Source organism: Dama dama, chromosome 20, assembly GCF_033118175.1.
Source record: "Dama dama isolate Ldn47 chromosome 20, ASM3311817v1, whole genome shotgun sequence".
Classification (NCBI taxonomy): domain Eukaryota; kingdom Metazoa; phylum Chordata; class Mammalia; order Artiodactyla; family Cervidae; genus Dama; species Dama dama.
In genome coordinates, this window is record NC_083700.1 from 19,891,714 (window position 1) to 19,963,802 (window position 72,089).

General features: G+C 43.2%; 1 protein-coding gene across 1 annotated transcript; it reads left to right on the forward strand.

Annotated features, from left to right (window-relative positions):
• The first annotated feature begins 18,533 nt into the window (after positions 1-18,533).
• On the forward strand, positions 18,534-29,558 carry S100A10 (S100 calcium binding protein A10). Its single transcript, XM_061120801.1, has 3 exons — positions 18,534-18,689; positions 25,630-25,782; positions 29,148-29,558. Exons 2-3 carry the CDS (start codon positions 25,651-25,653, stop codon positions 29,307-29,309), a joined length of 294 nt encoding a protein of 97 aa, XP_060976784.1. The 5' UTR covers positions 18,534-18,689; positions 25,630-25,650; the 3' UTR covers positions 29,310-29,558.
• Positions 29,559-72,089: the final 42,531 nt, after the last annotated feature.

Sequence of the window (72,089 nt, forward strand, 5' to 3'; positions counted from 1 at the left end):
TTTATAATCAGAATGATGTATATAAGTATTAAGTTCACAATGATTCTCGCAGTATTCAAAATAAAGCTCAAGTCTCTTCACTCAGCACCAGTAGCTCTTTGTGATCTGGCCCTTTGCAGATTCTGTGTCCTAATCTCCGGCAACCTCTGAATACACTTTCTGCATACACACAAAACCTTCCAAATCATATGTAGTTCTCTAGACACTTTTCCCTACTCTCTCATCCCCCCACCTTCCTCTGACTCATCCTTCAAGTTGGTGTCAAGTGGCTGCCTCCTTCAGGAAGCCTCCCCCAACTCCACCATCTCTGCTCTCTGCTCTGCGCAACAACCAGAGACATGCTGGCCACAATACTTTTCACCTCACATGTTGTTTTGTCCACCTTCCTTGCTAGACTGGGGTCCCCCAAGCAGAGACTATCTTTATTTCTATATTCTCAGCATTTAGATAGTGCCAGGCATGTAGCTGGCACTCAGGAAGTTTCTGAATGGATATACAAAAATGACTTGTAAAATGCTACATGTGGACTTACCTGGTGGCACAGTGGATAAGAATCCACCTGCCAATGCGGGGGGACATAGTTTCCATCTCTGGTTCAGGAAGATTCTACATTCCACGAAGCAACCAAGCCCGCACCCCACAACTACTGAGCCTGCACACCACAGCCCATGAGCCACAATGACTGAAGCCTGGAGCCTATGCTCCACAACAAGAAAAGCTACTGCAATGAGAAGCCCACGGACTATAACCAAGAGTAGCTCCCGCCTGCCACAGCTAGTGCAAAGCAACGAAGACCCAGCAAGGCCAAAAATAAACAAAATTTAAAATGCTGTGGGCTTCCCAAATATTGTTCTTATTATCCTTACTTTGAAGATGAAAAAACAAATTCAGACCACTAGGTGACTTGTCCTAAGTCTCAAAGCTAATGAATGGGAGAAACTGGTTACCATGAGATTTATATATGCATCTTATATATGATCTCTCTATATATCTATATGATCTCTTAATTTCAAATGCATTTTAATAACCCTACATTTTTACTGCCCTCCTGCTGTGATTATTGTTTTCAACATCTTATTTTATATCTTTTTGTTTCATGTATCCTTTAACTATTTATTGCAGATATAGATGATTTTACTACTTCTGTCTTTTAACCTTTCTACTAGCTTTGTATATGATTGATTTACTACCTTTACTATATATCTGCATTTACCAATGAGTTTTTTTTTTTCCTTTCATAATTTGTACATTTCTAGTTGTACCTTTGCTTTTTTGCTTAGAGAAATTCCTTTGACATTTCTTGGAAAGCTGGTTTGGTGGTGCTCAACTCTTTTAGTTTTTGCTTGTCTATAAAACTTCTGATCTTTCCATCAAATCTGAATGAGAGGCTGGCTGGGTAAAGCATTCTTGGTTGGAGGTGTTTTCCTTTCATCACCTTAATTATACCATGCCACTCCTTTCCGGCCTGCAGAGTTTCTGCTGAAAAGTCAACTGATGGCCTAATGGGAGTTCCTGTTGTACAGAACTTGTTTTTCCCTTGTTGCTTTTAACAGTCTCTCTTCATCTTTAATTTTTGCCATCTTAATTACACTGTGTCTTGGTGTGGTCCTCTTTGGGTCATCCTGTTTGGAACTTTCTGTGCTTCCTGGACCTGGAAGTCTGTTTCCTTTCTCAGGTTAGGTAGGTTCTCAGCTATTAAGGCTTCAAATACATTCTTTGCCCCTTACTCTCTCTCTTCTCCTTCAAGGACCCCTATTAGTACACTTGAGTATCTCAAAAGGTCCCTTAAACTGCTCTCATATCTTTTGGGGATTCCCTGGTGGCTCAGATGATAAAGAATCTGCCTGCAAACCTGGGTTCAATCCCTGGGTTGGGAAGATCCCCTGGAGAAGGCAATAGCAACCCACCCCAGTATCTTGCCTGGAGAATCCCATGGACAGAGGAGCCTGGTGGGCTACAGTCCATGGGGTAGCAAAGAGTTGGCCACAACTGAGTGACTCACACACACACTGTCATCTCTGTTTATTCTTTTTTTCTTTTCTCTATTCAGCTTCTGTGATTTCCACTACTACCTTTTATCTCACTGACTCATTCTTCTGTATTATTTAATCTAACTATTGATTCTTTCTAGGGTATTCTTTTTGCTATGGTTATTGTATTCTTCATCTCTATTACTTCTTATTTATATTTTTTCACACTTTATTTAAAACTTCTAACTTCTCACTGTGTTGATCCATTCTTCTTCCAGGTTCTTTGATCACTTTATGATCATTACTTTGAACTCTTTATTGAATAGATTACTTATCTCCACTTCACTTAGCTTTCCTGGAGTTTTGTCTTATTCATTTGTTTGGAACATATTTCTCTGGTGCCTCATTTGCCTAATTTGTTGTTTATATTTCTATGTATCTGGTAGGTTGGTTATATTTCTCAACTTTGGAGATGTGGCCTTTTGTAGGAAATGTCCTGTGAGTTTCGGCAGCACATTCCCTTCTGGTCACCAGAGCTACATGCTCTAGGGGTGACTTCTATGTGGGCTGCGTGGATCCTTCTGTCGTGGCGGCAGACTACCATGGGCAATCTGGCAGGCACGGCTAGACCCTGATCCAGTGGGCTGCCTGATCCAGGCCCAGCCTTGTGTGGAGGCTGCTGACTGCTGGTTGATGGGCTGGGTCACAGGGCAGCCAGCTGCAGAACCCCAGGCTGGGGCGGGGTTGGCCCCTGGGGTAGTGCCGGCTCACTGGTGAGTAGGGCTGGATCATGGGGCGGCTGGCTGAAGAGTTCAAGGTATCTCAGCGCTAGTGTTGGCCTGCTGGTGGGTGGGGCCAAGGCCCAGGGGTGTCTGGTTACAGGGCCCTGGGGGTCCTGAAGCTGGCATCAGCCCGCTGATATCCAGTGGAGCCAGATCCCAGGACCTCTGGTCGAGGGTCCCGCTGGCCATGTTGGCCAGCTGGTAGAGAGGGCCAGGGCTCACGGAGCTCCCAGGCCTGTTCCGGCCTGCTGATGAGTTGGCCGTGTCCTGCCATGGCAGACTGCAGGTCTGCAGCGGCTCTGGGGCTGGTGTCTGCCGGCTGGTGAATGGGGTTGGGGTCCAGGGGATGTTGGGGCTGGTGCCTGCCCCCTGGTGTGTGGGGCCAGGTCCTAGACCAAATGGGAGAACCAGAATTCAAACCCCAGTTTTCTAATCCTCTCTCTACTTTATCTCAACTACTTTCATTAAATACAAACAAGAAAAAAGTACATCACCCTATGCTGGATCAAGTAGATGGAGAGTTGTTTCCTAAGAGTGATGCCAAGAGCTCAGCTTCTCTATACATGGATGTCCAATCAAATCTTGAAGACAGGGTTTTGGGTGAAGTAGAAGATAGCTTTATTGCTTTGCCAGGCAAAGGGGAACACTGTGGGCTCATGCCCTCAAAACAATGTGTCCCAACTTGGGGAAGATAGCAACAAGTTTTATAATAAGTGTTCAAAGAGGGCGTGATCAGCTTGTGGACATTGTTCTGATGGGTTGGTGGTGAGCTAAGTAGGAGTCAGCATCGTCAGCCTTCAGGTCAACTGGTCTGGGGTCTACATGCCTGTGGCCAGCCTACCATCCTTGATCATTCACTTCTCCCACCTGGAAGAGGTTTCAGTATCTGCAAAATAACTTGAAGATGTTGTTGTGTGTATCCATTGATGGGGAAGCAGGACCTTGCCCCAAAGCTGCTCTTGCTTGTTTATTTCTCTGCATACCCTCCCTTCCCTAACAACTGCTTGAATCTGCCCACTGGAACTCAGGGAAGGTCTTGTAGGCTGAATGAAGGTTTCTGTCTTGGCAGGAAGGTTCTTTACCACTGAGCCACCAGGAAAGCCCTTCTTAACCTTAGGGCATGCCACTCTGGGCCAGGACCACTCCTCTCAGCAATTCGAGTTTTCTGTTGTTTGCACTCTGTGCCTTGTGGGACCTGTTACGTGGGCAGGGATCCAACCTGGGCCACGGTAGGGAAAGCCCGGGATCCTAACCACGAGGCCACCAGGGAATTCCTTCAGCAACCCATGTTGACCCACGATTTATACTTCCTGCCAACATCCACCGAGGGTCAACATTCACTGCATTCTGTTCAGAATACAGAACACGCCAAGACAAACCTCTGTCCCCAAGGATCCCATAGGCGCTGAGGGAGACAAACAAGTGCACAATTTCTGGATGCTGTAATGAGTGCCATGAGTTGCTAGGGGAGGGCCCCAGTTGTGGGGGTGGAAGGTGGGCAGGGGAATTCATGGAGGCTTTACAATGAAGATGATATATGACCAGAACCTGGAGGGTGTCTGGTTCTGTAGCCAGTCAGTACGTCTACCTTCTGCCCCCTCTCTGCTCTCTTCTATACTGTCCATCTCCTCGGAGGGGTGTGAACTCCTCAAGCACAGGGAACGTGTCCCCTTCATCCATGCATTCCCTAAAGCACCCAGCCCAGCAGCTGCACCCAGCTTTCCAAACACCAGTGTGATGCTCTCATCACATCCTGCCAGACCCTGGCCTGACCATGAAACATGCCCAGGGAGCCAAAGGCCGTGCCCAGGGAGGCAGACAACTGAGACAGCCTGTGTCTACTCACTCTCACAAAGCAGGTCACTCCCACTTAAAAATCCCACTGGGGGTTTGTTCATCACCTTCCTTCCCAAGCCAGTGTTTCCTCTCTGCACTGGGCAGGCACCACGATACTCCAGGTGCCCAGGCTGGACAATTCCGGGTGGGTGGTCATGATTGTTCCTCTTCCTTGTGCCCTGCAGCTCAGTAGCGGCCGCCCTGAGGACTCTTGCTGCAGATTTTTCTCAAATCTGTACTTTCCTGTCTACTCTTACCACCACCATTCCAGTGCAGGCCTGTATCATCACCAGCCTCACCTGTCATCTTCTGGCCCCCATTCTCCCCCACCCGCAGTGGTCAGTGATTCCACTTCCTGTAGTATAGTTGTATTTACAATTTAAATCTGTCGTCTGGAACTCAAAAGCATCAATAGTCTAGCGCTTATCCCTCACGTCAACCCCTTTTCTAGTTGTACTTGTTGCTTCTGCAGATGTGTCCTGCACATCCGCTCCTCTGTATTTTTATTCATGTTATTTCCCCCCTTGGATTGTCCTCCTCTCAGTACCAGTTCCACATGCCCCATTGATACCTAGCAAACGGGATAGAGACCCACTGTTCAAGACTCTTGTCAAATTCTATCTTCCATGAAGTTATTCTTAAGGATCCTAGCAGAGGGAGACGGCTTTTCCAAATTCTTGCTGGTCTTACTGTCTATACCCCATGCAACACTGGCCACACACACTGCCTCTTATCAGAGCTATTTGGGAACATTCCCTTTGTTCCTGGCTAGATTATGGTTCTGTTCCTAAGCAGCTGTCCTTGATGCTGCTCTACCCAAAGAAAAGTGGGGGTGGGTAGTGGCAAAAGGGAGGCTTTGACACTAGGCTTATCTGGATTTTATAGGGCCATACATATGCCCTTAGGGAATTTATTATTTAACCTCACTGAGCTTCCTTTGCTCATCTGAAAACAGACTTAGCAGCTATCTTACAGGGATTTTGTGAGACTTAGAAATAATACATGCAAACCACATTAAATTACTATAATCACAGAGCACATCAGGAGAAGGAGAAGTCGGGATGAACTGAGAGAGTAGCATTGACATACACATATTACCATGTGTGTAAAATAGCCAGTGGGGAGCTGCAGCATAATACAGGGAGCTCAACTCAATGTTTTGTGAAAACCTAGAGGGGTGGGATGGGATGGGGGTGGCGGGGGAGGTTCAGGAGGGAGGGGACATATGTGTACTTGTGGCTGATTCGCATTGTTGTATGGTAGAAGCCAACACAACATTGTAAAGTAATTATCCTCCAATTAAAAATAAATATAAGGACTTCCCTAGTGGTCAAGTGGCTAAGACCCTGCACTCCTAATGCAGGCAGCCCAGGTTCAATCCCTGGTCAGAGATCTAGATCCCACATGCTGCAACTAAGACCCAGTACAGCCAAATAAGTAAGTTAAATTTTTAAAAAGTGAAACTTGCTCCGTAGTGTCCAACTCTCTGCAACCCCATGAACTATACAGTCCATGGAATTCTCCAGGCCAGAATACTGGAGTGGGTAGCTTTTCCCTTCTCCAGGGGATCTTCCCAACCCAGGGATCAAACCCAGGTCTCCCACATTGTAGGAGGATTCTTTACAAGCTGAGCCACCAGGGAAGCCCAAGAATACAGGAGTGGGTAGCCTATCCCTTCTCCAGGGGATCTTCCCGACCAAGAATCGAACCAGGGTCTCCTGTGTTGCAAGCAGATTCTTTACCAGCTGAGTTGCCAGGGAAGCCAAAAGTAAAAAATAAACATACATTAAAAAAAAAATAAATTACTACAATCCTAATTGATCTAAAATACCTCTTCGAGTGATTTTAAGGAACAATTAAAATAAACCCTGAGACAGAGCTTTGTAGACTATAAAATTATTAAGCTAATTTTTAATAAGCATGACCTGGATTACATTTTTCTTTTTATATGATATGACCAATGTAGACTCCAAAGATAACCCCACTGATTACCACTGATATGCTCCACTATCCAGGCTTTCAGAATATCTGTGCTCAAAATTGTTAGAATGAATTCACTTAAAAGCCAACCAATAAAACTGGTTGAACTCTATGTCATAATTCAGACTTTTATCTAAATAGCACCAAACACTAGTTCAACCTAATATCTCTATTTTTATGTTGTTTTTTGTTGTTGTTGTTCGTTTGTTTGCATCATGGACACAGAGCTTTACTGTTCCCACTTTTCAAGCCTTGAGAAATGCTATCAAAGGCTTGAGAGACTGGGGCAGAGTCCCCATCTAAATCACAGCCTCCACCTCAAGCCAGCTCCATATGTTTCCCAGCACCATCTGCAATCCTTGGGTTTCTAGACACGGCTTCCTGGTCCTTATCCTGCCAGGGCCATTCGGGAGAAAGCAAACCCACTGCAGAGCTACTCACTGTTCAACCACCAGAGGGTCCCACAGCATCGGCTAGGAAGCAAGGACACACCCTCTCCAAGTACAATCTCCACAAGCTCGGATCTCCCCAGGGCCTCACAGCAGCTTCCCCTAGCTGCTTCCAGCCCCGAAAGAGGATTGCCTGGAAAGCCCAGAGCTCCTTGCCCACTAATATTGTTGAGGCGTCAGTTCATACCAAGTAGCCAGCTTCTCACAAGGGGTTTGTGTCACCAGGGGGCCCCACAGAGTCACACTTCTGTGTGACCCCCCAAGTCACGTTTCAGTATCATCTATGAGCAGAGAGTATCTGGTGCCTAAATAACTTTCCCTTCCATAGCGCCCCCAGAACCTCCGTCTGGAACACCACTTCCTCACAAGTCTCAATAAAGAAAAAGTAACTGCACGTGAGACTGGCAGACTTCAGTCCACCTTGCAGAATTCTCCCCCAACTCCAAGCATTCTTGGGATCCAGACAACCTGGTGGTATGTTCTGGCCTGGTTACTTAACTCAAAGTATAGCATCCTATTTTCTTCTTCCTTTGAAGAGATCTGGAAAATCAAAGCCCCTAATGATTAGAAGATGGAAGAGAAAGGCTATAATTCCCAGGTTTTTTTCTACTGGCTGCCCCAGTACATAACACAGGCAGACCCACAAGCGTGTGACTTATTTTTATTAAGGTTTTATTAAGGTCTTTGTTTTGAGTGATTTAAAACATCCTGGACTTCAGCTTGACCCAAGCTGAGTGTACAGTCAGATGTTTTGCAGAAACTTTTCACTTTGGTCTCAGGTTCAAGTTTTCACTCAGGTCTCAGGATCTGTTAACAAAATAAGCCACTTACTATATACAAATAAATAATATCAATATTTACTAGAGAATTATCTAGCTTACTTTCAATATACTAAAAGAAAAGAGAAATAGAAACAGCACAGGATACATCACCAAATTGGGTTTTAACCAACATCCAGACTTAAACAGTGCTGGGAAGTCCCCTGACAGCACATCTGGAGTCCCGATTAGATGAAGGTCCCGGCAGCTTGTCCACTCTGTAGGTAGGACTTCAAAGATTGGAGTTCAGGGTTCCCACTTATAATGCCAGGACACAGACTGATATCATCATCAACCTGTGAGCAAATTGCAGCTCTGGATTCATATTAATGCTGTTTGTTTTGTCGTGTAAAACTTGGAATGCTGTTAAGTCCACGGCATGGTTGGCCAGACCGCCTCCAAGGGTTCAACAGTCTCGGTCCCCTATCTTTATCTTATCTGGTCTTCCCTGGTGGCTCAGACTGTAAAGAATCTGCCTCCGAGGCAGGAGACCTGGTTGGATCTCTAGTGAAGGAAATGGCAGCCCACTCCAATCTTGCCTGGAAAATTCCAAGGACAGAAGAGCCTGGTGGGCTACAGTTCATGGCGGTCACAAAAAGCCAGTCAGGACTGAGGGACTTTCACTTTTCAATGTTGTTAAGCCCAGGGTATGGTTGGCCTGAAGCAAGGTCAGAGGACTGCTTTGCTTTGTCTCTGAAGCCTGAACAAGACTATCTTTTTAATTTACCTAACATCAGGCCACTCCTGCTAGAGGGCATTCATTCAGTTCTGTTCACTCAGTCATGTCCAATTCTTTGCAACCCCAATGACTGCAGTATGCCAGGCTTTCCTGTCCATCACCAACTCCTGGAGCTTGCTCAAACTCATGTCTATCGAGTCGGTGATGCCATCCAACCATCTCCTTCTCCTCCTGCCTTCAATCTTTCCCAGCATCAAGGTCTTTTCCAATAAGTCAGTTCTTTGCATCAGGTGGCCAAAGTATTGGAGTTTCAGCTTCAGCATCAGTCCTTCCAATGAATACTCAGAACTGATTTCCTTTAGGAGGAAAGACCTCTTTGCTGGAGGGCAAGTCCTCTGAAAACCATCACCTTGATCAGCTCAGAGACAACAGTGCTACAGCCAACTGGCTCCTGCTTGTCAACCATCCTGGTGCATTTCAGGTTTTGTACTTATAGAAGAATTGATGTTGCTTATGAAATTACCCTGCCTTCCAGGGTTTCTAGTGTGATACCATACATGAATAATATCCTGCTGAGGAGCTCAGCAGACCTGTATTTGAAGAAAGTTTCAAGGGGTCCTGCATTCAGAGACATGTAGATCTGGAATCTCCAGGGCTTCCTTTTAAACTCTTCCATAACCTCACTTCTTACACTGCCTTATGATTCTCTCATTCTTCCATCACAAAAGACCATCATTTCTGAGTCATTTCATCATCCTCTGGCCCTGGACTTTCTAGTGTGGGAAGTTCCTTTTGTAGGTTGTTAGGTAGTCATTGGACTGCAAGGAGATCAAACCAGTCAATGCTAAAGGAAATCGGTCCTGAATATTCATTGGAAGGACTGATGCTGAAGCTGAAACTCTGATGCTGAAGCTCAAACTCCAATACTTTGACTACCTGATGCAAAGAACTGACTCATTGGAAAAGACCTTGTTGCTGGGAAAGATTGAAGGCAGGAGGAAAAGGGGCAGACAGAGGATGAGATGGTTGGATGGTATCACCAACTCGATGTATATGAGTTTGAGCAAGCTTCAGGAGCTGGTGATGGACAGGGACGCCTGGAGTGCTGCAGTCCATGGAGTCGCAAAGAGTCAGACATGACTGAGCTACTGAACTGAACTGAGATAGTCATTCTCTTCAGAGCTTGTGCTAATAAGTTATAATAAATTTTATGTATATATGAAAAAATAAAGAGACTGGATATATTCAGGAAAATAATTTAAAATAATTAAAAGATCTTGAGAGGTTGGCTCCTACCTTCAGGATGGCTGCACACAAATCAATTCGTATCATATTAATCCACGCTTCAGGGAAGGAATTTGGAGTCTACTTCATGGGTGAGGAAACAGAAAGCATGGAGACTTACTTGCCCTCAGCCCAAAGCAATCATGCAGCACAGCCAGATTTCAACACAAGTCTGTCTGGTTCTAACCCATCCTCCGTTTAATAATAATTATAGTTAACAGGAGTGCGGCACTTACGATGTGCCAGGCACTCTGCTAAGTATTTACTCATTTATAGTCACAATATTCCTAGGAGGCTGGAATTTCTTTTGAGTCTATTTTCCAGATGAGAGAACTGAGATTTGGAAAGGTTGCTGACATGTTCAAGATCACAAAGCTAATGAGCAGCAGAGAAAATATGATTCACTGCCCAAGCCTGTGTTCTTAACCCCTATGTTATGTAGCCAAACTGACTCTCTCAATGTCCAATTCCCCTCCCCCATGCTCCTCTTGCTGCAGGCACACTAGCAGATTTCAATTCCCATCTCAGACCAAACTCCTCCCCACGTTCCAGCCTTTAGATATGCTTTTTCTCCACCCAGAAAGCTTCCTCCTGGTCCCTCCCCTATTTGCAACTGTCGGTCCTTTTCTTCTGAGTTCAAATGTCCCTCCTTCAGTGAAGTCTTCCCCGACTTTCTACTTCAATTATTCTCTCACTAAGCCCCTTGTTTTTCCCAACAAGACACTCATTCAGTTAGTCAGTTCAGTCATTCAGTTTCAATTTCACCTCACAACTTACCAAAATTTTATATTAGTTTCATTTTACCTGTATTTTATTTGCCTTTCCCACTAGAATGAAAGGCCCTTGAGGGCAGAAATTTGTCTGTCTTGTTCCTGACATGTCTCCAGTCAGGAACATTCGAGATATTAATAGGTGCTTTATAAGTATTTAACAAATTATAATCATTAGAATTTGCAGTTAACCTATAGAAGAAAGCAGATGGTTTCCAACCCCAAGCTAAGAGTTCTCTTGTGTTAAAAATAATAATAATAATGTCCTTCCCTGGTGGGGCAGTAGATAAGAATCCAACTGCCAATGCAGGGGACATGGGTTCAATCCCTGGTCCTGGAAAATCCTACATGCAGCAGAGCAACTAAGCACGAATGTCACAACTATTGAGCCTGTGCTCTAGAGCCTGGGAACCCCAACTACTGAAGCCCACGTGCCCTAAAGCCTATGCTCTCCAACAAGAGAAACCACCGAAATGAGAAGCCCTCACTCTGCAACAAAGAGTAGCCCCTGCTCTCCACAACTAGAGAAAAGCCCATGCAGCAGTGAAGACCCAGCACAGACAAAAATAAATAAATAAAATTATTTTAAAAATAATAATAATAAGGGACTCCCTTAGTTGGGGCAGTGAATAAGAATCTACTTGCCAATGCAGGGAACACAGGTTCAATCCCTGGTCTGGGAAGATCCCACATGCCTCAGCACAACTGAGCCCATGTGGCACAAGTACTGAGCCCATGCTCTAGAGCCCAAGAGCTGCAACTACTGAGCCTGCACACCACAACTACTGAAGCCTGCATGCTCCAGGTCCCACGAGCCACAAATAATGAGCCCCTAATGCTGCAACTACTGAAGTTCATGCACCTAGAGCCCGTGCACTGCCACAAGAGAAGCCACCACAATGAGAAGCCCGTGCTCTGCAACTAGAGAGTAGCCCCTGGTGTCCACAACTAGAGAAAAAGCCCACATGCAGCAACCGAGACCCAGCTCAACCAAAAATAGTAAATAAAGTAGTGTGTACCTGTCAAATAAATAAATTTACAAAAACAATAATAGTACAGAACTTCAGCTTCTGCTGCTCCAAGAGATATGTTAGGACAGGAAGCACAGCCTTGGTGGAGTCCTTCCAGTGTCCCAGAAGGAAGTCTCAAAGATGTTTGCCCACAGATCCCACAGGAGAGACCTCGGGCCACAGAACAGCCCTGCTTGGCCTCCTTAAAGCTTCTCTGCCGGGAGGGATCACAAAGAAGCTGATCTGCTGTCTGAAAACTGCTGAAAGCCAGGGCCAAACAGATGCCTTCATTCTTTGTCATCACCCCAGAAGATGAGTGTCTGTCCCTATTTTTAACTGTTAGGAGACTCAGGTTATTCCCCAGAGGTGAGATGACTTCCCCAGAGCCACGCAACTGGTAAGCCATTCTTTGGTGGCTCCGTGTTACCTTTAGAAACGAGCTCCAAATTCTTTAGCAATAACCAAGCAGGACCCTATAGGGCTTTCCTGGGACAGACCCCCTTCCCGCCCCCATGTCCTCTGCCTGCCTCATGTTTGTAGAATAGCTGTAGTCTCCCAGGCCTCCCCTGAGTCACAAAAGCCTGGTTCAAGAATTGAGGATTGAAAGGACATGAATACATACTGGCAAAAGCAGTGGTTGGGGCAGGAGAACTGATAAGAAGTTAAACAGTAAGTCAGCCATATGACACTCACAGAATCTTTAGTTCCTCTCTGAAGTATCTTGATAACAGTATCTGATGCACATTTCCTGAGCTGTTTTACAGATACTGAAACCCACTCCCTCCCCTCCACCCCACCACAACGAAAGGCATTAGCTGCTTGATGACCATGAGCACTGTAGCCCCCAGACCTACTGGAACCCAGGACTGATAATGTTAATCCCTGTGACCTCACCTTACCTCACCGTCAAACAAGCAAAGAATTGTGCACGAGCCGATCACACGGCCTGTGATTCCCCGCCCTCACCGTGTCTTTAAACCTGCTTCCCTGACCGCTCTACAGCACAGGGAGCTCAACTTGATGCTCTCTGATGACCTAGAGGGGTGGATGGGGGAAGGTGGGAGGGAGGCTCAAGAGGGAGGGAATATATGTACACACATAGCCAATTCACGTTGTTGTATAGCAAAAAACCAACACGTCGTAAAGCAATTATACTCCAACTAAAAGTAAAATTTAAAAAAAAAAAATGCTTCCCTGAAACCCATGGTAGAGTTCAGGTTTTTTGAGGATTAGCTGCCCTGAATTCCTTGTTTGAAACCTTTCAATAAATGCTGGCTGCACTTTTCTCTGCTACAACCTGGGATCAGCAGATTGACTTTACTACTCATGGGCAAACAGATCCAAGTCTGGTTCAATAACAAGTAAGCAAACCAGGTGACCCCAGAAATGCATCTCCTCTTGGGACTCACCCCCCTCCAAGGCCCTCAGGGACTTTGCATTCTCCCCATGCAGGGGCAGTTCCTGGAACAAACAGGATACCTCACAACGCCATGCCCTGGCATATGCTTCTCCCTCCTATCTGCCCCCACAGAATGTGGCTAGACCCTACTTGTCCTTTAAGATCCATGTAAACAAAGAAAAAGGACAGAGTCTGATAGGAATCTTTCCTAAGAAAATAAACGTGTGGGCAAAGCTATTTATTCAAAAGCAGACCTTTTATATTTAATTATTACTTATGACAGGATAACACTGCTAACAACCTAAATGTCAAAAAATATGGGAAATGTTTAATAAATTATATTCCCCTATTTAGGGTATACTAGTAAAGCCACGGGCTTCCCTCATAGCTCAGCTGGTAAAGAATCTGCCTGCAATGCAGGAGACCCCAGTTTGATTCCTGGGTCAGGAAAATCTGCTGGAGAAGGGATAGGCTACCCACTCCTGTATTCTTGGGCTTCCCTTGTGGCTCAGCTGATAAAGAATCCGCTTGCAATGTGAGAGACCTGGGTTCAATTCCTGGGTTGGGAAGACTCCCTGGAGAAGAAAAAGGCTACCCACACCAGTATTCTGGCCTGGAGAATTCCATGGACTATAAAGAGTTGGACACGACTGAATGACTTTCACTTTCACTTTAGTAAAGCCACACAGCGGAGGTGGGAGGAAGGCAGAGGTCTGTTGTTTTATTTTATTTTATTTTTTTTCCCAGTTGCTCAGCATGTGGGATCTTAGTTCCCTGACCAGGGATCAAACAGCACTGGAAGTGCAGAGTCTTATCCACTGGACCACCAGGAAAGTTCCTATTGTTTTGTTTGTTTTGGGGGTTGCTAGCAAAAAGTCTTGACCAGGTAACTGTAAACTGATAGTTCTCAAATGAACTGCTGTAGAGGACTGGTGTGACTCCTTCCTAGGGCTCCATAATTGATGAATAAAGTTTCGTTTTGTTACAACTATCATTCAAACCATTAATACCATGTTTGAGCAGACAGAATGTTGACCTTTGCTGCCCATAGTTTCTGTGTGGTGCCAGGTGCAACTTGATGCATATGAAGAAACAAAGAAACTATGCATTTGCCAGACTTGCCAGAACTTGTCTCGTGAGTATCTGAGCCTGATCAGGGCACTAAAAGGGTCTACTTAAACAGTGCCACCATGATGCTGAAAAGTGACCAGTGTAATAGTGTGATTACTATACATGCCACTTAATCTTTTGAGTATGCTGCCAAAATACCAGTGTTCAAAAAAATGCCACCCTGTCCTGTTGTAACAAATACATACCCAAATTATGAGGCTCTTTCTCACCCACAAAACTAGTCAGATGAAAATGTTCCTGGTTAGCTGGTGGTTTTCCTCCACTCAGTGACTCAGGGACTCAGGCTCCTCCCAGCTGTGGCTCCTCTACCCCTAGAATTTCGGAATTCAGAAGATGAAGAAAAAGAACATGGAAAGTCATCTCTTAACCCCTTTGGCCTGCAGGTGACACCCATCACTTCCAGCCCCATTCTGCTGATGACTAGTCACTGAGTCACATGAAGAGCAAGAGGTGCTAAGAATATAATCTCTGGCTCAGCAGCCTCTTCTCAGCAACACCTCTACACTGTGACGGGAAGAACACATTTCTGGTGGACACCATGCCCTCTTTGCTGCAACCACAGACGCAGGAGTTGAGAACCACTGGGAAGTGGGTTTCGTTGCTATGTGACATGGAGAACTGGGGAAAATACCCAATATTGCCTCATTAGTAGAACAACATCCCCTGCTCCCAGTATTTCCTACGCTGGAATGTGCGATGGGCCTGATGGAGAACATGAATACCACCTCCTCTTTGTTCTAGGAACCACGTTGTCTCCAATCTGCTCCCATTCTTCTGGTGGCCATTCAGTCTGCTCCTCTCCCCACATCTCCCCCCCACCCTCTACCACCCTACCATCCTTGGTGGGCAGCTCTGCCTCAAGCACTAGTCCCTGGTCTGATCAGCTGTCACTCGGGAAAAAGCTGGCTCTGTTAACCTGTGGTTTATAAAGGATAACCACCTTCTGGAGAAAGAACTGCCTGTGACCACCTCTCCTAGAGAGAAATAAAGGGTATGGCAGGTACTTAGAGCTTTATGGATCTACCAGTATCTAGAGTTAAAAAAAAAAAAAAAGTCACAGGAGGGCAGAGATAGTGTCTAACCAGTGTGAAACCATTTTTTAAATGCTTTATTTACTTTTGGCTGCATTGGGTCTTCATTGCTGCACATGGGCTTACTCTTGTTGCTCTCTGTGGGCTTCCCATTGAGGTGCCTTCGCTTGTTGCGGAGCACAGGCTCTAGGGCATGCAGGATCAGTAGTTGTGGCACACAGGCTTAGTTGCTCCGTGGCATGTGGAGTCTTCCTAGACCAGGGACCTAATCCATGTCCCCTGCATTGGCAGGTGGATTTTTTCCCACTAGACCACCAGGGACGTCCATCCTGCAACCATTTTTACCACTATACTTTCAGCATTTAGCACAGTGCTTTGGAAACCCAAGTTCCATCTGTCTTGTGAAGCTGTAGCCACTAAGTCCTGGGAGCCCGGAGAGTCTGGCTGGCAGGCCAGAGAAGAGAGTAAAGGAGCTACAGTGTAACTGAATACAGTGGTTTCTTGGTGTCCTTGTAGGTACTGGTTCCAGAAACTTCCCCACATACCAAAATCCACGGATGCTCAAGTCCCTTATATAATATGATATAGTATCACATATAACCTACACACCTTTGGTGTACTTTAAATCACCTCTGGATTTTCTTTTTTTTTTTTTTCTTTGAACTTTTTATTTTGTATTGGGGTATAGGTGATTAACAATGTTGTGGTAATTTCAGATGAACAGGGAAGGGACTCAGTCATCATATACATTCTCCCCCCACCAAACTCCCCTCCTATCCAGGCTGCCACATAATGTGCAGAGTTCCCTGTGCTATACAGTAGGTCCTTGTTGGTTATCCATTTTAAACACAGCAGTGTGTACATGACCATCCCAAACTCCATAACTATACCTTCCTTGCCCCCAACCATAAGTTCGTTTTGTAAGTCTGTATCTTTCTGTTTTATAAGTTCATTTTAATACCTAACAGAATGCAAATAATTGTAAAGACTATGTAAATGCTATGCAAATTGTTGCAAATTCAAGTTTGCTGTTTGGACATTTCTGAAATTACTTCTGTGGATATTTTTGATCCATGGTTGGTTGAATCTGAGGATGAAGAACTCTCAGATATAGTCAACTGCAGTAACTCATTGAGTGAAAAAAAAAAAAGGAATGAGTAAATGAACAATCATGCTCTTGAAGACATAAATAGTAAAGATAAGTTACGGAGCAAAAATAGAATACATAATTTTATAATCAATGTGGTCACAATTTAGGAATTCAATATCAAATGCAAAAAGAATGAATTTGCTTATTTTTTAAACAAATTTTAGCACTTCCTAGCCCTTCACTTGGAGAAGGCAATAGCACCCCACTCCAGTACTCTTGCTTGGAAAGTCCCATGGGCGGAGGAGCCTGGTAGGCTGCAGTCCATGGGGTCACTAAGAATCAGACACCACTGAGCAGCTTCACTTTCACTTTCACTTTCACTTTCACTTTCATGCACTAGAGAAGGAAATGGCAACCCCCTCCAGTGTTCTTGCCTGGAGAATCCCAGGGATGGAGGAGCCTGGTGGGCTGCCGTCTATGGGGTCACACAGAGTCGGACACAACTGAAGTGACTTAGCAGCAGCAGCCCTTCACTACATAACTACTACCCAAGACTTCCCCGGTGGTCCAGTGGTTGAGAATCTGCCTGCCAATGAAGGGGACGTGGGTTTGAACCCTGGTCCAGAAGGATCCCACATGTCATACGGCTACTACTGGGCCCAACAAAGACTCAATGCAACCACATAAATATGAAAAAAAAAAGAAAAGGAAATACATAAAAATGTTTATCTTTGGTCCATGCATTTACAAGTGATTTTATTTTTCTCCTTATACATTGGTATATTTTCCAAACCTTCTACAAGAAGAATGCACCTTTTTTACAATCAAATTTAAAAGTCATGGTAAATATTATCTTTAAAATATTATATTTAAATATTTAAATTTAATCTTTAAAACATTATTCTGTGATCATTCCATGGAGACTTGGAGGCGCCTCCTTAATGCTCATAGTGTCTGATAGCATCCTCTACCATTCACTGAGCTCAGTGGATTTTGTTTGCTAATCTATCTTCCAACAAGGCTTGAAGTTGAGGGACAGACTGATTCTTTGATTTCCGAATCCCCAGGCCCTAGTACATACACTAAGCATTCCTAAACACTGCAAATCAAATGAAGGAATCAAGGAGTGCATAGTATAGGAACTCAGGTGTTCCCATTCTAAATCCAGATGCATCTTTCCTGGAACTAAAGGGATCAAGAATTTTCTCCACTCTTGACTGTAACCAACAGCCTAGGAAGAGTTTAGGAAGCCTATGGGAAGACTGCAGAACTGCCCCACGTTCAGCACCAGGGTTGAGGAACTCAGTGGAGTGAGAACTGAAATCCGAGTTTTCCTGGCAAGAGCTCAGATTAGTCACATGGAGGCATTTGGAGGATTCCCCAAGACTGCTCATTCCTCAGGGATCACTCACTCCTCCCAGGACCTCCCCTGGGAACAAAGGAAAACCCAAGACTTGGGACTGGGCCCTTTTCCACCAACAGCTGCTAGTAGTTTGCATTTAACCCTGAACCACAATTAAAATAAATGTCGGGGGTGGAGGGGAGTGGATAACACCAGCTAGGAAACCCTTAGGTTTTCTGCAAATTCCTTTTGAAGTGCTTAGAGGACCAAACAGGCCAATTTCAGGACAACAAAAGGGAAAAAAGGAGATTCTTAAACAGGTTTTAATAATGTCAACTACAGCCGAAACTGAACGCTAGACCAACAGCCACGCACGCTAAGAGGGGTCAATTTCCAGTTCAACCAAGGGTTTGTAATGCCCTGGAGCTATAAAAGCCAAGCAGCACCACCACCCCCTTCACTGCGGAGGGTAGTGAACTCGGCTTCTCCGAGAACGGGCGGCGGGGGCGACCCCCCGCAGGCCTTGGAACACCGCCCCCCCCCCCCCCCCCCGCTTCCCAATTTACCTCTTAGTGCCTAATCTGAAACCAAGTCTGACTCCTTTGCGGTCTTAAGGACTCCAGGTGCCCCTCCCTACAATATCATCTAGAAAATAATTCCTAGACCTGTAGTTTACAGACGAGGAGTTTACAATCCGGTTCTGGGCCAGCGCGCCCCACCCGCAGGGCGACTGGATTCTTTGATTTCCACACTTACTCGCTAAAAGCAAACCCGAGAGGAAGGGCACGAAAATATTCGAGAGCATTTGAGTAGGAAGAGTTTACAATCTCGTTCTCTCTGGGGGCGGGTGGAGGCCTGAAGCGAGGCTACTCCGCACAGCGAGAGAAGGGTGTGTGCGCTGCGCCCGGGGTGTGAGTGTGGCGGGGGGAGAGGGAGGCGGGCAGGAAGAGGAGGGAGGGGAAGAGGTGGGGTGAGCCGAGGCCCTGACACCCGCCCAGGCTCCTCCTGCCTCCCCCCGCTCCCCCCCCACCCCCACGTACTAAGGCGCCCTGCCCGCGGCGCTGTGCTCACTGGCCGCGCGTCCCCAGCCGAGCGTCCCCGCTGCGCCTCCTGCCAAGGTGAGTCCTGCCCGCCGGTCCCGGGCGGTCCCCGGCCCCACATCCCGCGCCCGGGGAAATCCCCACATCGGCGGCTCCCGCGGGCCAGGCGGTCTTCGCCGGGCATCCCAGGTGTGGGGGTGGGACGATGGTGGTGGTCGGGCGTCTGCTGGGCGTGTGGGGGTGTCCTCTCCCCCAGCTCTGGGCCACACCCCAGCTGGGCGAGCACCTCCCCTGTCCCTCCCCGGCGCGACCCCCCAGACCCCCGGAGGAAGGAGCACTTGGCCTTTACTAGTACTTCGGTGTCGGTGCCCCGGGGTCTGCTCTCTCCTACTTTTTGGTGTATCTTTCTTTAGACCCCTTCCTGCTTTTTGACTAGTCTCCCCAGTTACCCGACTCCCTGTTTCTGGCCCCCTGTCCTGGCCGGCTTGTTTCTTTGTGGGCTCCGGCTGCAGGCTGACTTCTGTCCAGATGTTCGTAGCCTCTTTCTAGCTGGACGGTCCGTGCAGACTCGGAGAGGGTTGGCGGGTTCTTTCCCTAAAGGACACCCCTCTGTGCCTCTCCTCCAAGCTTCAAGGTTGGGCTTCCTGTTATTTGTCTGCTAGACGAGAAGTTTCTCTCTACCAACGGAGGGAAGAAGATCCTATTTTTTTTTTCCTTATAACACAGTTTTGCTGAGGGGGTGGGGGGAAGCCACCACCTTCAGCCACCACTGAAGTGGGTTTTGAAGTGAAAGGGTTCCCTTCTTACTATTTTAGTTAAACAAGTGGAACTATACAGAGATAGAGGAAGAGCAAGTTTAATGAAGGATCTAACACCCCAGATTAACCTGGCCCAGTACAATGAGCTGTTGGTACCTGGACACAATTTGAGCCTGGCAGAGGTCTGGGGCGAAGCCCCAGACCTGAATACCGCGCTCTCCAGCCTCGGGCGGTCTCCACCTAACTGAAACCCGGAATCTGCCTTGTTGGGCGGGGGTGGAGGGGCCAGCAGAGCAGCTAGCCCTGTGCCAGGCACCACGGGGCCTGGGCCAGACTCTGGAATACGTTAAGCCCACCCGCATCCCTCCCTTGAGGTTTCTGCAGGGCGTGGTTAGCACAAAGGGCTCCCGGCTTCTCCTAGTGGAAGCCTGTGACTCAGTTGTGAGACCATGTGGGTGTGGCCTGGATGGTTCCAGGCTCTCTCTGCAGATGGTTCAGACAGAACACTCCCTGAAGGAAAAGGGGAACTGTGCCATTTTAGAGGGCACTTTCCAAGAGGAAATGAGTCACACCCAGACAGGCCGGCCATCTGAAGGAGAGGTTTCTTGACTGAACTATGGTTGAGGACATGTTAGATTGGTAGGGTCATGGCGTTTCAGCTGCAGGGTTATTGGCCTGGATGCCCACTGGCAGGCTGCCTCAGCTTTATTTGGGAGGTAGCGCTTCCCATTGAGAGGTCTGCAGTTGCTGCAGATTCTTTTTCCCCTACAGCATGAGTTTCAACCTGCAGCAGTGGACTTATATCCTGCCCTTCAGGTGAGGCCAGGCCCACAGAAATACCCTGTCAGTGATCTTTGCCTCCGGCGTGTTTCATCAAATTGCAAAAGGTGATGCCAGGCATTAGGGCAGGAATGAGTTCATAACTCATCTGAAATTTCTTCATCAGCCCTGCCCCCACAGATTCCTGTCCAGTTTCTATTTAATCATCTCTTCCAAGTGATGTATTCCTCCCTTGACAGCCAGAAGCTACTTTCTTCATTGCGGTCCTTAATCCACCATTTATAGATTCTTATTTTGGTTCTTCAGATTTTCTTGATGGTCTACTGGGCATAAAGCACCCTGATTTCTAGGTGATGCTCTTGCCCGGCTTTTCCCGCGTACAACATCAGATGGCCCCCTTTCCTCCCATGTCTGGCACCTGGCCAACCTCTCCAGCAGCTACTCTCCAGTGAGGTCAGGCCTTGGGCTGGGTGGAGCTAAGATTGAGTGCCTCTCTGCTTTCCACGGACAGCTCTAACGCTGCGACTTTTTTAGAGCACTACCCACTTGGTATGGCCTTGATCCAGTCCAGTCTTTTAAAGTTGAAGGAAACAATGGAATCCTTTCAGAGATATAAAGTGTAGATTAGCACTCAGCCTGCTAGGAAAGCTGATCTTTTTAGAGTCTTAAGCTTCTCATTTTTCTGGGACTCAACAATTTAGGAATCTCACATCAAAAGCAAAAAGAATGAATTTATTTTTAACAATTTTCAGCACTTCCTAGCCCTTTATTAAATAACTACCACCTAATCCAACAATGGATTTAATAGCTGTTGTCACAATGGCTATTGTTTGCCAGTTCTGGCTGATAAACCTGACAACTCTTCAAGGAAAATTGGATGTACTCTGTTAGGGTAGAGAAGGCTTCAGAGTTCTTCCTGTTGGATTGTATCTGGAACTCTTCTTTTGCTGCTCATTTTCTTAATGGGAAAATTTTGTGTTTGGTGAAAGGTGGGAGAGAAACCCTGGATTAGATCCATTGCCTCAACTCACTTTTTCTGAATTCCCTTTAGGGATTAAATTCAAGAATGCCTTTGGGGTTCAATTCCCGATCCCATCCCCCACCCCCCTTTTTTTTTTTCTTTTTAAAATCGTCAAAAAGAAGGACACCTAAAACACATTTTAGATAACATGTTTGTTTTTATTAACATGCTGCCAATTGTTTTCTGGGTGGGCTGTAAGAAAACTAGGGTATGGATAAAACAGAAGAGATCAGACTTCTTGCTCTTTAGAAATCTCCTTTTTGAAATTATGGCCTGGATCTGGGCATGGGTCCAGAGCAAACATTTGATATTGCTTAGGAGCAGACACTTTTCTAAGGAGGACTCCTACTTCCCTGCTACTTCCAGAAGGATCAAAATTTCTATTATTGTCAATTTCCTTCTTACTGATTCATTGAGCAGACTGAGGGCAGGGTGCTAGCTTCTAGGACTCTGCTCCTGGAGCCCACAGTTTAGTGGAGAAAGACACAGAGCACAGTTAACTTGAATTCAGGACATATTTTTAAATAGTTTATGACCTTAGCTGGTGAACTCCCCAAAGTCAAGCACCATGGAGGTGGGGGCTGTGGAGATGGGGCCTGCACGAGCCTAGTCATGCAAAGTAGGTGTTCAGTGTAGGTACAGCAAAAATGGAATTCCCACCACTGTAATTAAATTTGTAGAGCCCAGAATTCTTTTCTGAAGAGACAGTTACACAAAGAAACATATGTGAGCATCCACTCCTCAGACCTGTATAGGAGAAACACAGACGTCACAACAAAATGATTTCAGTAAAAACGTGAGTGACCAAAAATGAGGCAGTTAGAGCTTGTGGAGCTCACAGTGAGAGAGCAATAAAGAGGGATAAGCCAAAACTAGAGAAAAAGTGTTGGGTGACCAGACCTGTTTAGCAGGACACACCGTTTTCTCCTACACTATGGAATGTATGCTACTGTTCATTCATTGACTGCCCCTTTCCAGCCCCTTCCCAGCCCTCACCTCCCACTCTGCTCCAGTGGCCAGGGTTTCAGCCCAGACCTGGGTAATCACACCTGCACCTCAGCTCCAGCCAAGGGAATTGCTTGATTCATTCATTCGCTCGTTAGCAACACTATACCACTGTATTTAGTGGTTTCTACACAGAACAGAATAATGGCCCTTACCCTATAAGAACTTAAATCGAGGATGGAGAGGCAGATAAATGATGAAATGGCAGTAGGTTGTCTGGGGAACAGGATGCCGCTGCCTCTCAGCCTAAGGCCATCCAGTAGAAGTGTTTCCAAGCCAGAAGCTAGAGTACCACCCCTACCTGGGGGTGGAGCTCTCATCAGGTGGCTGGAGAACAGGACGCGGCGGGGCAGAGGCAATGATGGAAAGATCAAATTCCTGAACTGCTGCTTTAGGAACCAATCCATCTGCCCAGCCCGGGTAAGCCACACCCAAGATGGGAGGGCCTGGCAGTCTGGCTCAGTAGGGCAACCACCACACTCTGGAAGAACTGGAGGGTCCATCCACTAGCCAAGAGAATAGTGTTCATCACACCTTCCCCTTTTCCTTCATCTTACTTTAAAATCAGTGTGCTGGCTTCACCTTCAAAACCTAATGACTTGCTCCTAGCCCCAGCCCGTGCCCTCAGGAGCCCTGGTTACTGATGAAGAGGGTGGTCATCTCTGATTTTCAAACCTATTTCTGCTTCCACAACCTTGGATCTCCCGAGTAGCCCCTGTTCTGCATTCTCATTGCAGAAGGTCTACCGAACAAACGGGCTCCCCAGGTGACTCAGATGGTAAAGAAACCACCTACCGATGCAGGAGATACAGGTTCAGTCCCTGAGTGGGGAAGATCCCCTGGATAAGGAAATGGCAACCCACTCCAGGATTCTTGCCTGGAGAATCCCCTGGACACAGAGCTTGGCAGACTATAGTCTACAGGGTCGCAAAGAGTTGAACGTGACTTGCCCACTGAGTACAAGCACTAGGGAACAAACGGAGTCTGCGCTGGCTGCTGTGGCCACAGCCCACGTGCTAAGTAAACAGCAGAGGGGGATCCAGTGGGGGCAGAAAAGCTCCCACAGTACATAGTAAGCGCAGACCATCCCTGGCTGGGTTTGGAGTGTCCTGAGACCTGAGGGCTCACTTCAGGAAGACAGGTCTCACTCTTTTGAAGAAGGTATTCAAGGGTGGCCAGGACTTCCTTATCTTACAACCTGTATTTCTTGGAAGTTCCTGAAGTAGCCTGTTTCCTGCCTTAGGGGTCCTTTTCATGCTGCATTCCCCTTCTTACTTCTCTGGCTTTGCAGTGCATTTTCCTTCTGTTCTGCCCTGTGAAGAAAGTGAACGAGGTGTCCCACAGCCAGATCAGTTTCTGAGATCTTTGGGCATTGACTGTGAAGTGCTCTGGCCGTAGAGCTTGGGCACAGGTATTTTTAAACCTCTGTGGTGGCCGACTCCTTTCCTGAGATATTTCAGAACTGAAGTGGGATGCCACAGTCTCCTCCCAAAGGTGACTCACTCAGTTCAGTTCTCTTAGTTATCTCTTATGTTGCTGCACTTGCAGAGCCAATCCAGGCGAGGGTGACTCCCTCTAAGCCCCTGCCATGTGAAGCCAGATACTGGCCGTGTCAGGAGAGAGGGGAAAGGATGTGAGTCTTCTGGAATTCATCACACAGTGGACCTTGGATTTGTTGCTCTCTCCATGAGAAGTCTTTCAGATGAATCATGCCAGATTCTGGCTTATAGCATTCTCTAGAGTAGCACATTCTTTGGCATGCTGATTCCTGTACTTTTCTGGGGATTAAGGGGTAGAACTTTCAACTCAAAGTGTAATTGCTCAATCCTCGTGTTCACCAGCTCCACCTTCTCCTCAGTAAAAGATAGCATTTAGGGATCTGTGTTGAATATGCATATGTCAGCAACAGGAACCAGAATGAATGCATGTCTCCAGTTCCTATTGAGACTCTTCAGGAGAAGATGCCAGCCTCCCCTTCAACCACTGCTCTAAACCACGGGTCCCTGTCTTCTGGGACTGTGGACCAGTACCTCCTGTCATATCAGTGATGGCATTAGATTAGAAATAAAATGCACAATAAATGTAATGCTCTTGAATCATCTTGAAATCATCCCCCATCCTCCTTCCCCATCTGTGGAAAAACTGTCTTCCACAAAACCAGTCCCTGGTGCCAAAAACTTTGGGGACTGCTACTCTAAACCAATTCCTGACTTTTTTTTTTTTCCGAGTGGTATATTAGTCTCAATTCAATTTCATCTATTTCCTATCCAGTATTGATTTTAGTTGGTGTAAGCCAAAGCTACTCTGTTTTTGCTGAAGCATGCCTTCCAATTAAGCAAAATTCACTGGGCTCCTCTTAAGCACCAGGCATTGGGCCTTGATGAGACAAATGCCCCCAGATTATTATACCTGAATATAATGACCTGACAAATCCTTTCCTTTAAGCTATTCACAATGAAAAGCTCTTCCTTTCCCAATGCACCTCAGACTGTGAGAGTAGCTCTTCTGTCTAGTGATGCCAAAAATATATCAGATCCCCAAAATGATTAGTATATACTGTTACGTGTTCCTTCTCAAGGCTTTGGGTAGCTTGTATTTGGGTAGGGCAACTGATGTTACTACCAAAGATGCAAATGACTTTGTTACGATCAATAAAAAGTTCAGAACTTTAGTAAAGAATACAAGGAATTCCCTGGTGATCCAGTGGTTAGGGTTCCTCACTTTCACTGAAGTGGCCTGGGTTCAATCCCTGGCTGGGGAACACAGATCCCACAAGCCATGCTGTGTGGTATGCACACACACACACACACACACACACACACACACACACACACACAAGTGCTCAGAAGATGAAATTCATTTTTAAGCAGATTTCTAAACCTTAGAATGAGACCAAACAAGGTTACCTAGTGAAGCTTGGAGGGTTGAAGTTCTTTTATTAATCAGGCTTGACTGTGGGTGTTGGTATTCAGCCATATCCACATAGAAGAGTCCCATTTACCAGTGCCCGCCACTGCCACCAAGAGAAGTGGTGAAACATCTGTTCTGTCCGTAGGTGCTTTGTCAGTTAAACAAAGGAGCACTGATCTTGCTTTTCCAGATGATCAGAGTTTTTATTCTTCATTATGCAAACTTAGCAGGCAACTAGATAAAATCCCTCATTCAGAGCACCAGTACCTGAAGCGCCTGTTTCCATCAGCAGGAGGAGGGCCCCAGACCTGGGGTGAATTGGAAAAGGACTGGATGGATGAGCTCTTCCAGTCATTTTCAAAAGACGGGTAATTCCTGTCACTTAACGTAGCCTTGGGGCCACTACACCATGTGGGTCTACAGCTACTGCGCCTGTGTGCTCTAGAACCTGCCTGCGGCAACTGAGACCCAATACAACCAAATAAATAAATGAATAAAATTTTTATAAAGTTAATGTAGATTGTTTCTTTACATCCTTTAACAGGTTTCAACAGACTTCACCAAAATGCCGTCTCAAATGGAACACGCTATGGAAACCATGATGTTCACATTTCACAAATTTGCTGGTGATAAAGGTTACTTAACAAAGGAAGACCTGAGAGTACTGATGGAAAAGGAGTTCCCTGGATTTTTGGAAGTAAGTGTTGAAAGGCTCAGAAAGAATCAGTTGTCATGCTTATGGGCCCTGTTTCCTTTCCCTTCCTCTTTCTAGCCCTTCCCTGTGGAAGTCACTACTAGAAAGGTGTTTTCATTCATTTAGTTATTAAACGTTCTTGAGTGCCTCCTGTTTGTAAGATACTATGGGAGGAAACAGACAGTAAAGAAGACAGAGCCCCTGCTCTTAAGGAACTTACAGTTTGGAAATGAAATGAGACTAAACACAAATCACCACAATACGAGATGTTGAAAGATTCCATCTGGAGTCACTGTGTCCATTGAGACAGAATTGCGGGAAAGAAGGTCTTTCACCAGAGTAATCATCCAGGTTGCCTTGTTGCCTTCAGGTTCATAAACCTGGCATTGGAGGTGCCCCGTCCTGGTCACATCCACTTATGTCCCTTCTTAAATTAAATCCCTTTAGATAAAGACTTTCAAACTTTTTTCCAACACTACTCTAAACAAATGGTGTCAAGTGTCTGCTGAATGAGAACCAAGCATCGCTCCAGAAAAATCTGCTTTTCACATTGATGATGCTATGAGAACACAGGAGCACAGTTTGAGTTTATGCCTGCGCTACTAGATTGAAATGCAAACCCTTCTCTGCCTGCTACAACCAGAGTCACTTAAAGGGATCAGTACTGTACGTGGTGTGGAACATTGCATTAGCCTCTAAAGGGTGAAGGGAAAGTGAAAGTGTTAGTCACTCAACTGTGTCCAACCCTTTGTGACCTCATGGACTGTAACCTACCAGGCTCCTCTCTCCATGGAATTCTTTAGGCAAGAATACTGGAGTGGTTGCCATGCCTGTCTCCAGGGGACGAACTTCCCCTGGAGGGATCTTCCTGACCCAGGGATTGAACCTGTGACTCCTGCATTGCAGGCAGATTCTTTACCATCTGAACCACTGGGGAGGAGATGGTAAAAGGCAGAGTCCTGCCTCTTGTCATCTGCATAGTAAACAGCAGTAGTTAAGCCCCTAACTCCTGACCCAGTAAACATAAGGTTTTATAGTACATGATGATTTATAGGGTTATCAATATCAGTCAAATAAACAGATAGCAATCATTTAACTTGTATCTTAGAGCTGCACTTACCACAGTGCTATCCTAGAATGAGTTAGAGGACACTGTTGCTCTGCTTTCTTACAGTTCTGTGATACAAACCCAGCCCAGGACCCAAATTAACACTGGGAAGGTTGCTTCAGCTTTCTGTTCCTCAATTCAGGCCCTCTATAAAATGAGAGGCTGGACATGATCATCTCCGAGACCACTTTCACTTTCTGTGATCCTTCTAGGCAAGCATAAAATTCAAGGACAAAACGTGCTCATTGTAAACCTGCCCATCACACAAAGAAGCTCTCAGTCTACTTCTAAACACTCCTTAATTGTGTTGTTACATAAGTTAGAAGCCAGGATGACTATCACCTGAGACAAAGACCCTTCCTAAAGGCTTTGTGGTTTGATAAAGTGTTCAACACAGTTCTGAACATGGCAGTACAATTTTTTCTAAGCGTGGGGTCATTATTCCAGGCACACCCACAGTGGCTACGTTGACAGCGTTTTGTTTCTGAATCTGATCCCTTATGTCATCCAAATTGCACTGCTTGTGACCACAGCCAGGAAGCTGGGGTTGAGGCCAGAATTAACTGAAACCCACCAAGAGGGAGGTAGCTGCATAGACAGGTTATAGTTGTATGCTTAGGGCATGCTGCTTACCTTAAAGGCTTTCTGAGCACAGTTTATATAAACATCCAGCACACTTGAGACAGTGTGTGTCAGTTCCCTTACTCAAGTATGCAGTCAACAGGATTCATAAATGCTTTACCTGAGCCCTTAACGTGGTTGGTTTTTTTTTTTCTTTTTTTTCCGGTTGTACCACACAGCATGTGGGAACTTACTTCCCTAAATAGGGATCAAACCCACCCTCCTGCATTGGAAGCAGAGAGTCTTAACCACTGGACCACCAGGAAAGTCCCCCTGAACCCTTTAACACCTGTAAATGGCCATATTTACTTCTGGTTGATGGCATGGACCCTACAGGAGAAACTACACTTTCCCACTTCTAAGCATGAACACAATGAAAAGGAGTGATTAAACCAGCCACCCGTGAAAGCAAGGGAAAAGGGAAAACAAAGGGGATCTTACCTGTTCATTCCAGTTCCATGCATTTGTGCTAAGGCATGGAGAGTTGTGGGGAGCTTTATGACTCCATCACATGTACTACTTTTGAAACATATCCAATGTAAAACATCCAGCAAAGAGTATAGGATGACGTGGATTGGCCAACTCATTAAAAACAGAAGTGATTTTAGAGACACTCTGCAGCAAGTCCAGCCTCAGTTCTTAGCTGTTACATGAAGGTCCACCAAGGTGTGTGAAGTCACTTATTCACCTGGCTAATATGATATTAAGTCACACTAGGTTGGCCTCAGCTGTGCCAACAAGAGAGGACCAACTGCCTGTTTTCTTTAAATCTAACCCATCCCAGGGTATCATTAGCATTGCTTCAGAATCCACAGGACAAAGATCTGAAATTTACTCCCTAAGTAATCTCATGAGGTCTTTCATAGGAGTTTCTTTTTTAAGGACTTGACCATGCTATAAGGAATGAAAATTTGTTAAGAGAATATAAATTTTAAAACTGTGGTAACAGACTTCCCTGATGGCTCAGATGGTTAACAGTCTGCTTGCAATGCGGGAGACCCAGGTTCAATACCTGGGTCAGGAAGATCCCCTGGAGAAGAGAATGGCCACCCACCCCAGTATTCTTGCCTGGAGTATTCCATGGACGGAGAAGCCTGGCGGGCTGCAGTCCATGGCGTTGGGAAGAGTTGAACACAACTAAGCAACTAACGCTTAACTCCATGGTCCATACCTTCCAAATAATTTGTGTGGCAGAGGCCAACACAATAGTGAAAAGCAAAAAAAAAAAATAGTGAAAAGCAGTTATCCTCCAATTAAAAAAAATTAAAAGGAAAAAAAATTGTGGTAACAGTTGGGCTGTGAGTAAAGCAGGTCAGATTTTAAGTGGACTGAGAATTCAGAGTCGTGGATCTCCCTTCTCTAGCACTGTATCTCCTCTTTCTAGAAATAGACTGTTTCTAGTCCCTGAGTTACACAAAAGAATGCCATGGAAACCTTTCCTAGTCTGCAATAAATATGAATTTACTGAAATGCTCTCTCAAAGCAGAGAAGTACATTTAGAAGACCTCCAAATATCATTGTGATCTAAAGCAAGAATTCAAATAATGAGGAGATTATACATAGAGTAGTCAGCAGAACAAAGAAGCTCGTCACTGCAACCACTGACTGACGGTTCTTGCTTCTATTCTTTTTTTTTCAGAATCAAAAAGACCCTCTGGCCGTGGACAAAATAATGAAGGACCTGGACCAGTGTCGAGATGGCAAAGTGGGCTTCCAGAGCTTCTTTTCGCTAATCGCTGGGCTCACCATTGCATGCAATGACTATTTTGTAGTACACATGAAGCAGAAGGGGAAGAAGTAGGCAACATTGAGCAATTACTCCCACCCTGATAAGAATTCTTATAAAGGGTCACTTAAGGAATCTGCCCCACAGCTTACCCTGTATAAGGATTTCTGAGCAGATGGGACCCATAGAAAATGTACAAATAAAATCCAACTCCATTTTGAGAAGCAGAGAAAGAAAAGTCAATTAAAGCCAGATAAGCTTTTGATTTTTATATTGCTTGCATCCTCTTGCTCTCAATAAACAAATTCCTTTTTTAGTTCTGAATTGCAGACAGAATGCTTATTCCTTCTTCAGAAATGCTTTTTCCTACATGTCCTTGAGCATCTAGCATAAGGAAGAGCTCTTTCCACAGAACCTGCAAGATGAGAAAGCATTCTCTACTCAGGCTTGCAGTCTAACTTCTCAAATTGACCTGCCCTATAGCTGTGTCTAGCTGAAGGACAAAACCTTCAAGGATTAAAAGAACACCCTTCAGGAATATATTCCAACTTTATAATTTCTGAGCATAGTCCTGCCCAGTTAAATCAGTGCCTTTCCAACCAGCGCCCTGTATGCCTGAAATATCTTTAGTCCATTTTTCATAGCAACGTTTCAGCAAACTAGGGTAAAAATATGTCCATAAGACAACTGATTAAAATCAGACACTAGTGTGAAACCTCAGGAACAATATCATATTAACATTTTTTGAGTTGTCATGAGATGCCATGATTGTATTGTGATGTCAAGAATTAACGTAACCATGATTTATATAATAGGGTAGTGCTGTTTTGTTGAAATTGAAATACCAGTACTTATGTCTTGATAAACAGCAAAGTGTTTCTCCCAGTCCTTTCTGTGTCTGTTACAAGCTTCAGCAGATATGCATTCCATAGCTATTATTAAATAGCTATACTTATTAATAATATAATACTCTTTACGGAAAGATGAGGTATGAATTGACACATGAAATTGTACCAATTAAACAGTTCAATCAACATAATTCTGGGGAAAAGTTCAACATAAGGTCATCCACTATCACCAGGAAATGCATGTAAAAGGGAACAGAATAGTCCAAAACTATCTTTGGTGAAAGGATATCTGTAATTAAATCAAGGTCAAAGATCAAATTCCAACATTTTATTTTGTCTCAGCCAATAAATGAACAAGATAAGACAATGGATAGCTTTGCAGCTACAGAGTTATGTCAGCAGGTTTACAAAGAGGGGTTTACTACAAATATTAAATGGAAGGGGGGAGTTGGCTAGCTAAGGAATTGACTCCAGGAGTGATTCCCCCGAATCCATGCCATAGATCGGGGCCACCAAGGGAGCTGCTTAGCTCAGGAAGCTGCCTGCTGAGTTGGGACACCGTTGCTAAAGCTAGCAGCTCCAGAACCACACAACCATGGCTCCACAGTACCACATATGGCTCTTCCCACACGTGACTTGGTTCCCACATCCAAGTATCAAAAGAAGTGGATCTAATTAGCAGAACCTCAATCCCATCAAAACCCAAACTGCAAGGGAGTCCGGGAAATAAAGCTTTGTATTTTCCAACCTCTACACACTAGGAGTTGGCCTGCTAGTCCACTACACCTACCACAGTGACAATTCTTAATTCTAAGAGAAGTCTTCCAACCTGTAGTTTAAAGATACTTGCTCTAAGACCTCTGAGAGCTACAGGGAATACAGAATCACACTGGCCCTTCCCAGGAAAGCAAACTCTCCATGAGAATGTGTATCAGCCTGGATTTACCCTTTTGGTTTATACCACTTGCCTCTGGGGGCAACTGTTCACTGGGCATTGTAAAACGCGTTCAGTTTGCAAACGGGCAGGTGAAACTAGCACAGAGATACTATGGGCTTAGATGTCCCCAAATCCATAGCAAGCTTTCACACTCTAAGCCTCTTTACCTAAAAAGAGAACTATGCCAGCAGAGAGGGCTCTGGGGCTGGGAGAGGAGGTATCATTCTTCTTCACAGTGGATTTGTAGGTTCAAAAAAATCTCTAAAGGAACGCATTATTCCCAGAAGATGGCCTCAGAAACTCTGGCATTCAGAAAAGTGCCAGGAAATCATCTGGGTCACTATATTTGGGGTGTGTGTTGATGAGGAGAGGACTGGAAGGGAAAAGAGACAATAACTGTTTTCCTCACTTTAGCCCCACTACTCAAAGCACTTAGTAGGGAGCTAGGCCAGGGAAAATTTTAAGGCTATTCATGGTTTGAAATCCTACATGGCTCTCCATGCCAACGAAAACACAGGGCTCCCACAATCTGACCTGCTGAAACAGCTGTCCAGGCTTTCGGAGCCACAGCCTGATGGCTCCCAGAGGCAAAGCTGCAACTGTGCCAACAGCCATCAAGAGGAACTATCTGGAAAATTCCCCTCATTCTGCCACACAGCAAAGCTGTAAAAGCAGATCCCGCCCCTCTCCACACCCAGTTGTGAGGGAAGAATGGATAGCAGTACAGAAAGCCAGTTTCAAACATGCTGCAGAGCTGACCCTGAAAAATACCTCATGGTCTCTCTTAGCCCCTGATCATGAGCCAATTACCTGTGATTTAATACTTTTCTACTCATCTCAGTGGGAGACCAAGGGCAAGTATATAAACCTCTCTCTCAATTTGACCAATCTGAAAGTGATTGTTCCAGTACCTTCTCTGGCTCTTTAACCACAGAGGAATAGTTGTGAATAGAAATTCAGTCATTTGGCAAATACTCATGAGGGCTACTACCTGAAGGACACCAGAAAATGTTCTGTGGTGGATACAAAGAAGCACCATGGCCTGCTCAGGGAGATTATAATTGGGTTAAAGTAAACAGATGAAACAGACAAAAAGTTAAAGATTGGCAAAGGTGAGATGTGATGGACACCCTTGGTCACTTTTGGTAAGAATGTAATTTATACATATTCTAAAAGAGGCAAAAGTTGGCAGTAGGCACCAGGATCCTCTGATGTGTTTTCTTGGATCCAATATTTCTATTCTTAAGTATTTCTCATAACAAAGTAATCAAAGATAGTGAAAAAATTCATATGCAAAGGTATATAATGCAGCATTTTTTAGTTAAAGCCCCAATATAACCTCCACATCCAGCGATACAGTTTTGGTTAAATAAGTATAGATGTATACGGAATATGATATAACCCAGGAAAACCAGGGCTGAAGAATACTAAATAAGTTGGAGAATTGCCTATGTAAAGTAAAGCAGACAATAAAACTGGTATATAATGGAATTGTTCCCTTTTTAACATATGTGTGTCAGCACACACTCACAGAAAAAGACCAAAGGAAATATACCCACCTGTGTTTTAGTTTCCAAGGTAGGAGTTACTGGCTAGGGAAATTGTTGTCTCCAGAAAGAAGTTTATGAGGTTATTTCAACTTTCCTCTCTATACCCTGCTACATTACCTAAATTTTCTACAATTCTACTTTTATAATCTGGGAAACAAAATTCTAAATAATATTTTTAAAAAGAGCATGTGTATTTATTGAGGGTCTACCATGAGTCAAGACGTGTATGAGATACTTCTCAAGCATTATCTTACTTAGCCCTCATAATAACCCTGTTAAGGTATTAAACAGCCATTTCACAGATGGAAAAACCAAGACTCAAGTAACTCCCTCAGAGTCCCACAGTAAGTTACAATGTCAAGATTTGAACTCAGGTGTTGTCCTTCTTCCTTCCTTCCTTCCTTCCTTTCTCTTCCTTCCTTTTTATTCTGCAGCTGTATCAAGGTGCTGTTTCAGTAAATTAAATATCACACATGTTATAATATTCAAAGGAGTAAGAGATCATTGTGGGCTCGGCAAGATTAGTCAGAGAAGGCTTTTGCATAAGAGGTAGGATCTTATCTGGTCTTCAAATATTAGAAGAAATTTGGATAATAACATTCTTACTACAACCCAGGCTCTGTTCTAGTGCTTTATAAATATTAACTCATTGTGATCCCTGGGTTGGGAAGATCCCCTGGAGAAGGAAATGGCAACCCACTCCAGTATTCTTGCCTGGGAAATCCCACGGACAGAGGAACCTGGCGGGCTATAGTCCATGAGATTGCAAAGAGCCAGACAGGACCAAGCACACACACACATACACACACACACACCTCTCAACTTATGAGGCAGGTGCTATTACTTTACAGGGGGTTTGACCAGGATACCAAACTGATTAGTGGTGGAGACAGAATTTGAATCTAGACCATCTAAGGTTTTAACCACTCCTTCTGTTGCATCTCCAGACATGGCAATGATAGCACAAAGAAACATCCAAACACCGAGGAGGCCGTGCATAGTCCAGCAGGCCTAGAATGGAGTGTATCACATGAGAAAGTACACATAGGTAGCACCGGAAAGGTAGGGAGTGATAAGTGAGTGACAGCTGGGAAATACTAAATGATATGAGAAGTACAGTGGGTGAGGTCACTGGATCAAAACTCCACAAATCTCAGGTCTGAGTTATTTCTACTCCTTTGGGAGACAGAGATGAGCCTCTTTTTTAAAAGGAGGTAATCAGCAGAAAATGTGTTCTTATGAATGTTCCACTTTCCTCCAGCTCTCACATTCCAGTCACATTCCAGTTTACAAAAGATAAAGCAGGGTGGGGATTCTTATTTATCTTTCTCTAGCTCTGAGAACCGAGGAGGAAGGGAAAAAAAATTGAGCTCTGACATGTCATGCCAAAACCAAGAGTGTGAGTGAGTGAGTGTTGTGTGCTTATTCATGTCTGACTCTTTGCAACCCCATAGACTATAGCCTACCAGGCTCCTCTGTTCATGGGATTATCCTGGCAAGAATACTGGAGTGGGTTACCATTTCCTTCTGCAGGGGATCTTCCCAACCCAGAGATCAAACCCACATTTCCTATGTCTCCTGAACTGGCAGGCGTATTATTGTTTGTTCGTTTGTTTTTACTACTGAGCCACCTGGGAAACCAAAACTAAGAGAGGGAGATGATCAAGATGATGGAGTCATAAGGTCTGGGTAAGAAAGCCACCTCCATAGAACATGAAGTCACCTTGTGTCCCACCAAAATTCCCATTTATCTGAAAAATGGTATGTTCACTCTGACTGCAGCTATCCAATATTTTTTTAGGGCAAAGTATGGAAGAGGTTATATAGAAGTAAAAATAGCCTGTTATTAAAGTTTTAACATTTTTACATCATCCTTTCAATAAGATTGAATACCAAAAGTGGAAAAATAATACCAATTAACTCTCCGGACACAGAACTTGTGCTGCTCAATGTAAAAATCCTATTTGTCACATTAGGCACAGCAGCTAATCAATGACTAGACCTTGCATTGTGGGTTCTTCCTGCAAAGGTTCAGCCTGTTCCTTTCAAGCTCTTCTAGGCACATCCATCAAGGCTCTGATGAGCATTAATAGCACTTAGCCTCAAGCCTGTTTTTCTAGAAGGAGGAGGGAGATGATTCAGCTTTGGTCTCTGCAGGGAGCACTCTATTCTGCCCTACCCCATCCTGGATGAGTCAGCGCACAGAGCCCAGTTTCTTGACCTTCTTACAAATTTTACAAATATTGAAATTTCCTTTCAATGATGTGATTTAAAGCACTGCAGGAAATAGTAAATGACAAAGAAAATGTGGTCACTGGCCTACAGAGTTTACAGATTGGTGGGGCAAGTTCTGTTCATATCACAGCAACAAGACAGTGTGTGTGTGCTGTGTTCTTAGGCCCTCAGTCATGTCCGACTGTTTGCAGCCCTTTGGACTGTAGCCCACCAGGCTCCTCTGGCCACGGGGTTTTCCAGGCAAGAACACTGGAGTCACAGCTCGAACCTATGTCTCTTGTGTCTCCTGCACTGCAGGCAGATTCGGTGGTTAGCTCTGAGGGCTAGGGGTTTCATGGAGGAAGCACTTTGGCCAGAAAGGTCTGAGAGGAAGATCTGTTTGAGGCAAGGGAGGCTGGGAAGAGCAGAGAAGAGGACACAGAAAACGAGGAAAAGGCAAGAAGGAACAGCGAGAAGCCTGGCAGGGTCGTGACCTGGGACGGGAGTGCTGTCAGATGGAGCAGCGCATGGACCTCCGCACCGCTGACGGGGTTGGGGGTCGCTGGTAGGATCGATCAAGGGAGGAGAACAAGGGAGTGGTATTTCCGCACAACTGATGTGACACAAATGACAGATGTGGGAGAGACCAGAGACCTGCTGATGAATAGTCTACTACTCACTGGACTGTCACGAAAAACTGAGGAAGATCTCAACGTGCTGGTGTGGAATGGTCTCCAAGACACAGTACTGGAGTGAAAAAGTACAGAACAATGTGCGTCGTCTGTCTATATGTCTCTTAAACAACCATTTGTGGACAAATAACAGGGGAGAACATATGCATACAACTACCTAAATATGCAAAAAACATATCCTAAAAGAATATACAAGAAACTGATGAAACTGCATGCTTTCCAGAAAGAACAGGATGGCCAGCAGAAAAGGAACTGGGAAGGAAAATATTTATGTGTTCTTTTGCATCATTAGAACTTGAGTCCATGTAGAGATACAAAGAATTAATAAAATTCTCTGCTTTTAAAAAATATTTCAAAGAACTTTCCTATCTTTAGTAAACCTGTATTGTTGCAATAATCAAAGCTTAATATTATTTTTTTAAGGTGTGAAGTGCATATTGTAATAATCAGAGTAAGAAAAGTTAAGGAGTAAGACTAGGATACTTGAGGCAAGAACGTAAGAATGAGGTGGATGCACATAGACAGAAGGTCATCAAAAGCGAGGTTGGGTATTGGAATTGAAGAAGAATTTATTCTTCAAAAGCCACTCTTCACATTGTATACATATAGTGAACAGCAGGTAATTAGGATCCGTTAAGGATCCCCTGGTGGCTCAGATGGTAGAGAATCTGCCCACAATGCAGGAGACCCCGGTTTGATCCCTGGGTGGGGAAGATCCCATGGAGGAGGAAACGGCTACCCAACCCAGTATTCTTGCCTGAAAAATTCCATGGGCAGAGGAGCCCAGTGGGATATAGTCCATGGCATCACAAAGAGTCAGACACAACTGAGTGACTAATACTTTCACTTTTCACTTTCAACGATCCCCTTAACCTGTGCTTCTTCGCACCATAGCCAGGGATTTTGGGTGAAGGTAAATGACAAAGTTTCTTCAAGTTATAGTTTAGGGACTTTCCTAGTGGCCCAGTGGTTAGCACTTCATGATTCCACTTCAGGGGACACAAGTTTGATACTTGGTTGGGGAACTAAGATCCCACATGCCACACAACATGGTCAAAAAAACTTTATATGTCATAGCTTAAGTAGGGAGCACTCTTCTGGAATGCCCATTTTACTTAATGGTGTCATTTAAATTTTTTAAAATATTAAAACAGAGCATCATTGTAAAACACAGGACTTCTAAGAAAATTTCCTTCTACAGGGTGTTCCTTTGGCTGCTCTTTTTGGATACCATCCCAACACACACACAGACACACACACACAGGTGTTCACTTTCCTCTGCTATGACCAGCACTTTGGAGGACTTGCTTGAGAAATCTATATTGAGCAGCCAGGCTCACCCCAAGTAATACAAACACCTCCACATGGCAATCTTTCAGATGTTTACACCCCTTCTGTCATTAGACCTCCACCATTTGCCCTAATCCTCCAGGCTCATCAATCTCCCATCTCCCCCATGTCTGACCTCTTTGTTTATGCTCTTATTTATGGCCTGCTCCAGCTTTAGGACTGGGGCAAACTCACACTCTGCATGATAACAACTCTGACTTCCTTCCTTAATATAGATTCTCCCTAATCTATGTTTTCTCAGACCACCCTGTAAAATCTAGGACCTTCTACATGACTGCAGCTTCCTAGGGAGCACCACCCCCTCCAGGCATTCTCAGATGGCAGATTGAGGGGCCAGAACACACACACACAAAGTCTTTTAAAAATGTAACAGGACTCAGGACTTCCCTGGTGGTCCAGTGGTTAACAATCTGCCTTCCAGTGCAGAGGACAAGGGTTCAATCCCTGGTCAGGATACTAAGGTCTTCTCTACAATGAAGAACCTGTGCTCCACAGCTAAGACCTGACACAGCCAAATAAATGAATAAAAATGCAACAGAACTCAATGACTGATTTAAATGGATAGAAAATAGAAGTATTAGACGCACCTTCAAAATCTATGCAAGCTTAACCCATTGGGGCTGGGGGCTAGGGTGGCAGACTTTCAAAAGAAGCCCAGTTACAATGAATCATTATATAGAAGCATCTGTCTAAACCACATCCTTACTTGGACCTGGCATTAGCCCATCAGCTTTGCACATTTCCTGTTGGGATCTGTCAGCAACATGGGGGTCAGGTGTGTGACCTTGGCTACTCCTATGCCTTCCATTTACACTTCATCAACTATGTTTCGTCTTCTTATCTCTCCTTCACTGGCCTCCAACTCTCAGTCTGGTTCTGCCTTTTCATCACTGACTACTCATCATAGTGGGAACAGCAAGAGAAAGGGGCAAAGGAACTGCTTAAGTGGACAGAAGATTGAGCAGTCCATTGACAACACCCCAGAAACCTGGGGGAGGGGCGTGATGATGAGAAGGTTGTGATGAGAATGCTTGGGAGGTACTTGATACAGTACTTAATTTTGGGGCTCTGGAGTCAAGTAAAACTGAGCTCAAATCCTGCCTGTTATTGTCAGCTTTATAACTCATTGATAAGAAAAGGTACCACTCCTTATTGCCAAATTCAGACTTAAATTGAAGAAAGTAGGGAAAACCACTAGACAATTCAGGGTCTTTTCAAATGAGTCAGCTCTTCACATCAGGTGGCCAAAGTACTAGCATTTCATCTTCAACATCAGTCCTTCCTATGAACACCCAGGACTGATCTCCTTTAGGATGGACTGGTTGGATCTCCTTGCAGTCCAAGGGACTCTCAAGAGTCTTCTCCAACACCACAGTTCAAAAGCATAAATTCTTTGGTGTTCAGCTTTCTTTATGGTCCAACTCTCACATCCATACATGAGGAAAACAACAGAATGGGAAAGACTAGAGATCTCTTCAAGAAAATTAGAGATACCAAGGGAACATTTCATACAAAGATGGACTCGATAAAGGACAGAAATAGTATGGACCTAACAGAAGCAGAAGATATTAAGAAGAGGTGGCAAGAATACACAGAAGAACTGTACAAAAAAGATCTTCATGACCCAGATAATCACGATGGTGTGATCACTCACCTAGAGCCAGACATCCTGGAATGTGAAGTCAGGTGGGCCTTAGAAAGCATCACAAAGCTAGTGGAGGTGATGGAATTCCAGTTGAGCTATTTCAAATCTTTAAAGATGATGCTGTGAAAGTGCTGCACTCAATATGCCAGCAACTTTGGAAAACTCAGCAGTGGCCACAGGACTGGGAAGGTCAGTTTTCATTCCAATCCCAAAGAAAGGCAATCCCAAAGAATGCTCAAACTACCACACAATTGCACTCATCTCACACACTAGTAAAGTAATGCTCAAAATTCTCCAAGCCAGGTTTCAGCAATACGTGAACCGAGAACTTCCAGATGTTCAAGCTGGTTTTAGAAAAGGCAGAGGAACCAGAGATCAAATTGCCAACATCTGCTGGGTCATCGAAAAAGCAAGAGAGTTCCAGAAAAACATCTATTTCTGCTTTATTGACTATGCCAAAGCCTTTGACTATGTGGATCACAATAAACTGTGGAAAATTCTTCAAGAGATGGGAATACCAGACCACGTGACCTGCCTCTTGAGAAACCTATATGCAGGTCAAGAAGCAACAGTTAGAACTGGATATGGAACAACAGACTGGTTCAAAATAGGAAAAGGAGTACGCCAAGGCTGTATATTGTCACCCTGCTTATTTAACTTATATGCAGAGTACATCATGAGAAACGCTGGGCTGGAAGAAGCACAAGCTGGAATCAAGACTGCCGGGAGAAATATCAATAACCTCAGATATGCAGATGACACCACCCTTATGGCAGAAAGTGAAGAGGAACTAAAACGCCTCTTGATGAAAGTGAAAGAGGAGAGTGAAAAAGTTGGCTTAAAACTCAACATTCAGAAAACTAAGATCATGGCATCTGGTCCCATCACTTCATGGCAAATAGATGGGGAAACAGTGGAAGCAGTGTCAGATTTTATTTTGGGCGGCTCCAAAATCACTGCAGATGGTGATTGCAGCCATGAAATTAAAAGACACTTACTCCTTGGAAGGAAAGTTATGACCAACCTAGATAGCATATTAAAAAGCAGAGACATGCCCATCAGCAGACGAATGGATAAAAAAGCTGTGGTACATATACACAATGGAATATTACTCAGCCATTAAAAAGAATACATTTGAATCAGTTCTAATGAGGTGGATAAAACTGGAGCCTATTATACAGAGTGAAGTAAGCCAGAAAGAAAAACACCAATACAGTATACTAATGCATATATATGGAATTTAGAAAGATGGTAATGATAACCCTGTATGTGAGACAGCAAGAGAGACACAGATGTATTGAACAGTCTTTTGGACTCTGTGGGAGAGGGCAAGGGCAGGATGATATGGGAAAATGGCATTGAAACATGTAAATTATCATATGCGAAATGAACTGCCAGTCCAGGTTCGATGCATGATACTGGATGCTTGGGGCTGGTGCACTGGGATGACCCAGAGGGCTGGGACGGGGAGGGAGATGGGAGGGGGGTTCAGGATGGGGAACACATGTACACCCATAGCTGACTCAAGTCAATGTATGGCAAAACCAGTACAATGTTGTAAAGTAAAATAAATAAATCATTTAAATTAAAAAATAAAAAAAAGAAAGAAAGAACAATGAAATGGGTAAATAAAACAAAATATCATTCTTCCAAAAAATAAATAAATAATATTAATATAAATATTCACATACAAAAAAAAAAAGCAGAGACATTACTTTGCCAACAAAGGTCCGTCTAGTCAAGGCTATGGTTTTTCCAGTGGTCATGTATGGATGTGAGAGTTGGACTGTGAAGAAAGCTGAGCCCTGAAGAATTGATGCTTTTGAACTGTGGTGTTGGAGAAGACTCTTGAGAGTCCTTTGGACTGCAAGGAGATCCAACCAGTTCATCCTAAAGGAGATGAGTCTTGGGTGTTCATTGGAAGGACTGATGTTGAAGCTGAAACTCCAATACTTTGGCCACCTCATGCGAAGTGTTGACTCATTGGAAAAGATCCTGATGCTGGGAGGGATTGGGGGCAGGAGGAGAAGGGGACGACAGAGGATGAGATGATTTGATGGCATCACCGACTCAATGGACATGGGTTTGGGTGGACTCCGGGAGTTGGTGATGGACAGGGAGGCCTGGCATGCTGTGATTCATGGGGCTGCAAAGAGTCGGACATGACTGAGCGACTGAACTGAACTGATTGCCCAATTTCTACTGGCCAGGCATTCTGCTGAGCTCTTAAAATGTTTTGTCTCACTTAATCCTCACAGCAACTCTTTGAGTTGAGTATTATTATTGTCCCCACATCACCAATGAAGAAACTGAGTGGCAGAGAAGTAATTTGTCCATGATCACACAGCTTTTTAAGTGGTAGAGCTGTGATTCATACTAAGTCTGATTCCAAAGTTTATATTTCTAGTCAAATTAAGACAGGGAAGAAGTCAGAAAAACAGATCTGAGAATCAAGTCTAATTTTCTCTTCATTCTTTGTGTGCTCAGTCATGTCCAATTCTTTGTGGCCCCGTGGACTGTAGCCTACCAGGCTCTTCTGTCCATAGAATTTTCCAGGCAAGAATACTGGAGTAGTTGCCACTTTCTACTCCAGGGGATCTTCCCAACCCAGGGATCGAAGCTGTGTCTCTTGCATCTTCTGCACTGGCAGGCTGGTTCTTTACCACTAGCACCACCTGGGAAGTCCGCTCTCCTCATTAGAGACCAACAATCCCAGCCTGCAAGGCAATATCATTATTTAGAGTCCACACTTTTTATGGGTTCAAATTCCGGCTTTGCTGCTTATAGGCTCTGTAACCATGAGCAAGTTACTCAACCTCTCTGTGCCTTAGTTTTCTCCTGTGTAAAATGGAGACAGTAACAGAACCTACCTCGTTGGGTTGCTCTAAGATCAAGTTATTAAGAACAACACTTCACATTATATAAATATTGACTATTATTAGCCTTACAACTTTTGCTCAACATAAGTTTAAGTAGGAGAAAAAGAGAAAGACAAAATCCTGGTGGACCAGTTATATGCCAGGGGTTATTACAAAACCACATAATTCATCTTCCAACCAGCAGGTCCCTCCCTATCCTCAAGCTACATGAAGTAACTCTTTGTTGAAAGAGCAAGCGCTTTGGACTCAGAAAGACTTGGGTTCAGCTCTTACTTCACCACCTCCTCTGTGGCTTTGGCAAGCTACTTGACCTCTTTGAGCTTCAGTTTTCTCATTTGTAATATAGACCCAATTATATCCAAGTGGCAGGATTATTAGGGATAAAGGAGATAATTATATAAAATATACATGTTGGTATTTCTTAGCCATATGCAGAGGCAGAAGCAAGACTGTTCATTCTAGCAAAGTGTTGCTCAAGAAGAAAAGTCAGACCTTTGGCACCGAGCTGGTCAAACATTAATTAAAGGCAGCCTCTCTTGCTCAGTCTCTTCCAAATGACACCGCATATTTGTGACAGTAAAAGTTCTTTCCATTCTAGCTTATCAAGTCATTAATCAAAGGCATAACTAAATTTTAATCACTTTCAGGGCACTTTCTATGGGGAACTTAAGCTTATACCACAGGCAAAGGAGCATCATAGTTTGAGTTCAAAGCAACCTAGGTTCTCCTTTGTAACTTTGAGCAAGTTATTCAACTTTCCAGGGTAACTTAAAAGTTGGGGAAAACAATATCCACCACTAGAGAGTTTGTAATGACTGAATGACATAATATATAACCCATACTGATTCTTTCCTGTGTTTCTCCTTTTAAAATAGTCCAGATATCTCTCTTCCCCTCTAAGGTTAATCCTTCCTCCTGTGTTTTGGTTCTCAGCTCCTCCCTGACTTCCAAGAGATTCCACTCCACCAGTCATCCACTGTTTTCTATATCTTCTTCCCATCACTCTCTCTACCAGCTCATTCCACTCATTTCCATCAATGTTTATGTGCTTAAATCTTCCTATTAGAAGAAAAAAAATACTCCCTCAGATCCATATTTCATTCCTCACCTCCTCCTTCTCAACTCTTCTTGGTCTATGTTATACCCACACCACTCTACCAAAAATGCTTTCACTGAATTAACCTACCAAAAACTCCCTCCAATAGATAGGTTTTAGCCTTTAATATATTTATCTTTCAGCAGGATTCACTATTATTGGCTTTTCCTTTTTTTAAAAGATTCTCCTTTTGGGTTACACAAGGTCAAATTCTTCTGATTTCCCTCCTTCCTCTCAGGTTCATTCATATTATCCCTCATTGGCATTGCCTCTTCTTCTTTAAATGTTGATCTTTCTTAAGGATATTGCCGAGGTCCTCTTCTTTTCCCACATTAACTCTGCCTTGGGTAATTTTATTTACCACACCTCCTTTCCCATTCAGTTACTATCAGTGTAGCAACAACCCCACTTGGATGTACCACAGGCCTCTCAGACTCAGCATAAAATCTACAATTATGAATTTACAGTCTGGCATGTGTCTTCCCTGGTAGCTCAGATGGTAAAGAATCTGCCTGCAATGTGGGAGACCCAGGTTCGATCCCTGGGTTGGGAAGATCCCTTGGAAAAGGAAGTAGCACCCCACTCCAATATTCTTGCCTAGGGGAAATCCCATGGACAGAGGAACCTGGCAGGCTACAGTCCATGGGGTTGCAAAGAGTCAGACATGACTGAGCAACTAACACTTTTCACTTTCATGGTCTGGCACGTAAGAAGCTTGGAAGTCACCACTTCATCTTAACAAGCAAAAAGCTGAACTAACTGAAAAATCAACAGCTCTTCTTAGATCCACGGGAGAAGTCAGATCACAGGGAAAACCACTGCCCCCCAAATTGGATAGGTCAATAGGAGAATACAGAGAATCACAACTGACTACAACAGAAAAGTCCATAAAAATCAGTGTCAGAGTAGGAAAATCTGAACTGTAACTGACAAACTGCTGGAGGCTCAATGTGGGCAAGTCTGAGAGACAAAAACTCCAAGGAGGCCCAGGCACTGGGAGGCCCCAATGCTTCTAAAAAGTTTACCTCCTGAAGTTCCACCAGGTTCTCACCGTGAACGTTGGAGAAAACTCCCAAAGTGCTTCTAGCTGGGGGAAGAGAAACAGAACCATTATGAAATATTCCAGAGTATTCTGTTTTTCTTAACAAGGTCTGTCCTCAGAAAAAACTATTAAACCAGAGTTTTCTGGGTTTTATCAGAGCCTAACTGACCTGAGGGAAGGGAAATACCCATCTCTAGCTGACTCTAGCCTTCCACAGTTAAGAGAAGGAAATGCTAAACTTCAGCCTACTATAGCCACCCTGTCCCACCCAAAGGGAGGTAAGAAGGAACAGAGAAGTATGTGTAGAGTTCACAGTCTAGGATCACAGGCTCACTAAAAGACTGAGACTAATCAGGACTACAGAATGCTTCCCCTCCCCCTGCCCCCACCTTACCACTACACTGAAAATAAAAGTGATAGTCACTCAGTCATGTCCAAATTTTTGTGACCCCATGGACTGTAGACCCCAGGCTCCTCTGTCCATGGGATTCTCCAGGCAAGAATACTGCAGCGGGTAGCCATTCCCTTCTCCAGGAGATCTTCCCAACCCAGGGATCCAACCCAGGTCTCTTGCATTGCAGGCAGATTCTTTACCATCTGAGCCGCCAGGGAAGCCTACATTACTAAAGGCTTATTTCCTTTTTTCTAGTACATCATATCTGGGTATCAGGAAGAAATTATAAAACAAACTAAAAACCAAAAAATACAGTGTGAAAAGACAGAACGAGAATCAGAACCAGACAATCTAAAAGCACTAGACCCAGATGGTTTCAGTGGAGAATCCTATCATATACGTAAGGAAATCACCAATTCAGAATATAGAAGCAGTGGGAATACTTCCTAACTCATTTCAGGAGGCCAGCATTACCCTAATATGAAGACCAGACAAAAGCATTACAAGAAAACAAACTAAAGACAAATATATCTCATGAACACAGATTCAAAAATCTTCAATAAAATATAGCTGACTGTTGAACAACACAGGTTTAAACTGCACAGGTCCACTTAGGCCTGGATTTTTTTCTAATAAATATGTGCTCTGGTACTACATGATCCACAGTCGACTGAATCCATAGATGTGGAACTACAGATACAGAGAGCTGACTGTATAAAGTTATACATAGATTTTTGACGCAGGGATGGTTGGTGCCCTTAACCCTCATACTGTTCGAGGGCCAACTATATTAGCAAATCAAACTTAACAATGTCTAAAAAGAATTATATACAATGACCAAGGCAGATCTATCCCAGAGAGGCAAGGTTGATTCAGCACTCAAAAAACAAGTAATGTAATCTACCAAATGAGGTTAAAGAAAAATAAAATCACTGATCATATCAATAGATACAGAAAAAGCATTTGATAAAAATCTAGCACCTATTCATAACAAAAACTATCAATAAACTAGGAATAGAGGAGAATTTTCTCAACTTGACAAAAAACACCAACCAAAAAACCCTATACCTAATATGCTTAATGCTGAAAAACATGGAACTTTCCCACAGAGATCAAGAATAAAGTAAAAATGTCCCCTATCACCACTGCTTTTCAACATCATATTGGAAGTCCTAACTAATACAATAAGCCGAGAAAAGTAAATAAAAGATATGCAGATTGGAAAGGAAGAAATAAAATTGTTTTTGTTTGTAGATGACATAATCATCTATGTAGAAAATCCAAAAGAACTGACAAAAAAATCTCCTAGAGTTAATAAGTGATTATAGCAAGGTTGCAGGATACAAGGTTAACATAAAAAAGTCAATTGTTTTCCCATATGCCAGCAATGGTATGGACCTAACAGAAGCAGAAGATATCAAGAAGAGGTGGCAAGAATACATAGAAGAACTACACAAAAAAGATATTGACCCAGATAACCACAATGGTGTGATCACTCACCTAGAGCCAGATATCCTGAAATGTGAAGTGGGCCTTAAGAAGCATCACTGCAAACAAAACTAGTGGAGGTGATGGAATTCCAGTTCAACTATTTCAAATCTTAAAAAATGATGGTGTGAAAGTGCTATACTCAATATGCCAGCAAATTTGGAAAACTCAGCAGTGGCCACAGGACTGGGAAAGGTCAATTTTCATTCCAATCCCAAAGAAAGGCAATGCCAAAAAATGTTCAAACCACCTCACAATTGCACTTAGCTCACACGCTAGCAAGGTAATGCTCAAAATTTCCCAAGTCAGGCTTCAGCAGTACATGAACTGAGAACTTCCAGATATTCAAGCTGGATTTAGAAAAGGCAGGGGAATCAGAGATCAAATTGCTTACATTCACTGGATCATAGAAAAAGCAAGATAATTCCAGAAAAACATCTATTTCTGTTTCATTGACTACTCTAAAGCTTTTGACTGTGTGGATCACAGCAAACTGTAGAAAATTCTTAAAGAGCTAGGAATACCAGACCACCTTACCTGCCTCCTGAGAAACTTGTATGCAGGTCAAGAAGCAACAGTTAGAACTGGACATGGAACAATGGACTGGTTCAAAATTGGAAAAGGATTACATCAAGGCTGTATATTGTCACCCTGCTTATTTAACTTACATGCAGAGTATATCATGTGAAATGCCAGGCTGGATGAAACACAAGCTGGAATCAAGATTGTCAGGAGAAATGTCAATAACCTCAGATATGCAGATGACACCACCCCTATGGCAGAAAGCAAAGAGGAACTAAAGAGCCTATTGATGAAGGTGAAAGAGAAGAGTGAAAAAGCTGGCTTAAAACTCAACATTCAAAAAATGAAGATCATGGCATCCAGTTCCGTCATGATGGGGAAACAAAGGAAACAGTGAGAGACTTTATTTTTGGGGGCTCCAAAATCACTGCAGATGGTGACTGCGGCCATGAAATTAAAAGATGCTTTCTCCCTGGAAGAAAGGTATGACCAACCTAGACAGCATATTAAAAAGAAGAAACATTACTTTGCCAACAAAAGTCCATATAGTCAAAGCTATGGTTTTTCTGGCAGTCATGTATGGATGTGAGAGTTGGACCATAAATAAGGCTGAGCTGTGAAGAATTGATGATTTTGAACTGTGGTGTTTGAGAAGACTTTTGAGAGTCCCTTGGACTTCAAGGAGATCAAACCAGTAAATCCTAGAGGAAATTAGTCCTGAATATTCATTGGAAGGACTGATGCTAAAGCTGAAGCTCCAAAATTTTGGCCACCTGATGCGAAGAGCCAACCCATTAGAAAAGAACCTGATGCTGGGAAAGACTGAAGGCAGGAGGCGAAGGGGATGACAGAGGATGAGATGGTTGGATGGCATCATCAACTCAATGGACATGAATCTGAGCAAGCTCTGGGAAATGGTGAAGGACAGGGAAGCCTGGAGTGCTGCAGTCTGTGGGTTTGCAAAGAGTTGGACACGACTGAGCAACTGAATAACAAATATAAGCAATGAACAAGTGGAAGTTGAAATTAAAAATACAATACCACTTACAATAGCACCCTCCCAAAATTAAATACTTAGATATAAATCTAACAAAATATGTAAAAGATCTATATGAGGGGCTTCCCTGGTGGCTCAGTAGTAAAGACCTGTCTGCCAGCACAGGAGACGTGAGTTTGATCCTGGTCTGGGAAGACCCCACATGCCGCAGAACAGCTAAGCCCATGTGCCACAGCTACTGAGGGCCTGTGCTCTAGAATGCATGCTCCATAACAAAAGCTACTACAGTGAGAAGCCCACACACCACAACTACAGAGTATCCCTCACTTGCCACAAGTAGAGGAAAACTTGCACAGCAGAAAAGACCCAGCAGAGCCAAAAACAAAAAATATTAATTTTTTTAAAAAGATCTATATGAGGAAAACCATAAAGTTTTTATGAGAGAAACCTATTTCTGTTTTGTAGATATGTTAACTCGTGTCATATTTTAGATTCCATATATAAGTAATATCATATGGTATTTGTCTTTCTCTTTCTGACTGACTTCACTTAGGAGAGGACATTTGTTCTTAATGTCTGTCCCACATTGTATGGTACCACAGTTTTCCTACTGCCACAAAGAATCTTTCATTTGCCTCAGGGTTGCAGCATATAAGCATCTACTTACCTTACCCTCGCCCCTCCCCTGCCCCCAAATAGACTGAACAACCTTGTATGTCTGTACATTTCTGTATTCCATCACAAAAGAAAATTATTTCCTTATAAAAGGGCTAGCGAAAAAAAAGCTTTATAAGGACATATAAAGAACTTTTATTCAAAATATTCAGAGAACTCTTAAATTCTACAGTAAGGAAACACATATAGCCCATTAAAAAATGGGCTAAAGACTTCAGTAGATATCTCTCTAAAGAATATCTATAGATGGCAAATAAGCATATAATAAGATGCTCCACATTATGTGTCATTGGGGAAATGAAAATTAAAACAACAATGAGACATTAGTCAGCCATTTAAAAAATTGAAATAATGTGATTTGCAGAAACATGGACAAACCTAGAAACTGTCATACCTGAGTGAAGTCAGACAAAGAGGAATATCATGTAACATACCTTATAAGTGGAATCTAAAAGGAAATGTTACAAATAAACTTACAAAACAGAAACAGACTTATAGAGAACAAACTTATGGTTACCAGTGGGGAAGAGTGGAAGGAAGTGATAATTAGGAAGTGTGGGATTGACATGTACACCCTACCATACTTAAAATGGATAACCAATAATGACCTACCGTATAGTACAGGGAACTCTGCTCAATATTATGTAATAACCTAAATGGGAAAAGAGTTTGGAAAAGAATAAATACGTGTATATGTATAACTGAATCACTTTGCCGTACAGCTGAAAGTAACACAACATTGTCAATCAGCTCTACTCCAATATAAAATAAACAGTTAAAAAAAAAAAAAACCAGTAAGATACCGCTACACATGCACTAGAATGGCCAAAATCCAGAACACTATGATAGCATCAAATGCTGACAAGCATATAGAGCACCTGGAATTCTCACTCATTGCCATAGGAATACAAAATGGCACAGCTACCCTGGAAGACAGTTTGGAGCTTTCTTACCAAACTAAGCATACTTTTAACATACAATGCTCTTTGGTATTTACCCAAAGATGTTGAAAAGACTGATGTCCTCACAAAAATCTGCACATGGATGTTAATAGCAGCTTTATTCATAACTCACAAAACCTGGAAGCAACCAAGATGCAGATGAATGGATAAATAAACTATGGCTTATCTAAACAATGAAATACTATTTAGCTTTTTTTTTTTAAAGCTATCAAGCTATGAAAAGACACAGAGGAAACAAATGTATATAAGTGAAAGAAGCCAGTCTAAAAAGGATACGTACAGGATGATTCCAACTGTATCTAGAAAGGGCAGTAAAAGATCCATGGTTGCTAGAGGCCAAGGGGTAAGGAGGGATGAACAGATGGTCACAAAGGGTGGTGAAACTAGACTGCATGACACTATCACGGTAAATTCATGTCATTATAAATTTTCCCAAACCTATAGAATGTACAACACCAACATGAATTTTAATGTAAACTATGGATTCTGGGAGTAATGATGCCTCAATGTAGGCTCATCAGGGTAACAAATTTACCACTCTGGTAGGAGTGTTAATAAAGGGAGAAGGAGGCTGTGTGTGGATGGAGGCAGGGGTTATATGGGAAAACTCTGTACTTTCTGCTCAATTTTGCTCTGACCCTAAAACTGCTTTAAAAAATAAAGTTTAAGTTTTTTTTTTTTTGCCATATCATGTGGCTTGTGGGGTCTTAGTTCCCAGACCAAGGATTGAACCCAGGTCCTTGGCAGTGAAAGCAGAGTCCTAACCACTGGACCACCAGGGAATTCCAAATTTTTTTAAAAAAACTATAATCATCATTTTCCCTACCCTAACCCACACCACATATTTAAAAATCTGATCTTTTACTAAGTCCTTGGTTCAAACAATAAGATTCACTTGGACTTACTGAAGCAGGAAGAAAATTTTTATTAAAGGAACTCTTAACTCATCTACTTCAGTTTTGTAACACGCCAATCAACCCTCTCCATTAAGCTAAAGTGAGCTTTCTAAAATGCATTCCTGGCACTTCTCTAATGGTCCAATGGCCCCTTCCCAATGCAAGGGGCCTAGGTTTGAGCCCTTGTCAGGGAATTCCATCCCACATGCTGCAACTACGACCTGGCACAGCCAGATAAATAAGTGTTTTAAGTGCATTACTAAAACCCTGCAATAGATTTCATTTGTTCTTGGGGCAAAGTTTAGACAGTTAGGAGATGCTGTGAGTGCCCTGCTCACAACCCATTGGCTCACCCTGGATATCGCCAACAAGCCACTCCCAAACAGGCAATGATTTTATGTCTCTTGGACTGCCTGGGGACATTCTCAGAGAAGCTAGGGCAGGTCCTCAGGAACAACCTCCAGCCCACAAAGGACAAGAGTGCTGGGTGAATGGCCCTTCCTCCTCACATCACTGTGACAGCTAAGGGGCATGCCCTACATGGTCTCTCAGGGGGCTCCAGTGGCCATGAGCATCAACTGCCCAGAGCAGTACCCTGCAGGTTAACACAACCTTTATAGGCTTTCTTCCTTCTTTGCTTTACTTCCCCATTGCTTCACCATGCTTTTTGGAACCACTTTCCAAATAAACTACTTCCACCCAAACCCTTGCCCCAGTTCCAGCTTTTGGGAACTATCCAACCTAAGAAAGTGCCCTTACACAATCTAAAATTCCCTTCATCATCAGGGTCCTGCTTCCTGTTCCAACATTAGCCTTTACCACTTCTCAATTTGCAAGGTGTTCTCAAGATGCATAGAACTTCTTTCAGTTGACTTCATGCTCTCACTCTTCTAGGCCTTTACATGTTCATTCTTCTCCTAAAACACTCTATCTTCTACTCTTCACCTGACTAAGTACTACTCAACCCTGAAATATCTGCTTAAATGTCACTTACTCTAGGAAGCCTTCCTGAGTTTCCAAGTTCATGCTTTGTGTTCCTTCTATCTGCTCTCAAGTTATCCTATGCTTCTCAAATACAGCATTTATTATATGATTTTGTAAGTTTCCTTAATTTTTCTGCTTCCACCAGAACTCACTAAGTTTCAGGAGTTCTTGTTCCTTATTGCACCAGAACAAACTACCACAGTTCTAAGTCCAAAACAAAACTTTATGATTGGGCCCAGCACATGATAGTTGCCAAAAAATATCTGTGGAAACTGAAAGAATTTGAAACAGTGCTCAAAACAAGTTACAGGGTAACTTAGCCAAACTGTCAGAACACAGTTCAGAGAAGGAGCACAAGATGCTATAGTTCAACTTCCTCCTGATCGTCATCTGAGTCACTCTGAGGAACACAGGATGGACCAACCTCCAACTCCAGGAGTCATGGAAACAGCTTTCAATAAATATGACACAAATTATGTAGATCTATGGATAGCATCACTGTCAAGATAATTTCTAATTCATAAACTGATTTACAGTGAGCCTTACTAAGTTAGCAGCAGGCCCTCAAGATCCAATAATGAATTTCTGTAATTTACAACAGATCAAACAGGCTGTATCAGAATAGGTTAACTGCAGCGTCAAACAGCAAAATAAAGTCCACTCAGGCCTGGCAGCTCTCCTTCAAGTGGTGACTCGGTGACTTTAGTCAGCAAGGGGGAGGAGGGAAGAGGGAAGACAGAGAGTATGAAGGAGCTCACATCTGATATTTAACTGCCTTTGCCCTGAGGTAAGCACATTCCCTTCCACTTACATTCCTCTGCAAGTACCAGTCACATGTCCCCACCAAGATACAAGCTTAGAGACTTGCTAACGTAGCTCCTGGCTGGGAACCTGCTCTCCAACAACTGTCCTAGGCCATGGAAGAGGAACACAGACCTTTGGTGGTCACCTAGCTGCCCCCGCCACAGGAAACTGAACTGTAGCTACAGCACCTTCTTCATATTAAACGGAGACAGAGTCAAAGATGGACATCGCTAGCTTCTCTCACAAGGACTCACAACATTCTCTACTCTTGTAGACTTCCCTGCCTCTAGTTTCATGCTGTTCTACCCCCGCCTCCACTTTCCATTGATCATACAGTGTCCTTTCAGAGTAGTTGCTCTAAATTCACACCTGCCCCATTTAAATCACACCAATGGCTCTGAAGTACTTCTAGGATGAAGGGCACCTTCCTCAGCATGACATCAAAGGCCCACCAAGGACTGGCTTCAGCCTACTCCTCCAGTCTTGTCCCTTGCCACTCCTTCTCTCATGAGAGGCTCCAAACTACCTGCAGTTCCCCCAAAGCATCAGGCAACTTTGTGCCTTCATGCTTGTGCGTCCATCTGAAATGCCCTATCCCCTTGTCCCAGAGCACACATGTTACTCTTCAAGATTCCTCCTCTGTGAATCCACATTCCCCCCCGCCGCCCCCGCCAACTATAGTTTACCATTTTTTCCTTTGAGCCACCACTTTTCTTGGCACATACATTAACCATCACTATACTACAACTACTTGCTTTAAACATCTATCCTACCTACTAGACTGTGAACTTCTTAACTTCAGGGCCCAAGTCTTTTCATGGGTTTTCAGAGCCTACAAAATATCCAATATGTATCAGGAGCTCCATAAATGTTTGACAAATGTGTTAATGCATGTATACACATGTGAAGGAATCACAAGTCATGCAGAGTGAATCTTGAAGGATGACATTCTTTTGCTGCTTATAGAAGCCAACAGATGAAGATATTATTTCCAAGCCCATAACTATGCCTCTGGGGCCTCTAATTTCAATGAAGCTTGTGGACTAACTGCATGAACAATTTCATTCTGATTTCAGATTCAGCTGGGAAGTCAAAACAATATTTTCTCATTTTCGCTAACTCTTTTGTACATATTCATAAATTTAAACCAAACATGCAAAACAAACTCAGACACCCAGATGGAACAGCAAGCAGGAGGGGGTTCCTGTCCAACGAGACATCAGCACAACAGAAAATCTGTGTCCAGTCTCAACAGCTTTCTGTGGGTGAAGATGGATGCAAAGTTTGTTTAACTTTTTTATTTTTTTTAATAATTAGAACCAGATGAAAATAGGTGAGGTGGTTTTATTAAAGAACTTTTTATGGAAAAAATGAATATAGTTGGCCATCTGGTATTCACAGGTTCCACATCTTCGGATAAGGAGGGCCAACTGCATTAGGCCATTTTATACCAGAGACTTGAACATCCTCAAATTTTGGTCTCACTGAGGGTCCTGGAACCAATCCCCCCATGGATGCTGAGGGACTACTATATTCACATGTTTCCTCAATTAAAATGTCAATATTTATACCAAAAATAGAAGTGCTCTACATATCAGAAGATAATGACTTAATATAACCTCTCCTAACCTGCCTAGCAAACTTTGATATAAATCATACATCATAGTTTCAGTGCTTGAGTCTAACTATACATTCACAGTCCCATCCTACATGGCTCAGTCTGGTTAATTCTATTCACCAGGAAGATGCTAGGAAATAACATTGATCGAGATGTAATATATACCAGGTATTATGTTAGGTGTTTTATATTTATTATATTTTTTCAATCTCCCTGTGTGTTAATTGCTCAGTAACGTCTGACTCTTTGCAACCCCATGGACTGTAGCCTGCCAGGGTCCTCTGTCCATGAAATTCTTCAGGCCAGAATACTGGAGTGGGTTGCCATTTCCTTCTCCAGAGGATCTTCCTGACCCAAGGATGAACCAGGTCTCCTGCATTGCAGGCGGATGCTTTACTACCTGAGCTACTAGAACTTGTGAATACCAGATGGCCGACTATACTCATCTTTTCCATAAAAAGTTCTTTAATAAAACCACCTCACCTATTTTCATCTGGTTCTTATTATTTAAAAAATTTAAAAATTAAACAAACTTTGAATCCATCTTCATCCACAGAAAACTGTTGAGACTGGACACAGTCTATTTTGTTTATATTTACTATCTTTTTAAATCTCCCTAACAACCTCACAAGGAATTCCAGTGAATCCCAGACAGGTTTTAGGCTGCCCAGCACCTAAACTTGCAAATGTTTGAGGAATTCTCTATCGTAGGAGTCTTGCTGGAGGCAGCTTGACTTCCTCTAAAATGATGGAAAGCCAGGTCCTCACTTTCTAAGACTCCCTTACAGCTAGGAAGTTAGCAGGAGACCTGTGTCACCAAAACAGGAGATGTAAGAGACACGGGTTTAATCCCTGGGTCAGGAAGATCCCCTGGAGGAGGGCACAGCAACCCACTCCAGTATTCTTGTCTGGAGAATTCCATGGACAGAGGAGCCTGGCAGCCTACAGTCCATAGGGTCACAGTGAGCCAGACACGACCGAAGTGACTTGGCACACACACATGTACACCTATCAGATGGAGTGATCCAGTCTTGAGTCAGAAGCTAGTGACCCAGAGAAACAGCAACAATGAAGAATCTCTGCTAATTAAATGCTTACGTGTAGTCACATGGAATATAGAACCAATGAAGGGATGATATGACAGCCAAAACAATCATCGACCAACATGAACAGTATGGGGAATTCCATTCCAAGGACTGCATAAAAGAGGGGTTTCTTCTTATGTCACTGGACAGAATGAAGACAGTAATAAGCACAAATTCTTACATTTTACCCACATGACATACACTGCTATCCAAAACTACGATACTTGAAAAATAAAGCTCTCATGTTTTTTACCACCATTTAAAAATGTTTTAAAAAATAAATATAAAACTCGTATCTCTTACTGCCCCAACATTGAGATAGTAAAAAAACACACAAAGTTTGATTCTGTGGGTCACCAAATTATATGTTTAATTCATGGCCTTGCAAGACCTTTTGTGTGATATTCAGGGTACTGTGCATAAAGAATTTAACCCTAAGTACAGGCATACCTCATTCTATTGCACTTTGCTTTATTACACTTCACAGATATTATATATAAATATATATATATATATTTTTTTTTTACAAATTGAAGGTTTGTGGCAACCTGCATTATTAGAGGATAGTTAAAATTTTTTAGCAATGAAGCATTTTTAATTAAGATATATATTTAAGATATATATATATATAATTAAGTCTTTTTAGACATAATGCTATTGCATACATTACAATATAGGGTAAATATAACTTTTACATGTACTGAGAAACCAAAAAATTTGTGTGACTCAATTTATTGTGATATCTGCTTTATTGTGGTGGTCTGAAACTGAACCTACAATATCTCCAAGGCATACTGTACTGGAATTGGGAAATATGGTATCATTTGGTCATCTCAGAGCACTCAAAAACCTCACTCACTGAATCTTCCTCATCAACCAAAGCTGCCACTCCCTCTTCGTCCAGGCAGACTTGTTGCAGCCTCTCCTGATGATTCTGTCATTCGAGTGAGGCACCGTGCAAGGAGAAGCCAGTTCATCTCCTACAATCAAACCACACTGTCCCACACCGAACACATGTGCTGAAGTGCCAACTACAAGGTCAGACTCTGATGCCACTGGTGAAACAGGCTTTGTGCCTGTTATTCAGTTCTTAGAGATGGTTGACCCTGAATATTAGGAGGAAATAGGGATGCTGCTACATAATGAGGCTGGAAAGGGGACTGCTGGATCCAGGAGATGCTTGGGGATAACTCCTAGTACTACCATGATGTCCAATGATCAGAATGAAAAGATACAGATAGGATTGCCGAGGGCTTGGATCGCCAGGAGTGGAGGTCTGGGTCACACCACCACTGTTTGAAGAACATCAGGGGACTTCCCTGGTAGTCCAGCAGTTAAAACTCTGTACTTGCACTGCATGGGGCATGGATTCGATCCGTGGTCAGGGAACTAAGATTCCACATACCATGTAGCCAAAAATTAAAAAAAAAAAAAGAACATCAGTTTGCCAAAATAAGAGGATGTGGAATAGGGGAATGTTGAAGTCAAATATTTACTTTGGCCTTGTGACCTGATGCAGCATGTGGAATATAGCATTTATTCACAGTTTCTTTCTTACAATGATATATATATATATATATATATATGTATGTATGTATGTATGTAAATACATATTTAAATTAATTTTCTCTTTCTCTCTCTTACTTAAGCTATGCTGTTAATGATTAACTTTACAACTCAGCCTATAACATTAAGGAACATTGAGATGGGATCTTGCCAGACCTGAAGAAGGGATGGACACCACCTAGAGAGCTTGAATGGGGAGACAAGCAGGTGAGACTTCTGCATGAAACTTTTCTCAGATGAGACTTCCCTTAGGGAAGAAGTGAGAGCATTTTAAATTATACAAATTATAGCTGCATTCAGCTGAATAGGAGAAATTTTTTCTTTTGGAATATAAATATAGGGAAAAGGAGGTAGGTCACTGTTGGGCTACCAAAAGGATGGATTCCAGTCAGAAGTATTTTGGGGATTTTGTTTTTTGAGATTTTTGGTTGTGTTGTTGTTGTTGTTGTTTCGGGGGGTGGTGTTTGTGGGTTTTTTGTGGGTTTTTTTTTTTTTTTTTTTTTTGGTCATGTGGCATCTGGATCCTCTTCCTGTACTTGGAAATTCTCCAGTCTTGGGAGTTTGGCTGAATGCGCAGAGCCACCTCACACTACTGACACTGAAACATTACATACTTGATTTCTCAGATTCTGTCACTGCTAAGAGTAGCAGACCACCTAAGTTCTCCAAGCAGACATGCCTGGCCCCAAGCATTGATTTGGAAGTTAGTGACACTAGTTAGAGACTACAGAGAATCCACTGAATCAGTGGCAGGGCAGGAGGGCAGCAATCCTGAGAGGTGCCAGCTAACATCCAGTGTCAGCAGCGTCAGTGTCTGGACACTGCTGTCCCCTCTGGACCAGTTCTGTTGACATACTTCCCCTGAAGTCCTGGCCCCCGCCTGGCCTCCCCTGTTCCTATGCATTTTCCTTTCTCTAGATTTCACGAGTTATCCAATACCGTTTAAATAAATCCCTATGGGCTTAACTGTGCAATTAAATATGTAGCTGGTTTCTGTTGTTATAAACTAAGAACTCTGGCTGATACAAGTGGATATTATCTCATTTCCCCCATGTGGAAATCAAAACTTTAGAGAAGCTAAGTGACCTACAAAATAAGATATAACCCAGGAGTGTCAGGGCTGGGTTTGAATCTAGGCCAACTGGGCTCTCTCATCTGTGCTCTTCCCACTGTGGCACACTTCAATATGCAGAACTGAAATATTTCAATCAAAGACACTGTTAAGTTAATGCAGAGAAAGTCATGCACAATATTTTAATGGAAGATCAGGATAAATTACTGTTTTCCAGCAATATTTTCCAAATTCCGCTTATCAGTATCATCCACCAGAGTGGAAAGCCACTGGAATGCAATATTTCCATCCTCTTCAAAACAAACCTGTTTCCTTTCCCTGCCAGAGTGTGCCAGAAAAAAAAAAAAAATGTTCCAAGAAAGCCAAGAAAAAGACAAAATACAGTATCTTTTTTCTTCTTGCTATAAAGTGGAAACCATCTTTGAACAATTAATTAATTACTATATAATTAAGGGACATAACTCCAAGGAGACTCAGATTCCTCTCTGCCGTTAAACAATTGTGTGAGTTGCACACACTCCAAGTCAACAAGGCCAGCCCTTTCACAAGAACACGGAATTGGCTCCATGCCTGTTTTGATTAGAACAACACCCTGCTTCTTCCTTCCAGAGATCTTTGGACTGGTTGTGTCTCGTACAGTGGGCACCCAATAAATGCTTACTGAACAAATACGTCTTCGCCATCTGTATAATCAGAGTTCAAAGCCTTGTAACCTGGAGTTCAGTTTTTAAGTACATGGAGGAACTGAAAAATAGAAATTATTTTCATCTTTTTTAGAAGCTTCTTTCATTCACTTTTGTCAATGCCCCAAATTCCATTTCTTTTTTTTTTTTTTCTAGTTGGAGGCTAATTACTTCACAACATTTCAGTTGGTTTTGTCATACATTGATATGAATCAGCCATAGATTTACACGTATTCCCCATCCCGATCCCCCCTCCCACCTCCCTCTCCACCCGATTCCTCTGGGTCTTCCCAGTGCACCAGGCCTGAGCACTTGTCTCATGCATCCCACCTGGGCTGGTGATCTGTTTCACCATAGATAGTATACATGCTGTTCTTTCGAAACATCCCACCCTCACCTTCTCCCACAGAGTTCAAAAGTCTGTTCTGTACTTCTGTGTCTCTTTTTCTGTTTTGCATATAGAGTTGTCGTTACCATCTTTCTAAATTCCATATATATGTGTTAGTATACTCTATTGGTCTTTATCTTTCTGGCTTACTTCACTCTGTATAATGGGCTCCAGTTTCATCCATCTCATTAGAACTGATTCAAATGAATTCTTTTTAACGGCTGAGTAATATTCCATGGTGTATATGTACCACAGCTTCCTTATCCATTCATCTGCTGATGGGCATCTAGGTTGCTTCCATGTCCTGGCTATTATAAACAGTGCTGTGATGAACATTGGGGTGCACGTGTCTCTTTCAGATCTGGTTTCCTCAGTGTGTATGCCCAGAAGTGGGATTGCTGGGTCATATGGCAGTTCTATTTCCAGTTTTTTAAGAAATCTCCACACTGTTTTCCATAGTGGCTGTACTAGTTTGCATTCCCACCAACAGTGTAAGAGGGTTCCCTTTTCTCCACACCCTCTCCAGCATTTATTGCTTGTAGACTTTTGGATAGCAGCCATCCTGACTGGTGTGTAATGGTACCTCATTGTGGTTTTGATTTGCATTTCTCTAATGATGCGTGATGTTGAGCATCTTAACAAATTCCATTTCTTTATGTTGTTAGTGCTTAAGAAGATGAACTGGAGGCAAATTAAGCATAACCAACAGGGTCAGACCTTCTTTCTAAAAACGATTCTAACCAATACAGTATACTAATGCATATATATGGAATTCAGAAAGATGGTAATGATAACCCTATATGCAAGACAGCAAAAGAGACACAGATGTATAGAACAGTCTTTTGGACCCTGTGGGAGAAGGCAAGGGTGGGATGATTTGAGAGAATAGCACTGACACATGAATATTATCATATGTGAAACAGATCGCCAGTCCAGGTTCAGTGCATGAGACAGGGTGCTCAGGGCTGGTGCATTGAGATGACCCTGAGGTGTGGGATGGGGAGGGAGGTGGGAGGGGGGCTCAGGATGGGGAACACATGTACACCCATGGCTGATTCATGTCAACGTATGGCAAAAACCACTACAATATTGTAAAGTAATTAGCCTCTAATTAAAATAAATAAATTTTTAAAAATAGAAAGGATTCTAGAGAAGCAGAGAATTCCATGGGACAGTGATGAAAAGCTCTGCCCAGAAGGGAGGGTGTTTTCAGCCTTTATTGCTTACTCTCAAATAATATATACACTAATAGAATTAAACATGATATTTTCTTATTTTGTTGTTGCTCTTTAGTCACTAAATCGTATCCTACTCTTTATGACCCATGAACTGCAGCATGCCAGGCTCCTCTGTCCTTCACTATCTCCCTGAGTTTGTTCAAATTCATGTCCATTGAATCAGTGATGCTATCTAACCATCTCATCCTCTGCCACCCACCACCTTCTCCTTTCGCCTTCAGTCTTTCCCAGCTTCAGTGTCTTTTCCAATTAGTCAACTCTTTGCATCAGGTGGCCAAAGTACTGGAGCTTCAGTTTCAGCATCAAAAGAAAGACAACGACCTTTCACTCTCAGAGTCTGGGATTCCCTTCTACCTACTCTGGGAAATCATTTAGATCAGATAAACATTTTCATCCCCTCCAGGATCAGTATGCAGTTAATCTGAAAATAAACCTCAGAACTACCCTGTACCACAAACTCCCACTCCTGTTTCTCATCTTTTTAAAAAATCTTCACCTGGAGGCAGAGTGTGGGCAGAATAATGCCTTGTTCCTCCACACTCCCCCCCCGCCCATGTCCTCATCCCAGTGCTTGCAATCTATGAATATGTCACTTCACACAGAAAAAGAGACCTTGAAGATGTGATTATGGTTAAGAATCTTAAAATAAGGAAATTATCCTGGATTATCTGGGTGGGCTTCATTCTATCACAGTAGTCCTTAGAAGTGAGAAATTTTCTTGGCTGTGTTAGAGAGAAGAAAGGGAAGAAGGAGAGGGTAAGGGAGACTCATCCTACCATTCCTGGCTTTGAACGGAGAGGTCTCTGGAACAGCCCTCAGCTGACAGTCAACAAGGATTCAGGGATCACAGTCCTACAACAGCAAGGAACTAAATTCTGTCAACAATCCAAATGAGGAAGGAAACAAGTCCCCCCTTAGTGCCTCTAGAAAGGAACGCAGCCTGTGGACACCAGGATTTTAGCCCCATGAGAACATGTAAGACTTCTAGAGAATCATAAGATAATGCATCTGTGGTGTTTAAACTGCTAAGTTTGTGGTAATTGGTTACAGCAACAATAAAAAATGAATACAAGACATAAGCCACCACCTGAGATCTAATTATTCTTTGCCTGTCCCAGTTCACTTTTAGAAAAAACGATTCAGGCAAGCCAAGGGAAGTGAGTCGGCTTTTGTTGTTGCTATTATTTGCTTCTTTTCTCATCTGTTTGCCTGACCAGCCCTGCCTGCCTCTGGAGTGAGTGCTCACGTCTTCTTTCCTGTGTGAAATTCCTCCAGAATGAGTGGGCCACCAGGTTGTGGACTGATCAGTATCTGAGCTAATAAAGAAGGCAGTTTCTCCTCAGTGAATCACAGAATGTTGGAACTAGTTAAGGGACAATCCTACTTAGTGAAGTAAACAGATGCCCAGTTAAAATGATTTCCTTGGGGGAATACCCGGTGAGCTATTTCAGACCTGGGACTCTGAAACCAGTTTTTTGGCTTTCAGTTTGGATCATGGTTTCCATCACACTGGTGATTCAAAGAATCAGCCCTGGATGTGCATAAAATCATGAGGGAGCTTTTAGGTAAAAACAGGGATGCCAGGTCCCCACCCAGGGGATTCTGATTCAATTGGTCAGCAGCAGGATCTAAATCAGTATTATTTTTTAAAAGCTCTCCTGTTCTAACGTGCTTTACATCAGCCTCTGAATTTTGGCCCCATCTCAGTGCACACTGAATTCTACTAAAAGGTCCAGATGAATGATAATTAATGTCCAATGTAAGAAAGAGATCAGTACCAGTGTTATTCTTGGTTACACAGGGTTTCGCTAGATACAAAGCAAAAGCAAAACGCTTAATTGGATTTCACATGTTCTTCTCTAAAAGAAGTTCTCTTTTTCCCCGTGCTCATTTACCTTGTGAGAGAAGAGTTTCTGACACCTAGAATATTTGACAGCTGACTCCATTTCCGGCCTGGGATCCTACGCTGTCCCTGTATCTTATTCCTCTCCATGTCTCCCGAAACTAAACCCCCTCCTCGAACCTCAGTCCCAGGGGCCGACAGCCCTCTCCTGGTCACCTATGGCCAACAGAGGACCTCCCCACAGTGTGCTGGGCCTGCAGCCAGCCCTCGTCCTCCTCCCCAGAAAGTCTGCTACTGAAACTTGGCCCACGCCAAGATCAGGTTGTTGGTGTCCACCAAAGTGGCACTTGTACACAGAAAGAGATTATTAGCAGATGCTTTGATTTTTAAGATTAACATTTGGTTTATCAAAGTTAAATTTTAAAGCCCAGTATTTCTAGTATAAATCTTGATATTCTAGTTATTAATCAAGCAAAATTCAACAATCATTTTTAAGATGTGCTTTCACAAATTAATTAAATGCCCTTAAAATGGCAACCCACTCCAGTGTTCTTGCCTGGAGAGTCCCGGGGACAGCAGAGCCTGGTGGGCTGCCGTCTATGGGGTCACACAGAGTTGGACACGACTGAAGTGACTTAGCAGCAGCAGCAGCAAATAGTGTAAAACTGACTTTGTAGATTTAGTATATTTTACTTTTAATTTTTTTTCTATTAATGAGACCTTTCATTTGGCTCTCGAGTCACTATAATGCCAATTCATCATATCTTTTGAACCTAATAGAATTATGTTGTAAACTTTTGCACTTTATTGCTTGAGTTGAGCAAATTCTGTCAACTCTTCGGCAAGGCCGTAACTCCCACATTTTTAAATAGCCTCCTTTGGGTCCCACACGGCTCTCCTGGTTTTGTTTGACTCTGTAGTCTTTAGACTCTGTGCCACTGACCACCCCACCACCACCACCATCACAGGCTAACAGCACCCACACCAGTGCCTTGCCTTGTACTCAGTTTTTGACCCTCCTTTAGTGTTAGTTGCTCAGTCATGTCTGACTCTTTGTGACCCCATGCACTGTAGCCCGCCAGGTTCCTCTGTCCGTGGGATTTTCTGGGCAAGAATACTGGAGTGGGTTGCCATTTCCTTCTCCAGTGGATCTTCATGACCAAGGGATTGAACCCAGGTCACCCACATTGCAGGTAGATTCTTCACCGTCTGAGCCACCAGGCTGGTGGAAATACCCCTTCCTACACCAAATTCCAGTGCTGGGACCCAACCTCTGCATGTTACTCTTCTTTCTCTTTCTTTATTGCACTCTCCCTGTTCTTTACCCATCCATCAAGTCTCATCTCAGATCCCACCTGCCTTTACCACAGTCCAGGGTGATTCCTCTCTCTTCCACACATGTGCCACCGTTGTTGATACTATTCATTTTATATTACCTTGCACCTCATATTATTGCTAGATAACTTTTCCTGCTATTTTTTTTTTTCCCTGTCTTTTCTTACCTAGATTAGAAACTCTTAGAAGGTAACAGCTGTGTTTCAGAGCATTTGTATCTCTGCTTCTGGCCTAGCATGGTGCCTTGGGCATGATGACAGCTGAGTAAGACCCAGAGGGCATGTGTAAAGTCTGCTCCTGCCCAATATGCTATGGATGGTCAATGACAATTGAGCAGTATTAATTTAAACGAACCCATGGCACTTGAGACCCATGGCACATTCTTATCAGGGGCTAGCATGGCATTCTGCTTCTCAGATTTCTGGCTGCTGATTTACTGACTTCAGCCAGCTAGTAAATTCCAGACGAGTCATATCTGGTACTGATTTTCCATCCTGAAATTACAATGCCTGTAGTTGTTCAAACACTTCTGTCTGAAAAATCTCCTCCCATGTGCCTTACTCCTACTGAGAAGAAAATGCTGAATAACATATTTCAGCATGCCTTACTTATGGACAATGAGTATGTGTGGAGAGGCAGGAAATGACAGAAGCAGCTCACAATTCTAGGTTTAGTTGTGTCAGGACTACATGGGAAAACAGACCATATTTTCATCAAAACTAAGTTTGCTGTTCCTTGATATATGCAGAAAAGCAAAAGAGTATCAATAGTTCCATCTATCCAGAGGAAGAAAATAAAAGAAAACATTCACACGGCAAATGAACCATGTGTACAACAAATCCCCAGACCTGAGATGTCTCTGTTTTACTGCAGGAAACAGGGGAGTCTCTCAATTCAACTATTGGTCTGGCTGGCGTGGTTTTAATTGAAAGCAGTTGCCCTCCCCACCCAGCCCCAAGAATGACTCATCACCTGCCCCCCAGGCCAAGTGTTTTACAAAATATTCTGCATCACCATGGCAACAGCCAAACATCTGCCCTCACTCGGGTGTGGTTAGACTGAAAACTACTGCCCCTTTTTTTTTTTTTTTTTTTTGGTATCTGTTTGACTAGTTATAGATTTGAAATAATAATCACAGGAAGAGGCCATGTGGTACAAGAGAGCTGTCACCATAGCAGTGCAAGAAGCAAAACGAAAAGAAGGAGACCCAAAACAACACAATTAATTTTTTGTTACCAAAAATAAACAGGTAATAACTTTTTAACTCTGTTAACAAAACGTATGTCTCTCCTGTGACATTAGCCACACATAACACCGAACTACCTAAGGAAGATGGGAAATAGAGATAATGATAGTTACTGAGGTTTTACTATGAGGCGTCCTAATCCTCATAACATCACTTATTTTTATTCCTGTTTTACAGATGCAGAATCTGAGACACTCGGAGATGAAGGTTATACAACAGGTAAATTACAGAGCAAGGATTCAAACTCTGGAAGTCTGAGCTAAGGACCCACCCTCATAACCACTACATCTGATTACCACAGGTTACAGGAAAGGAAGATCCTCATGCGTCTTCTGGTTGTGTTATATGTTGATCTCTTTTGCCAACTAAAGTTAAATTATTTCAAGGCTTTGAAGACTAAAACAGGATAGATTTCTAATTTGTCAGTTAACTGATAAACAAGCAAAAACTGAGGAAGTGGTAGAGTAGAGACCCAGCTGGTAGGATGGACATGTTCCACTCACAGATGCATGGAGAAAGTTCTGTTTGCTGCCAATCAACCTATGCTGCCAATCCTCCTTATGCTTGGCATCATTACTGTTCCACACCCAAGGATTCCACCCAATTTGGCCAGGCATCTTACAAACCCCAGCCCACATCCTGAGGGGGCTTCTGCTGGGGATGGATCAGCACAACTCCACCGCCATGACTGGAAACACAACCCACAGAACCTATCCTACCAACAGAGGGCCATCGGGGACACCCATGACAACCTAATGCCCTGAAGTAACGTCCTCATTTGCCAGGACACCCCTCTCACTTCTTGAATTGCTTGAATTCAAGACAGGGCTACTAGCTTTGGGTCCAGAGTCATTATTTGAGAAGATAAAAAGGGAGGCAATGACCACATTCATTTAATGCTCAGCTAAGAGATCTGGTTGAACCTAAATTCAAATGCTAACTGGGGATTAAATGGAATCACTTTTTTTAGGCACTGAAGTAATTTAAGAATTCTGACATTGTTGGCTAGCAGTTTTCTTAGACCTAATTCAGATCATGAAGCAACTATGGGCTTAATGCTTTGTGCTGTGTCATAATGCAAAATGGCTATGCCACAGAAGCAAGGGCACTAACCTATTACTGTGAGACCTGTCCTGGAGAGGTCAGCAACCTGTGATTGCCAGAAATTCATCTCACCATTACAGTGCACACCCTACAGCAGACCTGTCCGAGCTCATCACCCACCACTGCTGCCGCTATGGACTGGGTAAGTTACTTTATTCTCTGCCCCTCAGTTTCACTACTCAAAATAGGGGGATAGTAATAGCTCCTACCTTTTTAGATGGTTCTGAGGATCAGGGACACTAACTCACACCAGGTGCTTCCTGGACACCCTGCCACACGTTTCAGTCTTAGATTTAAGAATTTTGTCGTTCAGTTGAGCTTACTTATTTCCATCTGAGCTCAGTCTGACCCCTGAGATATGCTTTGTTTGGAAGGTCAGTTTGTCTGCTAACTGGGAGTGTGTGTGCATGGGCTCAGCCACTCAGTTGTGTCCAACTCTTGCTATTCTATGGACGGTAGCCTGAGAGGCTTCTCTGTCCATGGGATTCACCAGGCAAGAATACTGGACTGGGTTGCTATGCCCTCCTCAAGGGGATCTTCCCAACCCAGGGATAGAACCCTCATCTCCTGCATCTTCTGCACTGGCAGGCAGATTCTTTACCATTGTGCAACCTGTGAAGCCTATGAATTGGGAGGACACTGTATAAGAAGAGGTCTTTTAAATTTTATCAATTTGTCTCTCTTTTGCTCATGTTTAGTTTTTCTAAAGTATTTACAGCCAAAGGGGCCTCCCCAGAATATCGGAGCCCTAACAGGGCAATGTAAGAGCTGCAAGAGATGTGGATTTGATCCCTGGGTTGGGAAGATTCCCTGTAAAAGGAAATGGCAAACCACTCCAGTATTCTTTCTGGGAAAATCCCATGGACAGAGGCTCTTGACAGGCTACAGACTGTGGGGTCACAAAGAGTTGGACACAGCTGAGCACACACATACATACATTAACAGGGCAAAGTCTAGCACAGTTTCTTTTTAAAATCCTGTGATTCTGATCACAGTCCCAACCAAGCACCTGGATCAAGTTCAAAGGGCAGTGGAGTAGGGCAGGAGCAGAGGGGTCAGACCGATTTCAGAAAAACAAACCATAACGTTTCTTTGCTGTGAACCCACTAATGCAAGAATGGCCAGCTCTAAGGAATGGGACCCGATCCCCATTGTTTTAACTCACAACACCCTTCAGTGAGAGGGGTGCAAGCTGCCATCAACATTCTCACATTTCTTCAGAATTCCTACAAAGAATGGATCTAATGATAACAGTCTGGGGGACAATGCAGGAGGGCATGGGTACTTGCCTTGCGGTTTTATTTACAATAGCAAAAAGATTTGTTTTACTTAGTGGCATATTTACTTATTTACTTGCACAGCCATGGAGCAGGTACTCATGAGGAGAATGAGGGGCCAATGTCCCCCAAATTGCTCCTTGATTACTGCCACTTCTCTCGTTTCCCACTCTATGGCAAAGTGGCAAATTATTAATACATTAAGAATGTGCATCAATTATGCTTTAAGGGTATTTTGAGAATTTCCTATATTCCCATGCTCCCCTTCCCCACCAAGATCAATGAGGCATCCTGGAATACTTCAAAACTAGGTTTTGTCTAGATGTATTAGAAAAGGGAAAAGGCAGGCCATAGAAATGCTATTTGACCAGAGACATTCTTCTGATTTTAAGAACTTCCTTTTGAATTTTCAGCTAAATATCCCAATATAACAGGCATGTCTCATCCACTAGCTTGAAATGTTTCTCAAGAATGGGCCTAAAACTGCTAAAACTAGTAAGATCATGCATGCTCCAGTTCAGTAACAGGAGTTCGTGGGTGATAGGACTTTCAGTAACTTTGCTTTACTGGGCTTTTGCTTCCCAGCTTCTCGACACAGGAAGGGCTGGACATACAATGACTGTTACTGTTTCTAGGTACGGGTGCTGGTTAAGATGTTCTGCATACCAGGTGGTGGCTAACTCAAATGCCTTGGAGCCGGTAGATAACAAGACAGAGTCCCTGGGGTACATCCCCAACTCAGCGCTGCTTTATTGCTGCTGTGTAGGAAAAGCAGGGGAGTTTTAGACATTCCCACATTTTCACAAGAAGCCAGAAATTCAGAGTGTTGTACAAAATCTCCTGAATTTTAAAGTTGGCAAATTACTAAAATGTTTTTCAAGGACAGCATGGATGACCAAATAGGTAATTCACAACCTCTGACCATAGCAGACACCCTGGAACAATTGCACCTGACCTTTAAAGGTTTGGTGACCTTGGAGCACTCATGATATTACTTTAGTGTCCCATGTTATTATTTGCTTGGGTACCTAAAGGCTTGGCTATTATACATCCATTATCTCATTCCATCCCCCACAATAACACTGATTTAGGGACTAGTACTATTTCCATCCCCAGATGAGAAAACTTAGTCTCAAAGAGTTTGAGTAACTCACCCAAGGTCCCAAAGCAAATCCACCTTGGGGATTTGTCACGGGGCAGTCATGCCCTCCAGCATGGGGCTCTACTGGCAATTTGGCCCTAAAGTCCTGGAACTCCACTGAGCCCACTCTCAGACTAGGGTATTACTACATTCACATTCCATGTGGTAGGATGTTGACCACTCCAAATACAAAATGTATTTAATTCTTCTCCTTTAGTAAGAGTGTTACAGTTTTGCAGTGTTATGGTTTTGCCAGTAAATATCTAAAACTAGTCATTCAAAAAGCTACTGTGAAGCAATTTCATGCCATGCATTCAAACGTCTGAACTTGTGAAATTTGGCAGAGTGCTGTGAGAGGCTGCCAAACACAGGGAGGAATAAGAGGAAAGGTAAAGCATGGAGCACTACTGGATTTTTGTTTTCCCATGATAGCAGTGAGAACTAGAGACTGTAAAGGGGGTGGAAAAATCTGTGTGGAGTTTTACCAGAGCCAGTTTCCTTTTTTTTTTTAAATTACTTATAACAGTAAATAGTTACCAAGCAACTGTAACCAAGCTACTACATCGTGGCGAAAATACAATACACACACACACACACATAATATTTCCAATGAATGGCCCCTGATTCATTTTCTCCAATCCTTACTACCATCATTCACAGATCTGCTGCAGTAGCTTTGATATCATCATTCCTTCCAGTGAACCAGAGGGAAAGAAAAAGTGGTGTGACTGTGGTATGTGTGTGCGTGAGAGAGAGAGAGAGACAGAAAGAGAGAAATGGGCAAGACAGTTAGAAAGGGAGTCAAATATTTTGATCAATTATCCCAGCAGCAGGCTTAGTCACAATAGCTTATGACCATCTGATAAATTTTAATGGGAATCACTATTATTTGGGGGAAAGTGATTAAAGACTGAGCAGCCTCTGCCATAAAGCAGTGGGGTGCAATGGTTACTCACAAGGGCTCTAGCACCAGACTGCCAGGTTTGGATTCCAATTTCTTTACTTACTAGCTAGGTTTTCTTTTCTTTTTTCTTTCCTTCTTTCTTCTTCTTCTTCTTCTTCTTTTTTTTTTTTTTTTTTTTTTTGCCTTTTGGTCATGCCACAAGGCTTATGGGATCTTAGTTCTCTGACCAGGGATTATACCAGGGCCCTCAGCAGTGAAAGCATGGGGTCCTAACCTCTAGGCCACCAGGGAATTCTCTAGCTAGGTTTTCTTGAATGCATTGCCTAAACTTGACAAGTTTTAGTTCCCTATCTATAAATTGGGAGTAATAATAGACTCTACATCATAGGGTTGTTGTGAGGATTAAACAAGTTTAAATAGATTAAAAATTTAGAACAGTGGATGGCACATAATGAGAACTCAACAAATATCAACTTTAATGTTATCACCTCTCCCAATGAAAAACACTGGTAACTCAAAAATACTGACCATTGGTGTTTCTCATCAAGGATGATGTCACCACTAGTCTGGGAAATTCACAAGTGAGATGTTCTGTTTTGTTAGGCTTTGGCTCGGTTGTCACAATGATTGGCAAGCACTGCCAACACTCAATGGGTAGGGTTAAGGTTGGGGTTAGATACTAGATGTTCTACAATTAATGGGTCAGCACAATAGTGAACTGCCTCACATCCTACACAGCTTTATATATCCTCCCAGTCTTCATGTAGGTTAAAAAAAATTTTTTTTGATTATCTGAACCTGAAGCCTAATTCCATTTTACATATAAATGCAAAATATTTTTCTGCACAGCTTAAATATTACTAAATTTTCCAGGAACACAACTATCATGTAAATCAAGGGAAGTTAAACTTCTTGTTGCTCAAACCCTTCCCTAAGAATAGTTGTTCAGACCCTTCCAAGGAATAGTTCACATTTTGCAAAATTAGATGACCAACAATAATTTAAGTCATCAGCATACCTGTGTCAACCAGTATCTGTAGCTATTGGAATCACAGGGCTTCTGTGTGTACTTGGGAGGTTCCAACTCCATCATGATGTCGTCCAAGGGAGCTACATCTGAGAAATTACCTATTGGAACTGATAGCAGTTTTTGTTTTTCAATTTTTTTGTTTTTTAGTGTATTATTATAAATTACTTCCCTTTTATTTTTCTTCTACATGACTATTTGCATATCAGATTCTTTTTTTTTTAGGTTATGCATATAGATGTTATGCATGCATGCATGCATGCTAAGTCATTTCAGTCACGTCCGACTCTTTGTGACCTTATGGACTGTAGCCTGCCAGGCTCCTCTGTCCATGGGATTCTCTAGGCAAGAATACTGGAATGGGTGCCATGCCCTCCTCCAGGGGAAATTCCTGACCCAGGGACCAAACCCATCTCTCTTGTGTCTCCTGCACTGGTACGCAAGTTCTCTACCACTAGTGCCACCTGAGAAGCCCCTAAATGTTATATTATCTATGAATTTTGTTTCAGGAGCGTAAAGGGAGTAAAAGTATTTGTTATGAAAGGGAATGTTGGACCATAAGTGATGGAAGAACCATACTCACAGAGCCCATGATTTAAAGAGAATTCATTAACTGACAGATTATGTAAATAACAAATTCTTTAAATTAGTTGATAGATGCTAAGTATGTCAACTATGTTGGTAATTGATGTAGCAGACAGAATAATGGCCCCTACCAAGATGTCCACATCCTAATCCCCAGAATCTATAAACATGTTAGATAACATAACAAAGGAGAATTAAGATTGCAGGTGGAATTAAGGTTATTAATCAGCTGACTTTAAGCTAGGAATTATTCAAGTGTGCCCAATGTAGTCACAAAAATCCTTAAAAGTAGAAGAGGGAGGCAGAAGAGTGAGAGTCAAGGAAGATGTGATTATTAAAGAAAGTTACAGACAGATGCGATACTGCTGGCTTTGAAGATGGAAGAGAGTGGCCAGGAGCCAAGGAATGCAAGTAGCCTCTAGAAGTTGAAAGGACAAATAAACACATTTTTCCCCTGAAGCCTCTTGAAAGGAACACAGTCCTGTCAACTGAGGAGGCTGACAGACTACAGTCCAAAGGGTCATGAAGAATTGGAAACAACTGAAATGACTTAGCTCACACAGCTTGCAGGATCTTAGTTCCCTGACTAGGGATTGAACCTGGGCCCCCCACAGTGAAAGCACTGAGTCCTAACCACTGGACTGTTAGGGAATTCTCCATTTGATCTTAATTCAGTGTCCCTCACCACCCCCCACCCCACCACCTAAAACCAAAACCAACAAGCACCTCCTAGCACTTAGTACTCTTCTCTCTTGGTAGTAATTATTTATTTTAGAATATCGATGCTGCCATTGTATTACATTTAACTTACATGTATAGAGACAATTTTTATACATATATCTCTTAAAATTTTATTTATTTATTTTTGGCTGCACTGGGCCTTCATTGCTGCATGGGCTTTCTCTAGTTGCAGTGAGTAGGGGCTACTCTCTACTTGTGGTGTGCAGGTTTCTCATTGGAATGGCTTCTCTTGCTACAGAGCATGGGCTCTAGGGCACATGGGCTTCAGTAGTTGCGGCTCATCTGCTCCAGAGTATGGTTCAGTAGTTACGGCACACAGGTTTGGTTGCCTCTCGGCATGTGGGATCTTCCTGGACCAGGGATCAAACTGGTGTACCCCTCATTGCAAGGCAGTTTCTTAACCACTGGACCACCAGGGAAGCCCAAGACAATTTTTTTTTAATCAATTTATTTTAATTGGAGGATAATTACTTTACAATATTGTGATGATTTTTGCCATACATCGACATGAATCAGCCATGGGTACACATGTGTCCCTCCATCCTGAACCCCCCTCCCCACCCCATTCCTCTGGGTTGTCCCAGAGCATCGACTTTGGGTGCCCTGCTTCATGCAATGAACTTGCGCTGCTCATCTATTTTACATATGGCAAGATACATGTTCAATGCTATTCTCTCAAATCATCCCACCCTCACCTTCTCCCACTGAGTTCATAAGTCTGTTCTTTACAACTGTGTCTCTTTTGCTGCCCTGTATGAAGGCAAATTTTAAGACAAATCTGAAGTTCTTAAAAAGAAGAGAAAGAGAATTCCCTGAGTGGTTGGAACTTGGCACTTTCACTGCTAGGGCAGATTCAGTCCATGGTTGGGGAACTAAGATCTTGCAAGTGTGTGGAACAGCCAAAAAAAATAAGAAAAAAGAGAGAAAGAGAGAGAAATAATCTAAAGGTAAGTGGGGGAAAGGTAGGGAGAAGAGAAAAATGCAATTATGGTGAACAGGATTAGGAAGAAAGTTGAAAGAGCATGAAAACAAAACAAAAAATATAAAAAGAAAAGGAAGAGAAATGTGGTGGGAAAACAGCCGGGAGCAAAGTGAAATATCTCCTCCTTCCATCTGTAAGGTTCACTGCCTTTTATTTCTGCCCCTCATCTCCACACACAGAGCAACACTCCTGGTCACAGTACCCTTTGGCTTCTTTCTGAACCGTGCTGAGTCTTAAGGTTCGACAGGGCTTCCCTGGTGGCTCATATGGTAAAGAATCTTTCTGCCTGCAGGAGACCACAGTTCGATCCCTGGAGCAGGAAGATCCCCGGAGAAGGGAATGGCAACCCACTCTAGTATTCTTGCCTGGAGAATCCCAAGGTCAGAAGTGCCTGGCAGGCCACAATCCATAGGGTAGAAGAGTCGGACAGAACTGAGTAATACTAATGCTCAGTGGGCCTCTGATGCCCCCTGCAGGTCCTCAAGGCTAACTGTTCACTCTCTTGCTCTCTCCTTTAAGGTAATTTATCAGACGGTACTTAATCTTTACAGAGAAGATTAAGTACCTGTATCCTGCAATGCAATAGAACAACTACAGGCTTCCCCAAGTGTATGTTTCCAGGAATAATATTGAGATTATGCCTTGGAATTACCCATGTCTATTAAATGAGAGATTTCGCAATGATTTATGTTGTCAAAAAGAACTGAGTTCAAATTCCTGCTCTATAATTTACTAACTGTATGATCCTGGAAAAGTTCATAAATCTCTTGAAGCTATTTCTTCACCTTTAAAATGAAGATATCAAGACATACTTTATCGGTTGCTATGAGATAATTAAGTGAGATATTATGAACATAAAGTGCCTCATTCAATATCTAGTACCTGGTAGCTCCCTAATAAATGGTAGCTTTTATTACCTTATTTTAAAAACAAAAACAAGCTTCCCTGGTGGTTCAGCTGGTAAAGAATCCGCCTGCAATGCGAGAGACCTGGGTTCCATCCCTGGGTTGGAAAGATCCCCTGGAGAAGGGAATAGCTACCCACT

Excerpts from the sequence above, each read along its gene's own strand:
- S100A10 (XM_061120801.1), top strand. The coding sequence starts at position 25,651 with ATGCCGTCTCAAATGGAACACGCTATGGAAACCATGATGTTCACATTT. Across the intron at positions 25,783-29,147 it reads AGTTCCCTGGATTTTTGGAA|AATCAAAAAGACCCTCTGGC; the intron begins GTAAGTGTTGAA and ends TTTTTTTTTCAG.